The 72,089-nt window shown below is 46.1% G+C and overlaps 1 protein-coding gene across 1 annotated transcript; it reads right to left on the bottom strand.

The window, feature by feature from the left end:
• Positions 1–42,639: 42,639 nt before the first annotated feature.
• On the bottom strand, positions 42,640–52,611 carry CHRNA9 (cholinergic receptor nicotinic alpha 9 subunit). The gene is made up of 5 exons (XM_074992096.1): positions 52,542–52,611; positions 50,536–50,681; positions 48,587–48,741; positions 45,415–45,947; positions 42,640–43,214 (listed from the first exon to the last, which is right to left on the bottom strand). Exons 1-5 carry the CDS (start codon positions 52,609–52,611, stop codon positions 42,640–42,642), a joined length of 1,479 nt encoding a protein of 492 aa, XP_074848197.1.
• Positions 52,612–72,089: the final 19,478 nt, after the last annotated feature.

Below are 72,089 nucleotides of genomic sequence, written 5' to 3'. Positions count from 1 at the left end.
TAGAAATATGTCAGTGTCATACGTCTATGTCAATGCAAGCAACCACAAACCATTTGACAATTTGTTGGGACTGCAAAATGACTAAGCTTCTTCGAGGTCTTCATGTCTTGAACATCATTGATAAGAATGTGATAGCTTGGCTTGATCAACTTGCATATGCCAAATAAATAAATGAGCAAATAAAAAAATAAAAGTGCATATGGTAGACTGACCATCGGACTATTTGCAACTATTCAGGTTGCATGAAATTTGGTTGACATGTGCCCTTTCAGCTTTCAGTCATGAGTAATATTTTTAGCATATTGTTTATGTGAGGTTGGGCCTTGCACAGCAGTGAGGTTTAATGCATTATATTTGAAAGGCTAGGTACTACATCCAACTTTATTACTATTATAAATGCTGCACTGATTAGGCCTTAGTTAGAGTATTGTGTCCAGTTTTGGGCACCACATTTCAACAAAGATGTGGAGCAATTGGAGAAGGTGCAGAGAAGAACAACAATGTTTAAAGGGCTAGAGAACATGAGCTGTCAGGGAGGACTGAAAGAATTGGGCTTGTTTAGTTTGGAAAAGAGAAGACTTAGAGGGGACATGATAGCGGTGTACAAGTACCTAAAAGTGTGTTATGAGGAGGAGGGAGAAAAAATATTCCCCTTGCCCTCTGAGGATAGGAAAAGAAGCAGAGGACGTTTAGGTTGGACATCAGGAAAAACTTCCTAACTGTCAGGGTGGTTAAATGTTGGAATAAATTGCTTAGGGAGGTTGTGGAATCTCCATCACTGGAGATATTTAACAGCAGGTTAGATCAGGGGTGTGCAAAGTGGTGGGGTGGACCTCCTCAAGGGGGCATGCAATGTCATAAGAGGGGTGCAGCACAATCAGCTGCTGGGTCTCAGACTCATCCATCTCATTAAAAATGGTGAAATACGGTACTGTTTTTATGTATGTATGTATTCATATTTATATACCAGTTAATAAAGTTTTTACATTCTACGTACTTACTTTTTTATACATGCCAAAAGGGGTTTTTTTGTATGAACATAACTGAAATTTCTGTGGGTTTGGCTTATGTTAGTCAGATTGGGCGGGGGTGCTAATTTCAGGAACAAAAAGTGGGACCGGATATAAATAGTTTGCTCACCCCCAAGTTAGACAGCCATCTATCAGGAATGGGCTAGACTGAAACCTGGTCCTGCCATGAGGACATGGGACTGGACTCAATGACCTCTCAAAGTCCCTTCCAGTTCTGGTGTTCCATGATTCTATTATGAAGTTAAATCCATCCCAGGAGAAAGCAAACCTCCTTGTTACTCTGTTGTGTTCTTATAGTTGGTATATGCAGGTGAGAGAATATCAAATGTACAGCCACTGGTACACTCACCTTAAACTAGTTCTTCCACATTTTGCAAGCAATTCTGACCATGTGATCTGTGTGGCAAGACAAACAGACATATAATCCCTTTTTACACAAGGAGGTGAATGTTATGCCATTGTGGTAGTTATTAAATTACAGTTTGTCCAAAAGAAAAAGTTTAGGCTAGGAAAACTGACCCTTTGCTTACCAAATTTTACTTCTCCAGCTCAAAAACTCTTTGGCAGCAATTCTGATTTTACCGCAGCATTTATGACCAGAGCCATCCTGTCCCCAGGACCATTTGGGTTGGCCACCATGGGCCCCAGGCTTTGGGGGGGCCCTGCTGGGCCTGGGGGATTATCTGGGTGGGTCCTGACATGGTTTTGCAGCCAGGGCCAGGCCCCCCTGTACTCACTGCCATGGTGAGAGCCACAGGAAGCAGAGAGACCCAGCAGCTTGCTCCCATCTGCTGCCATTGCCTAGCCAGGTTGTCCCACTTCACCATGGTGGCGGAAAGCAGAGTAATGTGGACTTTGATGAGTGGAGCAGAGCAGAGCACAGCAGGCTGCTCTACTTCCCACCTGCTGCCACCCTGGGCCTGCCCCCTAGTCTCCAGGTCAGATAGCTCAGGGGAGGGGCTTCAGAGAAAGGGGTGCAATGAGGGTGGAAAGGAGGCACAGCAAGGGTGGGGACTGGGGAAGGAGTAGAGTGGTGGAGGAGCAGGGGTGGGGACAGCGGAGGAATTGACCCAGGCCCCTCACCCCTCTAGAGATGGCTCTGTTTAGGACATCACCAGTGATGTAAATCTCACTTAAGACATCAGCAGAGCACTCACTGAGACTGAACTGGTAAGGCTATTTTTGTCTATATTTAATTGCCTTTGATTTATTAGTGACCAAAAATGGGGAGAACAATTCTGGAATCTTAGAAGACCTCAGTCTTTCTATGCTGCTGTTAAATCCTGTGCCTGTGACTCAGAAATAGCTTGTCTGATTTATTTATAATGTTTAGTTGCTGGTAGTGTGTATACCAGTAGGGCAACTAGCTTGTGTACAGTACTTATAAAGCAGTATGTTGTGGAGTGATGCTGGGCTTGTGAGTTCAAGTGTCACCTGAAACACTAAAAGTGTGTTTACCGTCCTTGAGTGGATATAATTCTATGGTTTCAGATATGCCAAATTACTTCCTTCCAATCTAAATTAGTTGGAGAAATGTCTTTCTTTTGTATTCTGATGAAGTTAAAGGGAAGTGTCAAAGTCAAGCTTATCCTACACCAAATGAGGAGTACATGCAGTATGATGGAAGCCACATAGACATCCTACCACCCCCCACTTTCATACACCCTAAAACAATGATTTTTCTCAGACTCAACCGTAAAGAGAGAAGGAAGGTTTCAAGATCAGATATAAAATGAGGGACAACATACTCTCATATCTGGCACCCCTGGGACCAAGAGAATGCTGAATTTATTCAAATGTGCCAGCTGGTAGAGAGATGTCTTCCCCCCACAGTCCCTGGCATGGCTCTGGGCCTGCCTTCAGGGGGCTCTCGTCCCCCTCCTGCTGCAGCATGGTGGTCTCGCTCAGCTCCTTCCTCCCCCTCACAGCGGACAGGCACCTCTTTTTGCTTGAGACTCAGCTGGTGCAGCAGCTCCTCCCCCAGCCAGATGCATCACCGTGGTGCTCCTGCTCCCTTCATGCCTGCCCCGAATGGTGGAGGTTCCCTTCCCCTGAGGTCAGTGCGCTGCTCTCCAGCCACCCACCACTTCAGTGTGCACGTACACCCTGAAGTGCTCATGGGGGCCTCCAGGGCCATGCACGAGCCACAGCAGCCCGCCCCACCCAGATAACACGGTGTCTCCCCTTGGCGGGGATGCCTTGTTCTGGGCTGCCAGGTATACACTGCTCCCTGGGTGTCAGCTGGATTGTGCTGCCTGTGTGAGCAATGGGCTGGAGAGGAGTGGGACAAGGAGGCAGCTGCAAATAGCACAGCCCCCTGGAAGAGGAAGTCTAGGCACCGGGATGGCATCTGGTGCTGGTTGTTTGGGAATTCTGGTAGACTGAGTACTGGTTAAAAGTGAGTTTACTGTAATCTTGAGACCACAAGAGCTGCTCCTAGCTAGAGATTAAGTCTGTCCGAAATACACTGAGAAATAACCTAATATTGCATGAAAAGGCACAGTTGTAACTAACAAGTTATTCTTGGGAGGTTTTCTTGGTGGCCTTCCTTGATTTGAATCTTTCCAAAATAATCTCTTTTGTAACACTTGTTACCCATCTAGCCATTAATTTTTCCAGCCCACAATGCTTGATATGCAGAAAAAAGCCCTAAACAGTTATGGTAAATCTCAGCCTATGAGGTATATCATAGTGAGAATTTCTTGATCTCTTTTCACAGTAACTTTTGGGGTTTTTTTTCCCCAAAAATATTTTATACTAGTTCAGAAAAAGTACGGGTTTAACCTGTTGAACTCTAGTTCAGAAAGCTGCATTGATGGGTTTTTTACTGAAAAATTATTAATATTGTGTTCCATGAGATATAGGCAAAATTCTGTCCCATAAGAGTTCAGTGCTTTGTTGTGAGGAAGAACAGCTTGCTTGGGCCAAGCAAAGGACTATAAAGGATATAAAGAAGAAAATGTAAGTGAAAGTTTCTGTTTTAATGAAACCAGAAAGAAATAATAAGGTGGAGGCACAGTGGAGAAAACAGCAAGATGATCATTTTGTAAACAAAAGAAACAAAAGGCTGCTCTGTACAAGCAATTATTTGACTCCAGAAATCTCCATGTAACACATTTATAGAACTACTGCCCAAGTTTCTTCAGAAGAGGAACTTAGTATAATTGTGATAGTTTGGATTTGTTTAAAATAAGGCACATAATGACTGAGATCTTAAAAGACAAAAATGGAGTTTACGTTAAGATGAGAATTTGAGAATTGGAGTAATATATAAACTAGGAAGGAGAAACTGTTTAGGTCCAGAGTGTGAGAATATATGTTTGCACACAAATATGTAGTGGCCCATACAAAATGGGCTTCAGGACATGAAACAGGTAGTACCTGTGCAGGTACCAATTTGTACATACATGTTCCCATGGAGCGTAAGAGAGTTTAGGATTTGGAGAAACCCAGGAAAACTAATCCTTCTAAATTGAGGTCATATCTTAGTTATGTGCCCACAGGACTGAATAGGCACATTTTAAACCACTAACATAAGATACATGTTGAACCTCTCTAGTCCAGCACTCTCAGGACCTGACCAAGCCAAACAAGAGAATTCACCAACCCACTGGAGGTCAATCTTGTCTAGCAGCATTACCAATGTTTCCACAGCATAGTAAACTCTTAGAAGATATTTAGGGGTAAATTAGAGCTAAATGACAGGACTGGTGGTTGTAAAATTGTATGGGACCACAGGAAACTTGGCCACACTACTGATAAGTAGATATCTGGCTAACTAAAATCATGCCAGACTACAGATGTTGCTGGATGAGAGTGCCGGATTACAGAGGTTCAACCTGTACTTTTTGGCTTGCACACATACAACTCTGGGCTCTAAGTATTTAAAATATAGCCTATGTTCAATATACTCACTCAGTCATTAGTAATGCAGCAGGAAGATTTACCTTGTGTCCCATATGATCATGTAACTGATGTGGTTAGGTCCAGTAATGGATTCTCCAGTGTAAATACGTGGGCAGAGTGGACCACAGGGTTTGTTGCAAGGAAAAGTTCCAGGATTAGTATTACTGTGGTGTGGCGTGTGGTTGCTAGTGAGAATATTTCAGAGGTTAGGCTGTTGTCTGTAGGAAAGAACAGCGCTGTCACCCAGGGCCTGTGAGAGTGCAGCATCGTGTTCCAGTACAGGTTGTAGATTGTCAGTAATGTGCTGGAGGGGTTTGAGTTGCGGGTTATAGGTGATGACAAGCAGTGTTCTGTTATTAACCTTCTTGGGCCTATCTAGAAGCTGGCTTCTAGGTACTTGTCTGGCCCTCTCAATCTGTTTCTTTCCACCCAGCAGGTAATTAAGTTTTAAGAATGCCTGGTAGAGATCTTGAAGTTTTTGGCCTCTGTCATTAGGATTGGAGCAGATGCAGTTGTGTCTAAGCGCCCGACTATGAACAGTGGATCATGTGGTGTGTCCTGGATGGAAGCTAGAGGCATGTAGGTAAGAGTAACAGTCAGTGGGGTTCCAGTAGACAGTGGTATTGATTTGCCCATCGGTAATTCGTACTATGGTGTCTGGCAAATGAATCTCTTGTGTGGAATGGTCAAAGGCTGAGACTGATGGTGGGGTGTGGGTTGTTGAAATCCCTGTGGAATTCTTTAAGGGTCTTTACCATGGGTCCAAATGATAAAGATATCATCAATATAGCATGAGTAAAAGAGGAGTAATAGGGGACAGGAACTGAGGATTCATAAATCCCAGAGGCAGATGGCTTTCTGTCAGAATACTGCAGACTGTGCTTCTCCTTGGTGGTTGGCATAAAATATCATGGCTGTGTTGTCCGTGTAGACTCTGACTACACTGCCTGCCAGGTGAGGAAGGCTTTGCATGCCTTCTGTGCCATCCTGAGATTCTTGATGTTTATGTGGAAGGGCGCCTCCTCTGTGGACCAGGTACCCTAGGCCCAGAGAGTGCTTAGATGAGCACCGCATCCGAGGTCCTAAGCATCTGAAACCAGCTCAGTGGAGTGGGGGAGAGGTCTGGAATGGCATTCCTGCCACGGTGTTCTCCTGGCTGGTCCACCAAACAAGGGAGTCAATCTGGAACCAGGACAGTCACCACCTTAACAAGTGAGTGTCTGGAGACTACCCAGACTAATGCCAGCCATGGCTGGAGGGAATGCAGCTAGATCCTGGCATACCTGACCATGTAGGTACACTGCCATGTGCCCAAGCAGTCAACAGTAGGCTCTGAGTGGGGTTAGCCTAAGTGGACACTAGGACTATGATGTCCACGACAGAATGAAACCTGTCCAGCAGTAGAGATGCACTTGCTGAAGTTAAGTACTGCACCAATAAACTCAAGCCCCTGAACTGGCACTAGCTGTTTACTTACAGGCCAAGGGGATGACATGACTGGAGCAGATCTACGTCTCTGTGGAACTTGAAACTAGGGTTGCCCTTGATGAGCCAGTCATTCAGATATGCATAGATGTGCAGCCCTTGATGCTGGAGAAAGGCCACTACTGCTGACATGCATTTCATGAATACCTGAGAGGCAGTGTTGAAACTGAATGGGAGAACAGTGAACGGTGAGTGATTGGCACCTACCGTGAACTGAAGAAAGAGTCTGTGCCCCTCAAGTATCATAATATAGGAGTACGAGTCCTTGAGACTGAAGGTAGTGTACTAATCTCCCAGATCCAGATGGCATAATGGAGGCCAAGGAGACTAGAGTTTCACCAGGTAGTTTTGCAGGTCCAGGCTGAACTGGAGCCCACCTTTAGCCTTGGAGATTAAAAATGCAGCAGGAATAAACCCCCAATTCCTGTAGCAGTGTGGAAACTCCTCCACTGCTGCAATCTCCAATAATCCTTTGACTTCCAGCATGAGCAAAGTCTCATGAGCAGGGCTCCTGAAGAGGGACGGGTGAGGGAATGTAGAGGTGAGCTGATGGTATAGCCCTACTGCACTGTACTCAGGACCCAATTATCTGTAGTTATAGAGTGCCAAGCAGTCTTGCTTAGTATTCCCTCTAATTTTTTCAATCCATGGTGGAATAAATGTTGTTATATACATCCACACATATGTGAATGTGTAATACCCACAGAAACACATGCTGCTGGCTATGGGGATGCTGCTAATCATCTGAGCACCACCTGAATCTCTCCTGGGTGGCTTCACAAAGGCTCATCTTACAGGAAACACTGATCCTGGTGTCCCCTTGCATGGAAGAGACCCCACAATGGTTTCATCAGAGGAGGAGGAGGATGCCTGCACTGGGGGAGGGGAAGAGAGGGGCTAATCAGGTACTAAGGAAGTCAAAAGTTGAGCCTCCATTCCCTGCTCTATTTACAGAGCAGCAACCTGCAAAACATCCAGGGCCAGAGGACATTTGGCAGCGGAGGCCAATGGTACCACCAATGCTCCAGCTACTGAGCTTGGCACCTGGGATGACATGAGAAACCCTCATGGGTACCATTGGACTGGTCAAACCTGAGAACATTCTTCTGGCTGAAATCCCATTTGCAGCACTGAAGGTGTTGGAAGAGATGTCTGAACTGGAGATACTGAGGCCTGGTCTGAGGCTAAGCTCACAGAGCACACAGTGCTGGGAGTCCAGGAGAAAGGACTGGTACCACACTGATAGCAGGCACTGCCCTATGATGCCTGTGCCCAAGAAACAGAAGAGCACCACGAATGGTCTCCTGGGAGATTTGCAAGGTGAGCTCTGGCAGCCAGGGGGGATAGAGAGGAGAATCTGTGCCAGGAATGGCTGTGGGAATGGCTATGGGAACAGTGCTGAGTTGAAGCAAAGCGGTGCTGTGAGGCAGAAGAGTACCGCAGGCCCCTGTGCTCCCCTGGAATGCACTTTCGAGAAGCCAGGGCTGAAGAGCAGTGTTGCCATGGGGAACAGTATTGGTAGGATTGCAGCCTGTCCCCTGAATGGCAATCAGACAATGAGGAGTACTGGTGCAGGCGTGCTGTCCATGCCAGGGCGGGCACTCTGGAGATCTGGATCTGGATCCCAGTGATCCTTGCCTGAGGTCTGTGGCCCAGGAAGTCTCCAAGGACAGCATCAGGCTGCAGGCCCCATAGCCATTCGCACATGGGGGCATGGGACTAGACATCTCCTTAGAGCGGGAATACTGTCTGCAGAAACCAAAGCAGTGGCACAGTGGACTTCCCTTTATGATGGGGCCCAGTGATCACTGGTGTTGGCAGCGCTGACTGTGACATGATGTCCTGGGCCATCTGCAGAACCTCTGGTGTCTATGGCACCAAGAGTTTACTTCTGTTTAAGCAATAAATTATTTGTTCACCCATGAAATTAAGGTAGGGGAAAAATTGACATTTCACTAGAGTGCAAGGGAAGTAAGTGAATCTATTGGTCCTTTGGGACCAAGTTTTCAGAAAAGCTCAGCACACATCTTTGAGGACAGATTGGAGCACATGGGGCCTGAACATTTTTGAAAATCTGTCCCCAAGCCATACAGTACAAGGTACTTTTAGAAATCAGACGTTTATTTAGGGTTTGAATGGGAGCAGAGCTCTTTTTCAAGACTGGCCTTAATTGCAGTGGGTGGAATAATTGCAAATCTGGCCTGGAGTACTGTTGAAAATCTTAGCCTCTGTTGCTGCTGCTGAAGGGAGCTGTTTGAGCCAATATGGAACTATGTTTGACGAGATGATTCGAGACTAGCCAGCAGAGAAAGAGAAGCCAGACTATCCATATGTGAACCAGTGTGGCTTATAGCTGAACTCATTTTACAGTGAGCTGTTCTTACTGCTAACCAAACTGCTTCTATGTCAGAGGCTATAATAGCTTATTCAGGTCCAGATATTATGAAGCACTGATTAGCAATGGCATCAGCAATCAAACAGGTGTGGCAGACATAAATGTAGTAAGCAAAGCAATGTCAATAGAACCAATAAATTCTTTGCAGCTTACGTACTCTCTTTCACATGAAATGAAGTCTTGCTTTGGTTGTACACCTATCCTGTGCATGGTCAACTAAAGAGGATACTCTATAACTTGCGCGTGAAAATGCAAAACATTTTTATTAAAGCAGGGTACAATCCTCAACCAAGAAATCAGATAAATGGAGTTGCTATCTCTCATGTTACTGTCCAAATGCAGATGATTTCTGCTCTTCTAGCTCAGGCCATGATCTGCTTTGCTGTGGTGACACAGATTCCCTTTAAGTCCTGTCACTCTCCACAGAATTACTGCTGGAGGCTTGAATTCTGCCCTAATCAATTTACCTGTAGACTTCTGGCAGAACACACAATTAAATAAGTTATTGTAAAATATAGGTTGATTCTTATTTCATGTGCTTGAGGTCTTAAACCAATTATAAACACTTGGGCCCAAATCCTCAAGAGATAATACTTATGCACCTAATTTCCAGAGATGTTGTATGAGTGTGAATGGGAGGGGAGATGGTCTAAATGAGGTTGTTCCTTTCACCCATTCTTTCCGTTAAGATGTGGGCCATATTATGAAGAAGCTTGAGAATGCCTGGTTTCAGATATCAGGAGCAGTTCTAGTATATCATTATTGTGAGGAGGAAGGGAGAGAGAGAGAGAGAAGGCCTGCCCCACATGTTTCCATTTTAAACTAAATGGCACAGACTGACATTGCATTTGTTCCATTAGAAGTTAATGCTCAAGGGACATCATAGTCCCTACTGTCAGGAAAGTGAGAAAATTGTTACTCTGTTTTATTAATGGAGATGATTTAAAGGGATATGATTTATTTGAAGGAAAAAAAAAGCAGTCGTGTAGCACTTTAAAGGCTAACAAAATGATTTATAAATTTTATTAGGTGATTTATTAACTAATAAATAATCTTGTTTTTAAAGTGCTACAAGACAGCTTTTTCATTTTATGAAGATACAGACAAACACGGCTACCTCTCTCTGACTATTTGTAGAAGTTTATAAATCCATAACATGATTAAAACAAAAAGGACTTGAACATGTCTTCACCTAATGGGAAACAGAAGGCAAAAGGTTAGTCAGAATCCAGATCACATATACAGCCGCTGAAGTGAAGAGCATCTTTTGTCCTAGGAAATAGGAGAGGACTTTTCCAACAAGAGGAAAAAGAATTAGCCTTCACTTGTATACATGTTGCAGCTCATCTTAGTGTGATGAATGTACTATATAACCACCACTCTTCCCAGGCCCCAGCTCCTCACTCTCTCTCTCCTTTCTTCCTTCTCTGCTCACCCACTTCCAGCCAAATCCCTGAACCCAAATGTAGCAAATGACATTTGTTTAAAAAAAATACCCAAAACGAAACAAAACACACCTCTTCTAAAGCTTCTTTCTAAAGAAAATAAATCATGTGTTCCATTTCACGCCATATTGTGAAGACTAAAGTTACAGAAGGGCTGTGTCTACACTAGCCCCAAACTTCGAAATGGCCATGTAAATGGCCATTATGAAGTTTACTAATGAAGCGCCGAAATGCATATTCAGCGCCTCATAAGCATGCGAGCGGCCACGGCGCTTCGAAATTGACGTGGCTCACTGCCACGTGGCTCGTCCTGACGGGGCTCCTGTTCTAAAGGACCCCGCCTACTTCAAAGTCCCCTTATTACTATGGGGAATTCAGGTGTGGCCCAGCTGATTAGCAGAGCACCCACAATAGCCAGCACATGTTTCTATTGTTGATGCACATTTGCATGTGCTTTGGGGCACATAACAAAGTTTATTCCACTGACGGATGTCAAAAATTAGAGGGAACACTGGCTCTGACTGATTAATTTAACATGTCTTTTTTCAGTGTGTTAAACATGTAGAAATCTGGAATGATTATGTTATGAAGGTTTAAGAATATATTTAAAATACAAAATCAGCTTAGAAATACTGATTAAAAAATGTGAAGCAGAGAAGAGCTGAATTATGCATTCCATATTATTTAATGTTGTATGCAGTAGGACAGTTAACTTGCTCTTACTACAAAATTTTTGCAAATAAATCTCTGGCAAACGTCAGGGTGTATTGAAAAAAAAAACCAAAAAACCTGACTTTTTTATTCCTAAATTTACTGCTTTTAATTAGTTACCTTGGGTATGTCTACACTAGCCCCAAACTTCGAAATGGCCATGTAAATGGCCATTTCGAAGTTCACTAATGCAAATGCATATTCAGCGCCTCATTAGCATGCAGGCGGCCGCAGCGCTTCGAAATTGACGCGGCTCACTGCCACACGGCTTGTCCCAACAGGGCTCCTTTCTGAAAGGACCCCGTCTACTTCGAAGTATTCCTATGGGGAATAAGGGGACTTCGAAGTAGGCAGGATCCTTTCAAAAAGGAGCCCTGTTGGGACGAGCCACGCGGCAGCGAGGCACGTCAATTTCGAAGCGCTGTGGCTGCCCGCATGCTAATGAGGCGCTGAATATGCATTTCAGTGCTTCATTAGTAAACTTCGAAATGGCCATTTACATGGCCATTTCGAAGTTTGGGGCTAGTGTAGACATACCCAAGGTAACTAATTAAAATCAGTAAATTTAGGAATAAAAAAGTCAGGTTTTTTGGTTTTTTTTTAATACACCCTGACGTTTGCCAGAGATTTATTTGCAAAAATTTTGTAGTAAGAGCAAGTTAACTGTCCTACTGCATACAACATTAAATAATATGGAATGCATAATTCAGCTCTTCTCTGCTTCACATTTTTAATCAGTATTTCTAAGCTGATTTTGTATTTTAAATATATTCTTAAACCTTCATAACATAATCATTCCAGATTTCTACATATTTAACACACTGAAAAGAGACATGTTAAATTAATCAGTCAGAGCCAGTGTTCCCTCTAATTTTTGACATCCGTCAGTGGAATAAACTTTGTTATGTGCACTAAGGCACATGCAAATGTGCATCAACAATAGAAACATGTGCTGGCTATTGTGGGTGCTCTGCTAATCAGCTGGGCCACACCTGAATCTCTACTTCGTAGTCACCCAACCACTCAGTTTAGAGGGAACACTAGTCAGAGCTGTTTAGTGCGTGCATAACAACGTTCATTGCTTTTAGCAAAAAGGGACACCATTTTGTGAGATCTCCATAATAATAGAAACTCATTTGTCTAGCTACCTGGGAGAAAAGGGGTGCTGTCCCTCTAAAGAAGGAAAGATTACAGCAGGGATGGGCAGAAATTACAGGAAAAATTTGGAAGTAAGTTTTTTGTACTATAGTAATTAAAATGAAAAAATGTGCATTTTAGATAAGGGTGGTCTTTTGCAGAATTTATTTTAAAACTGTATTTGTGAAGTTCCAGGCATTTAAGGATAAAGGTGACTACTCAGATTGTGCATCTAAAAATCTATGCAAGGATTTTTAGAGATGTGATTTTTATAATCTTCAGCAACAAACTAATTAAATATTTCCAGTAAATTTAAACTAAGGTCCTGTAAACCAGCAGGGGGCTGTATGTGGCCTGACTTTTTTTTTTCCAGCCTGCAACTAGATGTTAATACAACATTTAAGTGTGGCCCACCCAGTCACACCCCCTTCTCTGGAATGCACGAGTGGGGCAAACACGAATCCCAGTTCCTTGGACTATCCATGTCACCTCTCTATACCAGAAGGGACACTCAAGAGGTCACTGAGTCCAGTCCCCTTCCCTTCACAGCAGGACCTATCACGGTCGCTGATTTTTTTTCCTTCCCCAGATCCCTGGGTGGCCCCCTCAAGGATTTAACTCACAGATCAGGGTTTAGCAGGCCGATGCTCAAACCACTGAGCTATCCTTCACTTATTAAAACCCCCACACAGCCACAGGGGTTTTAATATGCATGTGCCAGACATGGACAGCTCGAAGAGCTGGGATTGGTGTTCGTTCCACCCCCGGCCTCTCATGTGTGCCAGAAAAGGGTGTGTGACCACTCTAAGGAGAAGGACAGTGAAACCCACGTTGGCCAAGGTGGAGGGGGCGCCTGCCTGGGGCAGGGACAGGTAGGGAGCCATGCGGGGTGGAGCAAGGGGCAGAGGAGCATGAGACAGATTTGTATGGTGAGAGAGTATGGGGAGGGGGGGTGCAGTGAAGTCCCCAAGGGCAGAGGTGGAGAGCGGCACCTGTCAGGGGAAATGGTAGGTAGGGATCTGTGGAGGGTGGAGCTGGGGATAGCCAAGGAGTGCAAGGCAGAGTAATATGGAGAGCGGGCACAGGGAGGTGCAGTGCAAGCCTCAAGGGGCCTGAGGGAGCAGTGCATTGGGAGCTGCACTGCAATGGGTGGCAGTGCAATGAGGGCTGCACTATAATGGGGAGCAGTGCAGGCCTCAAGAGTGAAGGTGGTGGTCCAAAGGGGGATCCATTGTGGCGGGGGGAGAGTACAAGCCCCAAAGAGTCTGAAAAGGGGAGAACACAGTGCAATAGGGGATTGTAGTGAAAACCCCAGAATGTCTGAGAAGGAAGCAAAGAGAAATTGGGGGGTGGGAATGCAGTGTAAACTAGAAGGGAGGGAACCTACGGGGGCGGGGGAGGGGAGTGCAATGTTCCTCCTTCGGTGGAAACGTGGTCACAGTGATTGACAAAACAAAGCCTGTACAATGGAAATGTTCTGACTTAAGTACACCCTTAGCGACATAACATCAGGTGCATTCCACCAGTAAGCTGGGGGTGATCAGTTTCTCTCAGCCTTGATCTTCATTCTGAGTCTGTACAGTTCCCTTCCTCTCAGATACCACTTCTTTAACTCTTGCTGTTGTTTCATCCAGCCACAAATCTCAAAGCCCACCCATTCATTCATTCACGTTGGTAACTCCTGACTTTCTTCAGTGGTAGGTTATCCTCTTTTTAGAGAGGATGAAACTGACAGCATAGAGAGTACAGAGCTAGCCCTCGAATACAGCTGTCCTGACACCTGGCTTTGCATGTTCACTGCAAACCATCTGTCCCTTCTTTCTTTCAGGTGTTTTGGCTTTTCTGATTTGGCTTTTCTCCAGGGTCTGCTTTTATCATCAGTGTTTTCTTTCTCTTTCTTCCCTCCCTCACTGCTAGGTGTGTCGTTTCTCAAACTTTATGAACTATTAATAGAATTATAAAACAATAAAATTCATGTTAAGTATTAAATTATCCATTAAAATTATTATATTAAAACAAGACCTGAAAAAATAATATACCTAAAACATAATCTGTAATAATTATGACTTTCCAGTAGAAGTACATGTCCTCTGGTGGCCCTGAAAGCTATCAGTTTTCGTTTGTGTGGCCTTCAGTAGACTTTGAGTTTGACATGCCTTGACCAACAGGTTCCGAGTAAATACAGTAATGCACAACTATTTTTTTCAGTGAATTCAGAAACCATTATTATATACCTCTCAGCTGACAAATATTTGTTAAATGGTTTCATTACCGTTACTTACTGGCTCTTTTAACAGTTTTAATGTTATACTAATAGGTCCAGCAAGCTAGAAGGCTTTTCATTTGTAAATTACTAGATCCACTCCAGAGGAAGACTCACCAGGCTGCAACAGGCTGTGTGAGTCTTCAGAAGGAGTCAGAATAGGTGTAGGAAGTGGAGGGATATTGAACACTAAGACCCAGAAGAGGCAATGCCTTCACTTGCTTCCTATACCCACTACCATGTCAAAGCTGAGGCACCCTGAGCAAACTTGTATTTTGGCAGTCATGTGGTGCTGGGGCCCCATATTTTCCCTGGAGCCCATAGGCTCCCCAGCCCCTGCACCCCAGCTGGTGCTAAGCCCTGCTACCCTCCTGCACCCTGTCTGTACTGTGCCCCCCCTTAATCACTGCATAATTCCTCCTTCTCCCCCATCCCCTACTGTCTGCACCTCCAAACCTGCACTGTGCCCCCTTACTCCCTAACCCCTTCACCTCCTTACTGAACTTTCACTGGGAAACTGACTTGAATGCACCAAACAGCTGGCATTGGTGCTGCTCAGGGCCAGGCACAGGGAGAGGGCTCCTGGGAGAATGAGGTCAGGAATGCTTTAGTCTTACCGATCTCTTCTTTGGCTTGCCCTTAGTTCCCAGGCTTTTCCATTTCCCTCCAAACCTGAAAGAGGCTAGCAAGTTTTAGCTCCAACTGGCTGCCCAAGACACCACCCTCACCTTACATTCAGGCTGCCTACGGACAGAGGAACTGCAGGGCTGGGAAGGGAAGAGAAGTGATGGAGTGCAGAGTTGGGACTAGGAGGCTAGGACACCATGTGGGGCATGGCAGGGGATCTCTTGGGTTGCAAACTTTATAATTCCAGTAAACTGAATACCTACCTACTGCCCCACACACTGCTGAGGACCCACCCCCACTCACTCCATCCCCGCATTGCTGTCTGTTGCTCTCCCGCACCTTTGCTCATGTGCTCATTTTCACTGCAAGGCTCAAAACAGGCATATTTAGTTTGGACAGATGTATTCTGCTAAGTTCAGGTTTTGTTTGTAACAGGATACTGGAGCTGGCAACGAAATAGTCAGAAATGGTTATTTAAAAAAGAAATTTCACAAAGGTTCTCATGATTCTTTCGCTGTCCTCTTCCCATTTTCTGTAGCCAACTCCAAGTGATTATAATTTTATGTGTGGAATTAGTACAACACATTATCACATCTGCAATGGGTCCATTAAAGCAACTGACAAATCACTGCATGGTGACAAGTATCAGAGAGGTAGCCGTGTTAATCTGTATCTTTAAAATCAACAAGAAGTCCTGGGGCACCTTATAGACTAACAGGGTGAGTCTGCACGAGCAAGTACATTCGAAATTAGGATCGCAAGACTGAGTTCTTTCGAAAGAAGCCACAGAGCGTCTACACTGACATGGTGCTCTTTCGAAATTGGTCCTGTCCACTCCCCCATTCTTTCGAAGTTGGTCCTGTCTTTCCTCTTCACTACACAGACATTGCCAACCCAGGATCTGAGATAGTGAGAGTCTTTGTTAGAGGCCAAATTCTTGGTAAGGTTTACCAAAAGAAAAAATTAAGAACAAAAACTAATAGAAGCCAAAATAATTAATCTAGACAAAAATAATAATACCAATACCTTGGTATTTTAAGATTGCAAAATTTAAATGGAAAATATATTCGTATGCACTCCTTTCAAGATAGTCGAAAGGTGAATTTTATCATTGTAGGAGATCACACAGAGCTTAGTGTGGCTGAATAAGAGTCAAGACGAAGATATCCTCTAACAGAAAAAGTTTCATGAAAAGCCACATGCTGTTAAACTCCAAGTCCATGTAATTTAATTCACCTAGAATTTTGCACAGGGCCAGAAGTCACTGATCAGTATTTAGCAGAAAGAAAAACTTCACATGACTGTACAGAATTCTGGTAAGATTTTCTTCCAATTTTATAGTGAACCTTGGAACTTTTAGCCAGATACCAGAACAAGACTCTTTTCTTTTAATAACATACAATTAGCTTAATTGCTCCATGTAGATAAAATTGTTCTTAAGAAGAATATTACTTAGGATGAGCTAGCATAATCCATAAAACTAATGAAAGGTAGTTAAGACTTCTGAAGCTGGTGACAGCAGATTTACAAAGTGTTTTTTGTTGAACTCTCTCCCTGTCTTTCAGAGGTGTGCAATCATACTTTGGCTGAGTATTCTCTTCCTATCATCTGTATATTAGTTAACATTTCATTAGTTTCTAACAGAAGAAATCCATATCTCTGCAAAATACATAAGCATAAAGTTATAAGGGCTTATTTCCCAAGTGATAAGCAAGAACTTCAGATGAAAGGTCATTTTTAAAAATAAATTATCAACTGAAATTAAGCTGCTACGCCATGGAAGTGACACGCTGTCCGACGCAAGCAGCCCCATGGAATGTTGTGTATATTAGCTCCTTTCTCAATCTATGTCTACGTTACATTCCCCTTTCAGAGAAGGAATGCAAATGAGGGAAACTGAAAATGCAAATGAAGCGCCGATTTACAAATAAAGTGTGAGATTTGTAAATCAGTGCTTCATTTGCATTTTTGATCTCCCTCATTTGCATTCCTCCTCCAAAAGGGGAGTGTAGTATAGACGCAGCCTCAGACTCCCTTGTCCTTGTCGGATACCCTCTCATCTTAGTTGTCTGCCCTGTATTCAATTTAAGTCCCCACTTTCCTACTGTGGCTTACACAAGTGCTTCTCATCTTTACACCCTGTAAATACAGCACCTGCTTAAATATTTATAGAACTGGGGCCTAAGATTGTAAAACCACTGGGACAAGTATCAGAGGGGTAGCCGTGTTAGTCTGGATCTGTAACAGCAACGAAGGGTCCTGTGGCACCTTATCGGCTAACAGAAAAGTTTTGAGCATGAGCTTTCGTGAGCACAGACTCACTTCATCAGATGCTGGACCATCCAGCATCTGATGAAGTGAGTCTGTGCTCACAAAAGCTCATGCTCAAAACTTTTCTGTTAGTCTATAAGGTGCCACAGGACCCTTTGTTGCTGTCACTGGGACAAGGACTATCTCAACATTCTCTACAAAGCATCAGCTTACACCTCTTTAATGTTATATGCAGACATTAAGTACAAATAGTAACCAATTTCAGCACAGAATTTGACTTCTCACACAGTTGTTACACTCTTGTAAGGGGTCCCTATCTTTTTAGATACAATTTAGCTATTTTAATCCCTTGGGTGTATGTTACATGTGCCCTCCAAAAGGAGTGTTTCCCAGACAAATGTATTTTCAGAACTAGTGCTTGCACTATTTTACAGCTTAATAGAATCAGTAAGCTAAGTTACTCAGTGCAGTAGCTATCGTTCTTCAAGATGTGTGTCCCCATGTGTGCTCCACTGTAGGTGCTGGCTCATCCTGGCACCACAGATCGGAGACTCTTCAAAGCTGTATCTGGCCGATCTGCTCACGCACTGCAGCTGCGTCTCTCTGTTCATGCTCCTTCGATCATGTGCACGGATCAGCTCAAGCTAGTTCCTCAAAACCATTCTGGAATCTGTGAAAAAGGACAAAGCAGGGAGGAGGGTGGGTTGCAGAGTACTCACAGGGACACCCATCTCGAAGAACGGCTCTGAGTTCCAGTAGGTTTATGTGTAGTAGGCATTCTTGTGGGGACCATTGCCCTTGAATGGCGAGAGTGTCCATGTGAGCTTCCCACCCTAGTAGGGAGGCATTCGTGGTAATGAGTCAGGATGGTTGTTTGGGATGAAACAGAACTCCAGAAAGAAGAATTTTGCTGCTTTGCCACCAGAGAAGAGATGTAAGAGCATGAGGTGGAGGTACCACTGAGTGGTGAACGATGGGGTGAGTGCTGTTGTACATAGTGGCCAGCCAATGCTGTAATGAACGAAAATGGAGTCTGGCGTGCTGCACTACAAAAGTTGTTGCCGCCGTGTGGCCCATGAGTCTGAGGCATACCACCACTCAAGACCATGGGACTGCCTCTGAGGATCTCTACAAGGTCCTGAATCACCTGGAACCTCTGGAGGGACAAATACGCTCTCCCCATGGTCGCAGTGAGTCAAGCCCCAGTGAATTCTAGATCCTGTGTGGGTTGGAGGGCTTAGTTTTTCTCATTGATGAGAAGGCCCTGAGAATGAAAAACTGTGTAAATGTGCACCATGTGTGCTGTCTCCAACGGAGAAGGGCCTTTTGCTAGGCAGTCATCGAGGTAGTATCAGGACTCCTTGATGATGCAAGTAAGCTGCCACTGCCGCCAGGGTTTTAGAGGACACCTGAATGGAAGGACCCTGTACTGAAAGTGCTCCATCCCCACTGTGAATCGTAGGAACCATCTGTGAGCAGGAGGAATAGTGATATGGAAGTAGGTGTCTTGGAAGTTGAGAGTAGTAAACCAATCATTGAGGTCTAGGATTGAGATTATTGAGGCCAAGTTCACCATCTTGAATTGCTGTTTGCACACAAACCAGTTCAGTAGATGCAAGTCCAGTATTGGTCTCCAACCACCGCTCTTCTTCTGTGTGAGAAAGTAGTGGGAATAAAACCATTTGCCCCCAAAGTCATGGGGAACTTGTTCCACTGCTCCAAGAGAAAGATGGTTCACCTTCTCGCACAGCAAACTCTCATGAGAGGGTCCCTGAACAGGGACAGAGTGGGTAGCATGGGAGGTGGGAAGGAGATGAATGGAATGGCATAGACTGATCATACGATTTCCAGGACCCACCTGTCAGTGGCGATGGAGGCCCATTGATGTGAAAAGGGTCTCAACCAGTGGCAGAACATGCTGGGAGTCTGTGCAGTGACGATGGCAACTTTGTTGCTCTCAACTGATGAGTCAAACTTGCTGTCTGGTGGACAGAGAAGATTGGTTATGTCCACCTTGATTTCTATGCCTTTGCAGTCTCTGTTGAGAGCAGGGTTGGTTGTAAGGCCTGGCCAGCTGATGAGGTCGTGATTTATAAAAGCCAGTTTCATAACACCTTTGTTAGGGGTGGTAGCATTGCCTCCTGTAGGGAGGGGTATACATCCCTATAGTGCGCAGTGTCATACAGGAGTCCTTACTAGAGCGAAGGATGGCACCCGTATTCTCTGCAAACAATTTCTTTCTTTTTTTTTAATCAAAGGGCAGGTCTTCAACCTTCACCTGCAGTTCTTTAAGTATGGCATCAGCTTGTAAATATGAGGCACGCTGCATTACAACTGCAGCAGCTGTGGCTCTTGCTGCTGTATCAGCTACATCCAGGGCAAGCTAAACAGGTGTCCTGGCAGTGGTATAGCCCTCCTTAACCACCAACTTGAGGACTGGTCTCTTAGATTCCTGTAGGTATTCCAATAGTGGCGTCAACTTAGAATAGTTGTTGAAGTTGTGGTTTGAGAGGAGAACCACGTAGTTCGCTATACAAAGTAGGAGAGTGGATGAAGAATATAGCTTCCTGCCAAGGATGTCAAGTCGCTTGACTTCCTTGTCCATTGCCGCTCCCCTAAACTGTGGTGTTCATGATCTATGTAACGCAGTGTCAACTGTTAGGGAGTTTAGTTGTAGGTGTGCAAATAAAAACTTCATCCCCTTTGGGGAAACAAAATATTTCTTATCCAGCTTCTTATTAGTAGGAGGTATGGAAGCAGGGGTCTGCCATATGTCACTGGTTGCCTCTAGGATGTCCTCTTCCATAGGTACGGCTACTCTGGAAGACTTCGCTGGTTGTGGGTTTCTAAGCTGTCAGCGCCATTTCTCCTGAACCTCAGCAAATGGTACATCCTGGCTAACAGCCATCCTGTTAAATAATTCATTACATTGCTTTATGTCATCTAGATGCATAATGTCCCCTGGAATGACAGCGTCATCTGGTGACAAGGATGACTGGCCAAGAGAAGACGTGGCAGGTTCCCACTTCTCTGTGTCCTATACGAGTGCTGTTTCTGCTTCCAACTGCTGGGGTGAGGGAGACTGCGGCAGTGGAGATGGGCTGAAGCAGGAGGTAGTTGAGGACAAGCATGGCCTGGCATAGAGTGACCCTGTGATCAAGACCTGTCAAATGATTCCTGGCTGGGGGACTATCATCTAGGAGAATAATGGTGGTGGTGGTGGTTGTGATAGTGGCAGCTGCTAGAGTGGCAGGAACGCATTGGTTTGCAGGAGCATATGCATCAATCCCAGGAAGGATCTCTGCAATAAGAGCAAAATGATCTGCAGGACATCCTGGAAGACTGAGACAGCAAAGGTGACAGATGATGGTACGCCCTGTCATCACATGCAGCAGTTAAAAAAGGGGGAGGGCAGACTGTGTAGTTCATAGTATCATGGACTACGCCTCTCTAGCCTTCCAGATTGCAGAGAAGACAGTCTTGGTGCTGGACCCATCAAAGATGGGAAAAAAGCTGGTGAGAAGGTCAGTGACAGCAAGTGCGGAGGACTCTAGAGCCATGACTTACTCGGTGGTACAGAATAGCGAGGGGCCTCCGGTGCTGAGGACATAGGCGGTGCCAGGAATTGGTACAGAGAAGGGGGTGCCGGTGCCATAGCAGTAGCCAGTGCTGAGGAGGTTATCAGCACCAACAGGCTAGGAACTGGGCACTTTGCAGGGGTCTGCACTCTGGGTCCTGAAGGCTTCACAGACTTCAGTGTTGGTACTATAGAGTTTGATGCCTTGCCACTCACAACTTGCTTAGGCTTCACAGAGGCAGTGCCAGCAGTGCCAGGCTTCACCATGACCACAGGACTGCTCTGTAGTATGTCAGGCAACCACCTGGTCAGCGAGGTTTTAGATTTCTTGGAAGGTAAGGTAGTTGAGGAAGAGGCCCTGCATTTATGTTCCTGGACTCCTCGGGTCTCTTCAGTAGAAGTCTGTCAAACAATATCATTTTCAGGCACATTTTGCAATCATGTTGAGCTGTGGCAGTTAGTGTCATGCAATGAGGACATTTTTGAGGGATATGGCCCTCTCCCAGGCACCTTTTGCACTCACAAGCTGCATCTACACGTGCATGCTACTTCGAAGTAGCGGTGCCAACTTCGAAATAGCGCCCCTCACAGCTACACGTGTTGGGCGCTATTTCGAAGTTAACATCGACGTTAGGCTGCGAGACGTTGAAGTCGCTAACCCCATGAGGGGATGGGAATAGCGCCCTACTTCGACGTTCAATGTCGAAGTAGGGAACGTGTAGTCGTTGCGCGTCCCGCAACATCGAAATTGTGGGGTCCTCCATGGCGGCCATCAGCTGAGGGGTTGAGAGATGCTCTCTCCAGCCCCTGAGCTCAATGGTGGCCGCGTGGAGCGGCCCCTAAAAGCTCCCCGCCCCCTGCCTCCCTGTGCAGGAAGCTGAGAGAGCGTGCAGGCAGCAGCAGTAACACGCAGCTAACCTGCACGCTCCTCTGCAGCCACAAGAACGCCCCAGCGCTGTGATGGCAGCCCCCCAGCCCCCACCCAGCGCTCCCAGGAGACCCCCCCCAAGGGGAGCCAGGGCTCCCAGCCCAGCAGCCAGGCAGGGAAGCAGCAGCGGGGCCCCTCCTGGACGGAGGCCGAGCTTCGGGACCTGCTGGGGCTCTGGAGCGAGGAGGAGGTGCTCCAGGTAATGGGGAGCAAGAGGCGGAACGCGGATGCTTTCGCTCGGCTGGTCGAGGGCCTTGCCGCCCGGGGTCACCCTGCCCACACTCCGGATCATGTCCGGAGTAAAATGAAGGAGCTGCGGCAGGGTTACGCCCGGGCCCGGGAAGCGGCTGGCCGATCTGGGGCCGCCCCTGTCACTTGCCCCTTTTACAGGGAGCTCAGGGCCATCCTGGGCCCCCGGCACACCTCCTCCCCTCCGGTCACTCTTGATACCTCGGCCGAGGAGCCCCAGCAGGCCCCGGAGGTGGAGTCCACCCCGGAGGCAAGCCCCATACCCCGGGGTCCCCCCCAGGAGCCCACCCCGGGGTCCCCCCCAGGAGCCCACCCCCGGGGCACCGGAGGAGGAGGAGGAGGAGAGGGACTCCTCCTCCAGTGACGCCGACCTCCACATCATCCTCCCATCCAGGAGCTCCAGCCGGGCGTCCGCCCCCCGGGTGTCCCCCGACCGTGGGAGTGGACCGTCAGGTATGTACCCCCCCTGGTGCACACCCCTGGGGTTGAGGGGTGGGGGTAACAGATATGGCCAGGGCCCTCCACATGCCCAGATGACCATGGCCCCAAGGACAGCAGTGGCATGTCCCTCACAGGAGTGCATCAGCCCCTGCCCCCCCCAGCACGACAGTGCCATGCCCCATCCCCGGGGCTGGGGGGAGCGGAACCTCAAAGGTCCCCCGGGGGGGAGGGGGTCGGACACCCAGCAGCAGCAGCAGCAGCAGCAGCAGCGTGTGATGGAGTGGTGGGGAGTGCAAATGCGAGACTCAGGCTACATATGAGAAACAAGCTGAATAGCTCCCAGTGACTAAGAATGATCCTGGGGCTACAACTGGCAGGTTACACCTCTGCCCTGAACAAAGAGGAGGGAGGAGCCGAGCTGGGTTTGAATCTGGGGCGGCAGTTAGAGGATAGGGGAAGGGAAAGCTAGAAGGCAGCCAGCCTGAGAAGGGGGAAAGCTACACCGCAGAGGGGCACCCCTTGGGGTCTTCTCTCCAGGACGGGTTGGAAGGACCGTCTCTGACTGCTGTACTGTCGCTTCTGTGAGAAACTGGGCATCTGTTGCCTAATAAACCTCCTGTCGTACCTGCTGAGTGACAGTCACTCTTGCCAGCAGACGGGGTGCAGTGCAGGGGGACCCCAGAACCCCATCACAGCAGCATCTCCTGGGGACGGGGATGGGGAGCCTGCAGCAGAGGGGTGGCGGGACAAGGGCCATGGCTCGGGGCCCTCACTAACGGCTGTCTCCACTCTTCTCCCCGCCTCCTGTGTTCCGCAGCTGCACCATCGGAAGGACTGGAGAGCGCCGGTGAGGCATCAGTGGTCCCGGAAAGCCCTCTGGGGCCATCACTCCAGGCCAGCCCCTCGGCGGAGCACCGATCGGCCCCACGGCGGGGAAGACAGCAGACGCAGCACCACCCGCCGCCGGCGACGGACCCCCAGCTGCTGACCCTCCACCGTCGGCAGCTGGAGGTCACCGAGCAGCGGCTGCGGGTGGAGGAACGCCGCCTCCACCTGCAGGAGTGGGCGCTGGCCTGGCGCCAGGAGGCATGGGGGGCCTACATGCGGACCCTGAACCACATTGCGGACTCCCTGGCCCCCCAGGCCGCGCCAGCCACCTCAGCGCCCGCCCTGCCTGCTCCACCCGCTCCTCCAGCCGCTGCACCGGCCGCCGTCGCACCGCCACCGAGGGCCATTCCGCCGAGGGGGACCTGGAGCCAGCTGACACTCGCCGGCCGTATCTCCCGGTCTGCCCGGCCCCCAGCCAGCCCCAGCCAGGGCTGCGGCCAAGGTGGGGATCCTGGCCACCCACCCCCAGCGCTGGACTGTAGGGGCGTGGGGCCCAGGATGTGCCGCCCCCCTTTGTATATATTCCCCCCAGTTTATTGTTCTTTTCTTGTAAATAGTTTGCATTTGTGACCCATTACTGTGCTGATCCTTACCCCCCCATGTAAATAGTTCTCCCCTTCCTTGTCTTCCCCTTTCATGTTATCCCAATTTTTATAATGTATATATATTTATCAGTTTGATTTCCCCTGTACATAGTTTGTCTTGTTCAGAATATTTATAATAATAATAATAATAATAATAATAAGAGTTGTAGTAAAGAGGTTTGATTTGACAAGCAACTGTCTGTTTTCATTTTTACAAGAAAAGTGGGGGGGGGCGTGCTCTTGGGTGCTCTGTGGTGTGGGCGTAGGGGCAGGAAGTGTTGTGGAGGATGGGGGGGTGCAATGGGGGGGGCCTGCCAGCGTTCACCCCGCGGCCTCATCGAACTGGGCCCGCAGGGCCTCCCAGACCTGGGTCCCTTCGGGGTCCATCTGGCGACTGGGGGCAGCGGGTGGCTGCACATCGGCCCTGCCGGCCTCCACAGCCCAGCCGTGAAAGAAGGCCTCCCCCTTGCTCTCCACCAGGTTGTGTAGGGCGCTGCACGCACCCACAATCTGGGGGATGTTGGTGGGGCCCGCATCAAGGCGGGTGAGGAGATACCTCCAGCGCCCTTTGAGGCGCCCAAATGTGCGCTCCACCACCTGGCACGCATGGTTCAGGCGCTGGTTGAAGTGCTCCTGGCTGGCAGACAGATGGCCCGTGTAGGGGTGCATGAGCCAGGGCCAGAGGGGGTATGCCGCATCTGCGATGACGCAGAGGGGCATGGTGGTGTCCCCCACAGGGATCTCCCGCTGGGGGATGTAGGTCCCCGCCTCCAGCCGGCAGCACAGGCCCGAGTTCCGGAATACCCAGGCGTCGTGGGTGCTGCCAGGCCAGCCCACATAAATGTCCAGGAAACAGCCCCGGCTGTCCACCAAGGCCTGGAGGACCACTGAGTGGTAGCCCTTCCGGTTGATGTAGCATCCTCCACTGTGTTCCGGGGAGCGGATGGGGATGTGAGTCCCATCCAGAGCCCCGAAGCAATTGGGGAAGCCCAGGGTGGCAAAGCCCGCGATGGCGGCATCTGGGTCCCCAAGCCTCAAGAGCCTGTGGAGGAGCATGGCGTTGATGGTGCGGATGACCTGCAGGGGAAGCACATGGGAGAGCACCAATGAGGGGTGTGCAGGGTATGTGTGGCCCTCCCCTCCCCTCCCCTCCCCTGCCAGGGCTGCCTCCCCCCCATCCCCCCGTGGGTCCTCTTACCTCCATGAGGACAGCCCCAACGGTGGCCTTGCCGATGCCAAACTGCTGGCCCACGGATCGGTAGCTGTCTGGAGTGGCCAGCTTCCAGACAGTGATGCCGACCCGTTTCTCGACGCTGAGGGCACGCCGCATGGCGGTGTCCTGGTGCCTGAGTGCAGGGGTGAGCCACTGGCATAGCTCCAGAAATTTGTGGCAGCTCATGAGAAAGTTCTGGAGCCAGCAGTCGTCGTCCCACTCTCCAAGCACCAGCCACTCCCACCAGTCGGTGCTGGTGGGGTAGCTCCACAGCCAGCGGCGTGTGCGGCCGGGGGGGGTGGGGCGGGGTGCTGCAGGTTTGGGGGTTGAGGTTGGGAATGGAATCATGTGGCCGAAGCACTAAGTACTGGAGAGCCACTTGGGATAGAAGCCAAAAATGGGAAGAAACTACTGAAGCTCTTAGGCCCAATGCTCCCCCAGATCTAAAGTCCTGAGTCCTGGTGCTACTGAGAGTGAGAAGCCCCGAGTCTGTCTCCCCACACCCAGAGCGCTGATCTCCCCACCCACCGACTCTGTGGCTGTAGCCTCAGCCCTCCATGGCTAAAGTTCTGATGCCATGGAGTGCTTCGTGCCCTTCAGGCAGCTCCTCCTCTGTGGCAAGGAGGTGCTCAGCTGCCTCCTGCATGGCATCGAGCAGGGCAAGCACTGCTCCTGCAGGGGCGGCTGGGTGGACCTCTGGCTGCTGCTGCTGCTGCTGCTGCTGCTGCTGCTGCTGCTGCTGGGGGTCCATGACTGCGTCGCTCAAGGTGTGCGTGCCTATGGCTCTGCAGACCGCGTGCTGTGCAGGCTGAGTGTGTCTGGGAGGGGCCCTTTAAGGGAGCAGCTAGCTGTTGCCCTGGAAGCGCTAGTCCGCCCTGTGACCCTGTCTGCAGCTGTTCCTGGCACCCTTATTTCGATGTGTGCTACTTTGGCGTGTAGGCGTTCCCTCGCAGCGCCTATTTCGATGTGGTGCTGCGCAACGTCGACGTTGAACGTCGACGTTGCCAGCCCTGGAGGACGTGTAGACGTTATTCATTGAAATAGCCTATTTCGATGTCGCTACATCAAAATAAGCTACTTCGATGTAGCGCTCACGTGTAGACGTAGCTACAGTGGCCATCCGAGGCAAGCATTACTTCATGGCATTGTTCACATTTCTTAACTTTAAAGGTTTAAGTCTAACAAACAGTAACTTTTTTTTTAAAGGAATGACAAACAAACAACTAGAATATAAAGAACAACTATATACGAATTTTAAAAGAATTTTCAGCCTTGTGATGTTAAGTTGAGGCGAGGCAGTTAGCTCTGTCTGCAGCCTACAGCAGTTGAGAGGAACTGGCTTGAGCCAGTCCACAGACATGATCAAAAGAGCGCAAACAGAGGGACACGCCAGCAGCGCATGCACAGACCGGCCAGATACAGCTATGAAGAACCTCCTATCTGCAACACCAGGACGAGCCCAGCACCTACTGTGGAGCACCCACGGAGACATCACTCAAAGAATGAAGTCTTATATAAATATGAGCCAGGATAATCACCTGGACTGGTGGTGGGGGTGTGTGCTTCAGATACATTTCCCGGTTTTGTAGTGGTGTAACAATATCTGTTGTGTAATGGACCCAAAGGATTTATGCTTTGTTGCTGCACAAATATCAAATTCTATTCCCTGGGCTGAGCTAACATTAGAGACCTGCAAAGACACAGAGAAGAAGAGAAGACTTAGAGGGAGAGGATATATTAGTAAATGAAAGGCTTTTACAAGGGGGGGAAAATTGTTCTCCTTCACCTCTGATGATAGAACAAGAAGCAATGGGCTTGAATTGCAGTGAGGGAGATTTAGGTTGACTGGTAGGAGTAAGCACTGCAGTAAATTGCCTAGGAAAATTGTGGGATCCCCATCATTGGTGATTTTTAAGAGCAAGTTAGACAAACACCTATCTTTCCGTCTAATAGGGTCTATATCCGTGAATATGGATACCTTCAGTGGATACAAATTTTGGCTCTAGAACCATGTAAATTTGCCAAGATCCACTTTACAACCATGGGTATCTGCATTCCTGAATAATTTGGCAGATGCAGCTATACCAAATTTTGTATCCACAGCAAGCTTTAACTATCATGATTGGAAACAGAACATACCAATATAACATTATTTAAACTGCATCTGCCTAGATCAAAATTCTTTAGTCATCAATGCCGCATGATGAAAGTCCTCTCGGGGCGGGGGAAATATTTGTTTTGGTGTTGCAGGACCCAAGAGATCCCTTCATCTGTCCCAGGCCCTCACCGCCCCTTCCTGCTCCTGCTCCCATCGTGCCTTTTCCCAACTTTACTCCACACCCACTCTTTCCCACAGCCCCTGACCCCTCCTCTCCTAAGTGCTATCAGGAGCTTGAGGTGGACAAAAGCAGGGCTGGTTGCACTGCTGTCAGCCCCCATGAAGCCCCTCCCCCCAGAGCACATGGTCTGGGCCAACTACTCCAAACCATCCGAAACCAACAGAGGGGATGACACAGAGCAGGTGAGGGCTCTGTCTCTAGGTGCAGACTCTGGGGTTGGGCCAGAAATGAGGCATTTAGGGTGCAAGAGAGAGCTCTGGGCCAGTGCAAGGAGCTGGAGTGCAGGAGGAGGGGGTTGAGGGTTGCAACTGGGGGTGCAGGCTCTGGGCTGGGAAGAGGGGTTTGGGGTATACAAGGGTGTTCTGGATTGGGATCAAGGGGTTTGAAGGGTAGGAGGGGGCTCTGGACTGGGGCAGTGAGTTGGAATGCAGGAGATGAGGGTTCTGGCTGGGTGGGGCATGAGTTCTGGTGGGAGGATGGGGATGAGAGGTTTGAGAAGGCTGTGGGCTGGGACTGAAACTGAGGGGTTCAGAGGGCAGTAGGGGGTTAAGGGATAGGGAAATGGGATGCAGTGTAGGTGGCGAGGCCCTAGGAGGGCAATCTCTGGGTTGCACTTAACTCTGTAAGCAGCTCGTGGAAATTGCAGCATACCCCACCTTTGTCTGGCTCCTACATGGAGGCATGGTCAGGCAATAGGAGCTGCAGCTCAATAGGAGCTCCAGCTCAATAGGAGCTGCAGGGGCAGTGATTGGGGCAGAAGCAACACACAGAGCCATCTGTCTGCCCGTATACATAGGAGCTGGCCAAAAGGGGAACATGTTGCAAGTCACAGATCTTACTCTCCAGCAGTAGCTTGAAGGCTGAATTAAAACAAATGGTGTGCCAGATGCGATCCATAGGCTGTAGTTTGCCCCCTCTGATCTGGTGCTTCACTGACGTGTTTGTCTGACTTGCTCTTTAAAATCTCCAGTGATGGGGATTCCACAGTCTCTGTAGGCAGTTTACTCCAGTGCTTATTCGTAATGTCCAACCTAAAACTCTCTTGCTGCAATTCAGGTCTATTGATTCTTGTTCTATCATCAGAAGTGAAGAGCAATTACTCTTTCGTCCTTGTAACAACCTTTTCATGTAGTTATATCCTCTCTCTCTCAAGTCTTCTCTTCTCCAGACTAAACAAACCCAATTTTTTCAATCTTCTCTCATAGTTCTGTTTTCTAGATCATTCATTTTTGTTGCTCTGCTCTTGAAATGTGGCACCAGACCTGAACACAAATACATCTATTTTACTCCATGCTGATTATGCCTCAATTGAAGAATTACTTCTTGGGTCTCTTGCTTGCTACACTATTGCTATTACATCCAAGAAATATGGGGGGGGGTTTTGTACTGTTTACTGTTGAATATTTAGCTTGTGCTCCACTATGACCCCCCAGGTCTCTTTCTGCAGTATTCCTTCCTGCGCAATCATTTTCCATTTTGTATACATGCAACTGATAGCTTGTTGCTAACGGAGTACTTTGTATGTGTTATTGAATTTCATCCTGTTTACCTCAGACCATTTCTCCAGTTGTCCACCAAAGCATTTGCAATCACTCCCATCTTGGTGGTGTCTGCAAACTTTGTAAAACAGACTCTCTAGCCCAGTTCAGCCCCTGTCTACAGTAATTGAGCTCCTGAGAATGGCATAGTAGGGCGCATTGCCTAACATTGTGGTGATGGTGGGGTAGTTCTCTTTAAAGACAAAGAGGGTGGCACCTCTTTGGCTAACAGCTTTCTTCCTACGGAAAGAGGAGGAAGAAGTGATTTAACACAGAAGAGAGCTCTGAGAAGCCCACTGAGCTAAACGAGCAAGGAGCCAGGAAGGACAAATCCAAATAGATCAGAGGGTATCCCAGTGAAAGGGGCAGATAAGTAGTCTATTTGTCTCAACCTTCCTTTCTCTGTGCAGTTCTATAACCCCCAAGATACATTAGGTTAGAGTTTCAACTGTTACAAATATCACTGTTGACTTCAATGGGCCCACAGCAGTGTACAACTCCTGGCCACCTGGCCTTGCAAGCCAAATTCATTATAACTCTGCTGTCCTCACTACTTATCTGCTTTTGGCCTTCAGCAGCAGTCTAAACGCTGTTCTGACTAGCCTGGCCTGTTGTGCGTCAAGTATCCAGAATCTCCCAGTCTCCATAGCTTCAGAAATGAAATGTCTACGTTGTTCTGTGTCTCTTCGAGAAAAGAGAGATTAAGAAGTGGGAAATCTAATATATAGCAGGGTCTACCAGAAAGACAGAGGCTTTTAATTTTTGCTGCTGGGTTTGGAATTTGAATGCTTTGCCCACTAATACTACAGATAATTTTCCACCTTGAGTGGATTTTGCACTCATCAAAAAAAGAAAAAAGGAACTAGAAAAAGCGTAAAATATGTAGTCAGAGAGGGCTAGCCCAACTAGACTGTATGTGTAAAAACAAGAAGGAGTCCTATAGCACCTTAGAAACTAGTGGATTTATTAGGGCTTAATTTTTTATGGGTAAAACCCACTTCACCAGATGAACTGGAGTGGAAAAACCAAAAAGGTAAATATATATATAAGAAAATTACTGCTAAAGAAAGAAGTTACTGTTCATTGTAAATTACAGTGATCAGTCAGGGTGATTGTGGCCAGTCAATTTAGCTGATGTAGAAATGTGGATATCCATCCAGGGGAAGTTCCCTTTGCAGAGGGTTAACTAATTTAGATCCTTATTGAGGCTTAGTTGTTGTTTTGAATATGCCAATGAGCATCAATTCAGTTGTTTCCTTTTGTAAATGAGCTTTGAAGTTTTTTTGTAGAAGGATGGCTACTTAAAATCTTTAGTATGCCTTCATTTCTGAATCCTCAAGAAAATGGAATGGCTCACATATGACCCCTGAAGGTCTCGTTTAGAATGCAGACTGTCCTTGTACATACCTAGTGTACTTTAAAGCTTCATCTACACTACAAAACTAATCAAGTTGAAGCATGGCTGTAAGGTGGGATTATGTATAAACTGTGCTGTATCAAGGAAGCACAGAAAGTTAAAACAATTATATTCCTAATAACTGTGCTTAAATATGATTATTTTTATAGAGCAGATAGGATCTTTGTATTATAGTCCATATTGATTTTAAAAGCATAGTTAAAAACCTCCCTTGAGAAGGGTACCGGTAACTTCTTTCTCAGTTTTGTGACATGACTACGAAACTTTTAAGAAAAGTTCCCACCATTTAGCCATGAGGAAATTTTATGAGCACACAGATAATGTATCTATGGTACAAACAATAGTCTCTTATGCTTTTATTGTCACTAATCAAACCATAAATGGTAAATAAGGTTTATTACCTTTATAACCTATAACTAATCTTTAGGTCATCATGGGTATTTTATTGTCATCCACCTACTCCATTCCTATGGCTGGCAGAATTGAAACAGCCTAAAGGTTAATGACTTCACAATACATCTAAATTGTACTGGGCCAAAATCAGAGCCGGTATAGACTTGGTGCAATTCACCTGGAAGTGCGGCAGCCAAATGCAAAGTTAGAATTAACAGTAGTGTAAGTTGAACAGAAAATTTAATTAGGTATAAGGGGTAGAAGTTATTTGCACCAATCTGCTATATGTTATGAAAATGAGCTTAAATTGTATGTCAGGAGGTTTGCAGAGTTATTACCAGTAAAGCAGCTAACAGGAAGCTGAAAAATAAATAAGGTATGAGATATAAAATTGCCCACTAATTTAATAGCCTTTTGTCCTTTTTGTCGGTATGCCAGTTACACTCATTTTGCATACCCATAAATTTCAAGTTAGTGCAAATTACTTGCCACCATAAAAGTCTTTTTTTTTTAAACAAGAGAGCAAAAGAGAGAGAGAGAGAGAGAATGTCCACCATAGGGTCCAATTCTTTCACTTCTTGCACCACTTGCAGGTATAGATTCAGCACTACCCACCTGAGGAGGTCCTGATGAGCCATGTAATGTAGTCATGGAAGTGTTGCAATAGCTTTCAGCTGGGGAGGATGAGGCACGTGTGATAGGGACCATTCGCTTCTCTGCCTCTGCACAGATCTCTTTAACTTTTGTTGTTGTTGTACATTTGTTGAAATTGTTCAGCCACTGGACATAGATCTTCACCATGTATTTATCTGAACTCCCAAAAGAATCCAAAAATTTGTTGCAGTGACTCAAATCAACGTGTAAGACCAGATTTGATGGAGTCAATAATAACAAAAAAAATTGATTCAATAGTGCCTTTCTGCATCAGAATGAGCTGCTAGACTGTGATTGGTGAAAAAACTCAGATGAAACATAAATACCTTGTGCTACTGATTTGGACTCAGAAAGGACTGCATCCCATTGATCCCAAATCTTTTGAATGTCTTTAAGAAGTTTCAAAAAGTATCAGATTAAAAAAATTGCACCTTCATCTGAGGCTACATCTACACGTCAAGATAAAAATCTAATTTATTAATATCGATTTTGTAAGTCTGGAATTCATAAATTCAATTTTGACTATCCTCATTTCCCCACGTGCTCCTCACAAAGTCAATTTATTGCTGCCACACTCTACTGGCAAACATCGACTGTTGCAGTAGCGCATTGTGGGAACCTATCATACAGTTCCCTCATCTCCATAGCATTCTGCGTATGCTCCCTGGTCTTTGACATCATCTTCCCACATTGCATTTTCCTCATTCCTGTCCTGTGTTAAGCAAATGTCCATTTTTCCTGTCAGAAGGAAGGAAAAGTAGGGCATCCACAGAGATTGCAAAAAGGTGAACAGAAATCTCTTTCTGCTGTAACTGAATTCTCAACTGGCCATCCACTGACTGTCCCATGATTGCATCTGATCCCCGAAAATAATACAGGGACCCTGAAAAGCTTGAAGAAAGAGATGATAGTAAAGATTTTGGAAAAAGAGAGTTGCCAAGGGGCGGGTATTTGGTTTTCCAGTGTATTATATGGTTTCTGTGCACAGTCTGTATTCCCAACTGGCCATCCACTGACTGTCCCACGTCCCATGATTGCATCTGATCTCTGAGAATAACATGGAGACAGACTGTATTCTGAACTGGCCCTCAACCCACTCTTCTCTGCATGAAGGGGTGCAAAGTTAGAAGAAAGAGGATAGAAAAGTCTAGGATAAAATATCTTTGTCTTCCCTCTTCACTATACAGACATTGCCAACCCAGGAGATGGCAATGAAATGTAATACACTGAACTAATAACGGAAATAGGAATCTCAACTGGCCCTCCAACCTGTGTTTTGGGGGGGGTCAAAGTATGAAAAAAAAAAAAGAAATGTTAGGAAAAATAACGTGATATTTCTGTTATAAAAGCAGCAGCTGTCTGCAATGGGCGGCAAGCCCCTGAAAATATTTTTGGTGGGCAGGAGGCTTGTAGTCTGCAGCTGCAGAGCTGATTGAAATGTTGAAGTAGTCCCCCCAAATACCTTTGACAACAGAGGACACTTCCCCCTGGTGGCAGCAAGCCCCACAGGTCCATTGCTAGGGGTGTGGGGGAGGTTCAGTGGAGCACCAGTTGAATTAGTCCCCCCGAATATCTTAGCCACTAGGGGAGACTTACCCCCAGCAGCAGGCAAGCCCCAAAAATCTTTCCCGCCCTTGAAGCCCTAACTGCACATAAGCCAGAACATAGTGCTGCCTGGCAGCATGGTCAGGACCTAATGGAAGGCACGTCCTTTTATTGGGTTGGAGTCTACCCACGTGATGTGAGTGAGTGAGGGAAAGACCCCAACTGCATGGCACCTGTGGAGAAGGGGGGGGGCGGTTCACACACAAATGTAAACCACCAAGAAGAAGTTTCTTGCCCTCTTATGCAAGCATGACCCTTATAACAGCCTTGTTGCCAGGTGGTGCAGAGGCTGGTGCCAGGCAGCGCAGAAAAAAAGAATACTAAGAGTAGAGACAGAACCACAAACTCCGTGCATGGGCTATTTCCAATGGGTAGATGCACTCACAGCGCTAAAAGCAAAGAAGAACGTTTCTCAGGCTCTCATACAAACATGAGCCCACAGTCACAGGCTTCCTGGTCCCAATTAGAAATTCAGTCTTCCTGTTACCTAATTCCTGCACACCCAGAGAGCTGTGGCCAGAGCAGAGCACTGAGGGACATTGTGGGTTACATACAGGACACCTCTGGAGGCTAATGAATCAGACTTTTAAGACTTGGCATTTCCACACTGGCCTATAAATCAAACTTCTGAACTTGAGCTTGACACTATACTCGTCAGGTAACAGCAATATTGTAATCTCGATAGCAGTGATCCCTAAATCAAACTAATGGTATTTACAATGAAGACAGTCACCTGGTAATATTGAGCTAACTGCCTTAAATTGAATTCATCTCATAGTTCAGACACAGTCAGTGTAGCTCTGCACTTAGCTACCCATGCTGTGGTCACCAGCCTACTTAGTAATTCTGCTCTATAGTCATCTTTAGTCTTCATCTCAACATGACCCTAAGGTCCAACTCTATCATTCAGCTCACTTGTGGCACACCCCCCCCAAACATGCCATCCTGTTGTACATGGAAAGCAATAAGAATCCACCATAACAGTGAATCAACTTGCCTTGTTCCCACCCTGTCTATGGTCCAGTGTACTCATACCGACTTGCTAGGAGCAACTGTTGTGTTAAGTTTCACACTATAAATTCCGGAATAAGAAGGGGCTGGTTTTGTCCAGAAGTTGCACTTCCTTTGCCCATATACTGCACTTGAATGTGCTGAAGTAGTTGCTGAGCGGCAAGCAAAGTGATTTGCCCATGCCAACGCTATGACTGCAGCAGGTAATAAAAATAGCAGTTACACATATAAAACTCACAAGCTGCTTTTGAAGATTTTGGTCACTCAAAATTTTAAGTACGTTAAGTTGATGGAATAACTCATCTGAAAAAAAAAGCAATAACCAGAAATATCTTGTCCCCAAGAAACAGATTTTTATAACATAACTAAGCAAAAGGTGGAAAAAAACCTCTTTTGCAAGACAGGAAAGAGTAGAGCAGAGGTTAATTCCTGCCCATGGAACAAAAAGTAATGCAGGTCTATAGGTAGTAGCACCATTAACTGTAGGGAAAAAATGACAACTGTAAATGGGTGGCTACCTCAGGTCTGATTTTTTTTCTACCAGTCAGCTGGGGAGTGTGGCATTGTGATGGGTGCCGTTGTGGAGCTTTGCATGGCTTTATGTGAAGTGTTGCAGTGATATGTGAACAAGATAACAAATGTGCACAGATTACTGAGGGATTTGAACAAGTGAGTTTCCTGTACTGTGTCAAGAAACAGCATCTATTCGATACCTTCTCATCACAACTAACAGCATTCTCACACACATACACACCCCTCAGATTATGGTGACTAACCACCACATAAAGTATTAACATTTTAAAAACAAAGTTCCTGTGGGAAAATCAAATTATGAACTCAAAGAAAAGGCTTACCAGATGGAAAATCCTCCATGGGACATAATCTTGTAATAGCAAAATCCAGGCAGAAGATGGGGAGCAGAGGAGTGGAGGGGAAGACAGGAAGGTCTGGTGGTTAAAGTCCTGGGCTCAGAGACAGGAGGTCTGAGTCCAGTTATCAGTGTTGCCACAGATTTCCTGCATATCCCAAGGCATATCCCATGGTTTCTCCGCAAATCAGTTTTTCATCTTTTTCCTTCCCTTCCCCTCATGAGTTTTTTCTCGTATGGTTAATCCGGGGTCAGCAACCCCCAGCACGAGTGCCAAGAATGGCACACAAGCTGATTTTTTTGGGTACGCAAGGTGGGAGCTCAGCCCTGCCCTTCCTCCTACATACAGCTGGGAGCTTGCTCAAAGCCATGCTGCCTATGGATTTAAAAAAAAAAAAAAGACCAGCTAAGACTACCAACCACCGCCTTACAGGTAAAGCTCTGCATTTTAATTTATTTATTAATGCAGCTGTTCTAAGTAGGACTATTAGTGGCTTTAAAAAGTATGACCCAGCACTTGGACCGTACACAGAGGTCAAAAAGTCAAATTTCGGCACTCTCCCACTGAAAGGTTGCTGGCCACTTGTTTAATCTATTTTTCCTTTTTAGATTGTACGCTCTTTGGGACAGTTATTGCTTCTTCATCTGTGTGTCTAACAGAATGTGGCTCTGATCCCACCTGAAACCTCTGGGAGCTATTTTCACACAAATTAATGAAATGAGGTAGAATCAGCAACCCAGTGGCTTATATAATCAAGAACAAGAAACTAACAAAGTAGGTCAAATGCAAATTAGCCATTGAGAGTAAATCAAGAACAAGTACTGTACAGTAATTTATTAAAGTAAGTTTTTGTGAGGTCTAACTGGGCAATGACCATTTCCAACCCAAAAAAAGTAAAACATGAAGAAAACAGGAGAAATGCCAGTATTCAAAAGTTGTTAAAATCTTTTTACTGATTGGAGGTTCAAAAAAAATACATACGTGTCAGTTATGCTTGGGGAAAAAAAGGTAAACTAATATCACCCTCCCTCTCCCTGCTCATTCAGCTGAAGAATATATTAGAAAGAAGAAAAATGTTCAGTTTTAACATTAATGGGGCAAAATAATGACAGACCAAATGAGGTTTGGTCTTGCTTTCGTTGGTTGGGCTGTAGAGTGAAGTTCAGATATTAAGAATTATCTACACTTGTGTTGAAAATGCTAACTCCTGTAGGTAATAACACTCCTTGAGGGCAGCTCCATACGTTATATCCCACCATTTGTAAAAACATTTCATAGGCTAATACAGTATTATACTATTCTTCTATTTTGTTTCTTTTTTTTTGGTCATCAATTTCAGCTTGATAGAACACCGGAGCTCCTCAAAACAACATTGTCAAATGCTTGAACAATTCCCATCAGGTGCTGAATTTGCCCACAAAATGATAATGAACAATAATACTTTTTGAATTGGTATTGTTAGTATTTCAATTGCAAAATGCCCTACACCAGATTGCTTGCTGCTTATCTTTTTTTAACATGCTTTTAATGGACAGACAGCTTACCAGGCGTGTCCAACCCGTGGCCCGCGGGCCACATGCGGCCCTGGGCAGCTAGTAATGCGGCCCCACAAGATCGTAAACTTTTAACATTATTACGTGATTTATATACATTAACTATATCATATATTTTATATGCAGCCCAAGACAATTCCTCTTCACTCAATGCGGCCCAGGCAAGCCAAAAGGTTGGATACCCATGGCTTAGACTATCAGGGTGTGAAGTAAGAGAGGAAAAAGGCAACCTAGAGCTGCACTGCTGCCTGTAAGTCATCAGGTATACCATATATTTTACATTCCCCTAAGCAAAAAACCTATACAAGGTAAAGACATTATCAGCTCAAGAAGTCTCCCTAAAATAAGGAGGGAGGTATAGAAAGGGAATGGGCCCCTGCTTCAGCTAGCTGTACTGACTACAAGCGGACGATTCTATTCTATATACAAAAGTAGCGCAGCAGTCATGTTTGCTGAAACTCTGAGTACCGTCACACTACAAATGCTTGCCAGAGATCCTGCTGGAACAACCCCTCACTTTCCTCAGCCTACCCTTGCAACAGCATCATGTAAAAGGACAGCGTACTCAGAGCACAGCATATAGATCACAAACAATATTTACAGCATTTACAGTCCTCCCAAACAAATTCTCAACAAGGCTTCTCATCTAAGTGCATCATCACACAGTCACTATCTTTTGATTTGATCTTCAAATATTGTGTGTGAAAGACGCACAAAGGGAAGAGGGGAAGGAAGGAAACAGGAGTCCCAGATACAATGAGATTTCTCCACTGGACACTAAAAACCATTATATACAATTTAGATTCCCTATGCTCTCACCTTGGGTGGTTTAGGAGAATTTTTCTTCATTAAATTCTTGATATTTTGTAATTACTATATTGACCTAGAATTTGACTATTATTAATGAAGATATTAATACAGATATGTATGATGTTAGCCTGTATGTGAAAATTACACAATAGGCGATTCTACTTCCTTGAAAAACCCCACTCACCACAGGATTCCTACTGCTGGGTTTTACCTTCTTTGAGGTCAATCCCACAGGAGTTCTTGGCAGTATCACTAGAGTAGTTCTGCTACACAAGAGAAGGCAGGTGTCCTGTGACACTGCTGTCAGGCATGACCCCTTGTTGTCCCACAGGTGCATTATGCACAGTTCTCACTCAGTTCTTTGTCAATTACCCAAGGCAGATTAGTTAAAAGCCTTTTGTGTTTATTAACTCACTCTTTGGTTAATCAGGTTCATATGCACTATGAGCCCCTTTGGGAGTCCCAGTAGGGTTTCTTCCCCCCAGTTCAGGAGATCCCAGCCCTACCACAACTAGATTGTACATCAGTCACTCTCTTTTAAAAGAGGAGACTCCAAGTTCTCCTCAGAGCTGCTAGTACTTGAAAAAAGTATTTTCTTTCTTCTTAAATAGGAACCCCTCCAGCTCCCTCTTTAGAGCTGGACTGTAATTTAACCAGCTCTAGGACCCCTTTCCCAATTAGTCCCCACAGGATTCAGCTGATTCTCTCGCTGCCATGGAGGAGGCAGCACAAACTGGTCTCCTTTCTTAAAGCTGCATCCAAAGAGGTTGGAGAAAAGCAGGGCCTTTTGGGAGCAACTCACCTTCTCTGACAGGTGCTGATGGATGATCCTCTCTGTGATGTCTGAAAGACAACTTGCTCTCTTGCTGTCTCTGATGTGGACAGCAGCCAGCCAATGTTACTTGCAGCCTTTGAAAGATTACTTGGCAGGAATCTGAGGTAAATGGAACTCTCTCAAAAGGCGGGAAAATCTGAATGGCTCCAGTTCCCCAACAGTCACTGAATGTTTGGGGGGCAGGAGAGAGGTGTCAAAGGTTGTCAATTCCATATTGTTAAACACAAGACACTGATTTTAACATTAAAACCACTTATGGTAATAAAAATTAAACGATTGTTTTAAAAATCTCTATCAGCTGCCTCCCCTTGTGTACCAGAGAGCCCAATTCTATGGGATTTCCTGGGCAGCAGCAGCCTGTGTGCAGCTGTGCCACAGACTGACTATTTTCCTTCTCCTACTTAAGTACCTTCTGCCCATGGAGATAGGATGACCACATTGCCCTATGGCAAATACAGGACAGTGGTCTCTGGGGATGGGCAGACTGCTGTCCCATGTCAGGACTCCTCAGCGATGGGGGCACACACAATGAGGCACCAGGGATGAGGGTTTTGCAGCCTCCTGATGACGGGAAGTAGAGGATGGGGACTCCAAAACCTCCGAGCACGGGAGCACCAGGGAATGAAGAGGCTGCCCCATGACATAGCTCACTGGCAGTGGGAGCTGCCTCTGTGGGTTACCAGGAAATGGGGCAGCCGCCCAGTGGAGGAGCTCCTTGGCAGCTAGGGCGCTGCCACCTTGAGGCCCTGGGTGCCAGGGAAAAGGAACCCTGCCAAATATGGGACAGTTTGCCTATTTTCTTTAAAAAGTCAGGACATCTGTGAGACAGCTTAAATAATGCACTGTTGTGGCAAATACAGGAAGGATGGCTGCCCTACAGGGAGATCACCATCCTTAAGGAACAAATCTAGTTCCTAAAAGTGCAGCTGCCTTTTGCCTTCCCCAAACATATGCGCTTGTTAGTCTTATTTCCCTCCTTCTCCCCCTTGATGAGTGTTAATTTAGATATGACTGAGTGCTGCACTAAGATGACAGAGTAGTGAAACACTCAAAAAGAGAAAAGACCTCTCAGATTTCAGTCTGTATGCACTGCTTAGAAGTCTAGAAAAGGGAGAAAGGTTAGATTTTTTTGGAGGGGGAGAGGGGGTTAAAAGACAGCAGTGGAGGTCAGAATATATGCTCTTTTGTTTTCTGCTATAGACATTGTGTGACACCTTGGGCAGGTCACTTACCACTTTAGATACATCTACACTAGCCCCTTCTTTTTGAAAGGGGCACAGAATGAGCAAAGTCGGAAGATGCTAATAAGGCATGGATATGAATATGCAGCACCTCATTAGCATAATGGTGGACATCGCAATTCAAAAGTGCTGCTTTCGGATCGCGTGCAGCCCGTGTAGATTGGGTCCTTTGAGAAGGACCTCCCCCCAGTCTTCAAAAGCCCCTTAATCCTTAAACCAAATAGGAATAAGGGGCTTTTGAAGACTGCGGGGGTCTTTTCGAAAGGACCCCATCTACACGGTCAGCATGTGATTTGAAAGCAGCACTTTCAAATTGCCACGGCCACCATTATGGTAATGAGGCACTGCATATTAATGGCAGCACCTCATTAGCATCTTCTGACCTCACATATTACCACGCCCCTTTTGAAAAGAAGAGGCTAGTGTAGATGTAGCCTTTGGCTGTGTCTACACTACCTCCCTACCTCAAAGGGAGGATGGTGAGTAGGGTGTTGTGAGTTTATTAATGAAGTGCTGCAGTGCATATGCAGCTCTTCATTAAGCAAATTCCCCCCCATGGCAACGCCAAAGTGTTAAATTTCAAAGCCAGCTGTGGCTAACCCACCAGTACTTTGAAGTGCCTGGGCAGCTTTGATGTCCCTTTACCCCTCAAAATTTTGAGGGGTAAAGGGACTTTGAAATAGCAGTGGGTTAGCTGCAGCTCGATGGGAGCCAGCTTTGAAGTTTAACACTTCAGAGTTGCCACGGGGGGAATTTGCTTAATGAAGAGCTGCTTATGCACTGCAGCACTTCATTAATGAACTCACAACACCCTACTTAACATCCTCCCTTTGAAGTAGTAGACAAGCCCTTTGTGTCATTTTCACCATTGATATATGCATATTCTCTTCAGGCTGGTAAAGATCACTTGTTACATGGCAGAGATGTTAGCTGCACGTGAACTGGAGTATATCTGTGAGAAGACAGTCAGTCTTTATTTAAAGATTTATTTAAAGATTATTTAAAGATTTCCAGTGATAAGAAATCAACCCGTGTTGGGTTATTTGTTTCCTTGGTTAATTACCTTCATTGTTTAAAATGTGCACCTTATTTTTAATCTGGCCCTCTACAAGCTATTGAATCTTGTTATATGTTTTTCTCCTGGAGTGAAGAGCCTCCTGTATTATCTAGTTTGTCCTGCAGGTATATAAGGCGTAAACAATCTCGGATATGAAATTGGGCATAACTCTCAAGCCTCTCACCATTACTGTTGGGAAGGTAATTCTCTCATGCTTTGAGATCTTCAAATGGAAGTTAGTAGGGAAGTGCAAAATAGTCTCTTACACTCCTTTAAGGGGTAAAACACTTAGGCCATGGCTACACTAGCAAGTTTTTTCGAAAGAAGGCATGTGTAGATGCTCTGCTGGGCCCTTCTTTGGGAAGAGGAGTCCTCATGGCACTGGATTTTTCGATCCCTAGCCCATTCTTTCGAAAGAGCAGGGGTTGTGTGGATGCTCTCTATTGAAAGAGCAGACTGATCATTCAATCCGCTTTTTTGTGTGTGGATGCACTCTTTCAAAAGGAGCAGTTTTTTCAGAAGGTATCTTCTGGAAGAACTTTCAAAGAATATGTGCTATGAAGCTAAGTACTGATGCCCAGAGCGACTAGATGGTGCATTTGTCTGGTCCACAAAAAGGCATGATTTTAATGCTCAATAGCATATGAACCAGAAATGCCTAATTTCCAGAGAAATCATGGAGTGGTGCAAAGAACTTTCAATATTTCATCAGATAATTAGTTTAGTCTAATAGCTACTCAAATTACCTTTACACTAGAAACTAGGCTTTTATGTCTTGCATTATGTATGGGAATCCAGATAGGCTTACAGCTTTAATTACTCCACCCAAGAGACAAAACCAGTCATGAAGAATTCAATATATCATTTACACAATACAAATCCCTTTCTTCCAATGAGTTTTTGGGTAACAATGGCAATGCTCTGTTGTCCTGGGCATCTTAAATTACATATTCACCAGTGTGTTCCATATTAGTTGCAGCAATTATGAAAATGAGTTTTATCACATGAACTTTTGACTGGGATCCATTTCAGTGTCATCTTGTATCTCTCACTGCATCTAGAATATCATGGTTTGAGAGCTCAAGGTACTTAGTAAAGGTCTTTTGCTTGCTCAGGCTTTGCCTTGGGTATCCACTTCTAACTTCACTATAAAAATAATTCTTCATTAGGCATATATGATCTGCAGGGTTAAAAGGAGTAAGTAGTAGTAAACAAATTGTTTTTCCAAAGCAAACACATACAAATCAACCACAGAAGCAATGGTGCTGAGCAAAAAGACAGTTTTACATAGTCAATTGGCCAACATTCACATCACTTTAATGAATCTGTTTAAAATTTATGATTTGTATTAAAGAGGGAGTCACCTTATGATCACACCTGTTGTGCTAGGTATTACAGACAAGCGCCAAAGAAAATAGATCCTATCCTTGCAATGTTAAAATACAGATATCAAAACAGGATTCAACAAATGGGCAAGATAGAGAGGGTAGGAGTGCGTGGCAGGATGAAATAACAGAATGTACAGTGTTGAACAAAGGGGAGAAATCACAATTCCAGCTTTTAGCAGTATTAAGATAGTACCTAAAGGTTCCAAAGAAGATCAGCCCCTTGCCCCACGCTCCTGTGTACGGTATATCTTTACACTGAACAAATACAGGTAAAGAGGTTGAATTAAGAATAAAAAGGAAACAGTGTCAAAGGCAGCAGAAAGTTCACGGAGGGTGAAATGGAAGGCAGGGGCCAAGACTTAGCCAAGAAAAATTCCTAGATATAACGGTGAGCATTGTTTTGATAGAATGAAAGTAATACCAGAACAGATACAGGCAGAAACTAGTTAGAACAAAATCAAGATAGCTATGTTTTTAATGAGTGCATAGAATTTAGAAGAGAAAAAGGAGATCTGAGCGCCATTAGAAGCAAGTGGGAGTTGGGACAGAAACTTGGGAAGAAGCCAGAAGAAAAAGGATAAAGCAAAATGACAGAGGCTGTCTCTATACTCAACCATAAAGTCAACGGCTGATGCACAATTTTAGGTATGCCAGTTGCACACCTAATATGGACTTTTCAGCCATGGACGTCTGTGTCTGTCTTTATAGCAGATGGTCAACGGGAGCACTCCTCCTGTTGACCTTTCTTAATCCTCACAGCTCGCAAGGAGTTATGGGGTTAATGGTAAATTGCTTTGCCAATGATCAGTACGCTCATGAAAAAGACCATAATAAAAAAAATCCACATGAAGAATCTGTCCATTACTTTTGCTACCTTTTTCCACTCAGCTGCTTTAGCACAGTTTTCTTTGTGGTCTCTAATACAATTAGCAATATATTCAATATTATTTATCAGTGCTTTATAACAGGAACAGCAGTTAACAGCGTTTTTATCATTTTCACATTGAATTCCATTACTGGTTTTTAAATGCCCATTCAGCTTCTTCTTTAGGTCGCTGTCATTGTTTCTGTTCCTGGAAAGTTGAGTGCTCGCCCCCTCATATCTTTCCTGATTTTTCTGATACTTAAAGTCCTTTCTTAGTTTATGTTTCTGTGCTTTTACTCTTTGTGGACTTATGCAATTTTCACCCACATCATAAACAAAAAAGATCTTTGACATGTAATCCAAAATAACTACCCTGGCCCATTGTGGAACAGACTGGGCTTCTGATCCGCAGTGGTGGATATTCATTATAATGATGGTCAATGCAGTGGATGCTGTGATCATTGTCATAGTAGCTATGTAATATTTTCCTGTAATGTAAGAAAACACGGCAATTTATATTAAAATTATCTGAGTTATACTTAACCACTGCAGAAAGGAAAAACATCTCACATTAGACAATGTCACTCTGAGCAGCGTTCCATTGACTGTGACCCAAATCATACTCCAATTATCAAGGTAAATATTCACACTTTCAAAATGTCCCAATTTCAAAAAGCAACCACATTCAAAATCTATTTTAAAAGTGTTCACAGGGAATTACATATTTTTAGGCTCCCTACAAAATTTTGCAGCAACATTATACACCACTTCCTGGTGCCTAAATTAATTTGGGAAAAAATTCCACATGACCTATTCTGGAAGCGATTACATTAAATTGTCATAACTGTTGATTTTTACCAAAGAAGCAGTGAAGATCACATTTTGCACCTCTGAGTTTCCATATGTACGATGGGCTGGGAATGTCTGTAGCCTGGCAAAATTAGTGGGGAAGAAGAGGGGAGTCTGGCAGCTTAGCTATTCAGGAGAAGAGGCATAAGCACACTTCACCCCACAGAATTTTAGCTATGATTCCCCAAGGGCAGGGGTCTGAGACCTGCAGCTCCTGAGCTGCATGTGGCTCTTTAAGGACTTCAAGTTTAAAAACAGGCCTCGATTATTTGTGATAAAGTGAATGTCTAAAACCCCAAAAAACGAACAACTCATCTCTAAATAGCAAACGACATGTGATCTCAAAACTTTGGGTGACTCCTCCTAGCATTCTCCAGAGAGAGGCAGAAGAACTGGGTGTGAAAGTCAGGAAGACAGTGGTACAAACACACACAAAGTGTGAGGAAATAGGGTATGTAAAAAATTTGTGAACATCCTGCAGTACACACGTATCACATTACAAATCATTGTTAGAGGACTATTCTTAAAATAGGGGTTACAAAAAGTATAGTTTGATGTTATATATTAAGGACCATCTCGCATTCACGTGCACTGTGGCTCTTGCACTAAGTTTACTGAATTGGAAAAAACGGCTCTTCTTGCTATTTTGGTTGCCGATCCCGACCAAGAGAAAAGGACAGAAATCCTGGTCCTGCACAGCAGAACAAGTTAGATTGCAGGTGTGCTCAGCTTCTGCAGAGCCTAACATTCTCAAATTAAGACACCTAGGAAACTGTTGGTAGATGGGTGCTTCACCCTGGGATAACAGGCTGCATGGCACAGGAGAAGCAAGTAACCTGCAGTACAAAGAAAGTCCTCTGAAGCACACTTGTTTGGGATTTTATTAAATGGGCTTTCCTATTCCCAGGCAGATCCATCACGTGGGACACAGAAGATACAGTGCTTCCCCCTGCCTTCTCCTCCTGTATAATTGAGCTGCTTTTCAGGTCCCCATCTGACCTCTTCTCCAGTGAATTGTCCTCAAACCTTGCAAAAAAAGTTTGCCCTTTGAGAGGAAGGTGCTTATGGAATGCAAGTCAGAATCAGAGTCTGGAAGAGAGCTAATAAAGACTTCTTTCTATGGCACTGGGGACCAGAGGAAGTGCCACCCCAAACCAACATGACTCCAATCTCCCAGTCCCAGCAAAAGGGCTGTTCAATGAGAACAGTCATAAGAAGCACTAATGCTTGTCTGGCTTCTCATCTTTATGGCACTACTATGGTTTGCAGCATCATGTCTTGTGATACCAAGAGCTGCAGAAGGTCAGGAAGACTGAGCACTCTTTCCTCCTCCATCACAGCTCACATCATCTTTCCTACAACTGTCCCTCTGGCACAGACCATTTCTACATCCAACAGGTCACATGATCCTCACTGCCACAAACTCCTTTTGCTTCCAACAGTCAACCCAAAATGCTCTTATCCAATTTATCACAACCAAATGAATCACTACACCAATACTTGGAGCACCCTATGGTTCCGCAGCCAATTAATGACCCATTGATTGAAAATATGCAAAGAGGACAACCTGAAATGTCTGACCACATCCTATATATCACTGCAGCCCCAGACTTAGATCATCCTTATTTTCTTATCAGTGAAAAAGGCTGCAGCACAAAATAATCTTGTGATAGAACTTAATTCTATTATACAAGTTCCATAAACATCTGAAGTATTATGCAAGGTTTCAAAAATCTGCATCATAAAATTCATCCTTCCACATTCCATTACTGATATGTAGTCTCCTCGATATTAGAAAGCCATTACTTATAAGCTATTATAAAAATCTGAAATACCCACCTATCAAGGGAACGTTTTCAGAAGGAGGCATGCTCTCCGCAACCATTAGCTGAAATACAGTTAGAGCAAGCAGAATTGTAACACCAAGAGACACTTTTTCCCCAGAGTCTGCAGGAAGGTAGAATCCAAGTGGGGCCAAGAAAGAGATCAAAATACAAGGGAGCAGTAGGTTAAATATATAGAAAGACGACTTCCTTTTCAAGATCAGTGTGAATGTAATATCTGGATATGGCTCAGAGCAGCAACCATATGTGATTATATTTTTAACAGCTGGCATTCCATGAATTTCCCATTCCACATCTTCTATAAAGTCAGATAAATCTCCACTGTCCAAAGCATTGATTATATCTACCTGATTACCATTGTAGGTCCAGGAACCAAAAGTAAGGTTACATTGCTGGTGATCAAAGGGAAAATAAGAAACATCCACCACACAAGAACTCTTTGTTATAGCTGGTGTATCCCAAGTAATTTTTCCATCATGTCTCAATACTACGTTTGTGTTCACTGGTTCTGAAAAGTCATCATCCGCTCTAAAAAGACAAAATACACTAATTAGAACACAAAATAGATCAGAAAAATCAGATTATTAACACAGACCTGGATTCACAACGTTACTTAATATGTAATGAACTGGTGGCTGTTGTGCATAGCCATTACAATGGCTGTGTGTCTAAGACCCAATGCTGCTAACATATAACTGAATTTCTCTTTAGCTCGAGCAGTAAGGGTAGGGTGACTGTCCGTCCTGTTTCTGTCAGGATAGCTCCATATCTTGGCCACCAGGAAGGTGTCCCAATTTATTTTCAAAACAGGGCTAATTGCCCCATATTTGCAAGGCAAGAGGATACTGCCTGGCTCCTCATACCTCAGTGGAGCCACCTCCAATCCCAATAGCTCCCTGTCCCGTATTTGGGATAGGGAAATATGGTCACCTTAAGTAAAGTCTTTTTTTTTTTTTGGCAGCAGGTGATTTGAATGCTAATCCTGATGCAATTGTAAATTTCAGTGTTCGGCACTAATGGCAAACTTGAAATCCTGGATGACCATGGATTTGTTAAAATATTTGGGCCGCCACAAAAGAATGTTAAGAAGAGATGGTCTTGTTAAAGGAGACGGTCACATAAGAGTTCATAGGTCTCCCTGCCACCCCAGCATGATACCCCACCTGAGTAGCCCCTGAACCTTTTACATCATGGGAAACACAAAATTGTGTCTTTTGGTCTCATGGGGTATAAACACTTGGGGCCATATTTTACGCACGGGGGTGTGAGTAAAATGTTTCCTGCATTTTGAAAGCCCAAATACAGTACTATCATGCTACTAAAATGGATTGTTCTAGTTAGACTGTCCATCCTAACAACAAATAAACCAGCTTAAATAACAGTTAGCAAGTCAATGTTTGAAAAATCAGATTAATTCACAACACAGGTAAGGATGTATTTTCCCCAAAGTTTTTTTCCTCCTTTGTAGGGGGCAAATTGAGCCAAGTCACTTCACTAATGTCCCTTTAATGCGAACTCTTGATCAAAGATGTAGAAAGGTAGTTTTTTCTTACAAAACACTTCAGCTTTTTTTTTAAAGAAGCAACAAAGGGTTCTTTGTCTGCCTAATGAGTCAATCATCCACAAGCTCCCCAGTACTTACTTTATAATGAAAGAGGAGCTAGAGCTCAAATAATTTATTTACTTTCTTAACAGAAGGGGCAAGCCCAGAGGGGCTGAGCCTATGAACTGCCAAGCCTGGAGGCAAATTAAGGCACAGGACCACAGAGTGGGCAAAATTATGTTGTTACCTATTTTCTAATTTGGTTGTGACAAAAGAGTAAACAGAGCTGCATACATACATGCAAAAAATCAGTTATGGATAGAGGAAGTCTTTGAAATGACCTCCAAACTGCTGCTCCAAAATTTCATGTAAGTTACACTTTTTCAGTATAGCCTCTTAAAAGACTGAAAAAATACATGTGAGTGAAACCATGCATACTTTGTGCACAGACCAAATTATAGTGGTAGGTCTCTAGGTCCCTATTCATAGCATCATATGAACACAACTGCCATACCAGATCACAGCAATGGTCTGTCTAGTCCACTACAGTAAACCCTTAAAATACACAGCTTCAAGTTGCATGTAACTTGCTTTAATGGGAGTTAAGCACAACTTGAAGCTGCTCTGCGGCTGTCAGTCTGCCTAACTGCCTGCAGCTCTGGACAGCTAAGCAAGCTAAAAGCCCCTTCTTCCTGACTTCCCTGGGCTGCGCACCTGTCAGCCTGACAGTGGTGCTGCTGAATGAAGGGAGGGAGAAGGCTTTTGGCCTGCCTAGCTGCCCACACAGCTGGGGGAAGGCAGCAAGAAGCAGCCAGGAAACTGACCAGCCCTTGTGGGCTGATCAGTTTCCCAGGTCCCGCAAGCAATGAGGAGCTGGGAATCAAGCAGCAGCCTGGCTCCCAGGTCCCCTCACTTGCAGCCTTGATCACTTTCCTGGCTCCAAGGAGTGGAGGGGAGCTGAGAGGCAGGGCTGCCCCTTGTTCCTGGCTCCCCTCCACTGGCTGCAGCCAGGAAACTGACCAAGACTGCTGCCGCGGTCAGTTTCCCAGCTCTACAAGGAGAGGGGAGCTGGAAGCCAGGCTGCTGCCTGGTTCCCAATTCCTGTTCACTTGTGGGACCAGGGAAACTGACCAGCCCATGGCTGGTCAATTTCCCAGGTCCACCAAGCAGTGGAGAGTTGGGAATCAAGCAGCAGCCTGGTTCTGGGCTGCCTTGTCCTGGTGGGAACCAGGAAACTGGCCAGCCATGAGCTGGTCAGTCTCCCAGGTCCTGCAAGCAGTGGGTAGCTGGCAACCAGGCTGCCGCCTGGCTCCTAGCTCCCCACCACTCTGGGAGCTAGGAAACTGACCAATCCTTCATTCCCATCTCTGCCCTGCCCCCAATTTGCATGAAAAATTGACTTATGTGGGGGTTGCAAGAATGCAACCCTTGCATAACTCGAGGGTTCACTGTATCTTATGGCCAGATGCAGACGCTCTAAAGAAAAGCCCAATACACTGGAAATGGATGGTTTGGGTTAACTCACCCCCAGGAAAATGTCTTCGCATATTACCATTTTAAAAGGAAAAATATTAAAGCTAATTACGTGGTGTTTCTAAGAAACTGCCCCTTTTATTGCACTTACTTGTTATACAGGACTATGTCTGGTCTCCACACCAAGTTGCTAGGAATCCTGATAGAATCCAGCCCATCATATTTATTCTTGTCCCACTTGAGATATGCATCATACCAACTTTGTCGAATCCATAAATATGCAGTCAAAATTTGGTTTCTTTCATCCTGTCAGGAGTAGCTAAACATATAAGCTTTTCTAATCAATGACTCAAACAATAACAACAACAAAAAAGAAACCCCAACCACCCAAACCACACTTTTTTTCAGGGGGGAGTTCATTTATAAACACAATGTGTTTCTTTTAAGAGTCACTGTACTGTGAAAAGTCTATAAGGCTAGTTCAGAGGTATCACAGAACAATTCCAATTATTTCTCTAAAAGCTGTGCACGGTCAGACCTTAGATTGGTACATACACGTATTAATGTTTACAATTATTTTAAAATCACCAGTAACTGAAAAATTATGTGAGGACTTTTCTCCACTCTTTGCAGACACCTTCTCCATTGCCTTCAAAATGCATATGACAATTTTCAAACCAAGTCAGTTTTCCAAACAAAAATTATATAGGGGTAAAAATGGGACTGTTTAATGGAAGCTGGATACGACAAACTGTGAAGACCTACCATTTCTGCAAAACAATGTGTAAGCTATTGAGAAAAAACAGATACTCAGTTATTTTTGCATTAATGTATTGGTAAAAAAGTCAATTACTCAATGTTGATATAATCAGTATCTAACTATTATAAAAGAAGTCTAACATCTTAACCATTTTTAGGTAGGTCACTACATAAAACAGGTCCTAATGGTGTTAATGGAGAAGTACATAAAGTAAACGCTTTGATATTCGGCATCCATGGGACCAGGAGGTTGCCAGATAATCAAATATTCTGGATAATTGAGAGGCCTCGCGCAGGGTGGGAGAGCAGAGGAGCCTTTCGGTTGCACTCACGCACAGCATGGCAGCACAGAGAGGGAGTTTGTCTCTGTCAGCCATGGGGGCAGCTGGAGCAGAAGGGTGGGTTCCAGGCGAGAGGCAGCCAGGAGAGCAAACGTGAGTGGCACCCCTGAGGGCCCACACACCTCTGAGCTGTGAGGCCTGTCGTCAGGGCTGCTCAGACATGCTGGGCCGTGGTAGAGGGCACAGAGATGGCTGGAGCAGCCGGTCCCTCCTGCAGCTGCTGCTCATCTATGCTTCCAGGAACCACATCAGCTCCAGCCGCACAGAGGAGACTGCCCCACCGTGCTGGTCCCCCAGCCAACAGTGGGCAAATGAGTCCCTGTGTACACTGCCCTGCTGTCACCCTCCCAGCAACTGCATTTCATCCACCTCATGCATGTGCCTGGGGCACTGCTCCCTGACCCTCATGTCCCGGCCCTTCTCCCCAGCTGCCCCAAATGCTAGCACCAGGGAGCACGACACTGTGATCTACAACACCCCTGCTTGGTGCCCCACTGTGACCCATCCCCCAACAGCACATGGCCAGTGCTCTGTTCCCTGAGCCCATCCAACACAACACATGCCCAGGCTGTGCTCCGTGTCCCTCTTTGCTGCGTCCGAGTGCAGCCAGCAGGCTCTTCTGCTCTCTCCACTCTCCCGCCTGGAGTCCACTGAGCGGAGAGGAGAAGCAGCATCAGGGCAGGGGTTTGTTTACAGAGCATGAGCAACGCCCCACCCTGGTCGGTGGGAAAGGGCAGCCTGCTCAGTGCTGCCCTGCGTCCCTCTGTGCTGAGTGACAGTACAGCCAGCAGGCTCCTCTGCTCTCTCCGCTCTCCCATCCAGTGTCTGCGAACCAGACCTACTCAGCTCTGACTTTTGCCGGGTATTTGAGAGTGTTGGTTACTCAAATACTGGTTAAACATGAGATTCCTAATACAGTAAACATTATTAAAATTTATCACTTTATGCAGGAAAATGCAAATTGTTTTCATGTCTCCAAGTGAAATAAGAAGTTACTCACCATATCTTTAATTTGTGACAGTGTGATCTGAAGGGTGACATTCAGTGCTTTATCTGTGTCTTCTACTGGCCTCAGAGCATTTGAATAGTCTCCAAACAGTTCACTGAATAGCATTTGAGCATATTTTCCTTGTGCCAATTCCACACCTACACCAAATATATCACATATTGGCTACATCTACACTAGCCAAAAACTTCCAAATGGCCATGTAAATGGCCATTTCAAAGTTTACTAATGAAGCACTCAAATACATATTCAGCACCTCATTTGCATGCAGGAGGCCGCGGTACTTCGAAATTGACGCGGCTCGCCGCTGTGCGGCTCATCCAGACGGGGCTCCTTTTCAAAAGGACCCTGCCTACTTCGAAGTCCCCTTATTCCCATCTGCTCATAGGAATAAGGGGACTTCGAAGTAGGCCCATCTGGACGAGCCGCGCGGCGGTGAGCCACATCAATTTCGAGGTGCCGCGGCTGCCCGCATGCTAATGAGGTGCTGAATATGTATTTCAGCACTTCATTAGTAAACTTCAAAATGGCCATTTACATGGCCATTTCGAAGTTTTTGGCTACTGTAGACACGGCCATTGAGCCATATCAGAAGGCTATGTAGAAAGCTTCAACCATATTTGTTATACTACACACTGCCATCCAGTTGGTCTTAAATGTACTGTAAGAAATCATAGTTAACATAGTAAAACAAATGTAGCAAATCTGATGAGACCTATACACAGGAGATCATTAAGTAATGACCAAATTGATATTATAACATCAACGGTTCATGCCCATTTTATATAAAACTTTGCACTAATATAGCCCCTTTCATCCCTGGATTCCAAAGTCTTTATGGAGGAAGACAAATATCATTATCTCTGTATTACTGATGGTGGAAAATAAGGCCCAGATTTTAATATTTAGGTATAGGCATTACAATGCTGAGCACAGGTAATAGGTTTAAGAGCCTACACCTCATTTTCAAAGAGGATTTAGGCTGATAGATACCTAAATCACATCATTTGGTCAATGGGTTTAGACTCCCAAGTGCTTTTTAAAAATGAGATTTAGCTCCCAGCCAGTTAGGCATTGCAATCCTGAGTGCAGCAATACCTAAATACTTTTAAAAATCTGCACTGAAGTGATCTGTTTAATTACTGAGCTAAGACTGGGGACCAGGTCTGATGTACTGCCCTCTTCCCTAGCCAGTGGCTTCTGCTGTCTTCCGACATATAAATATTGCTGACTATGAGAGACTGCAGAATACTACAGTAGAAGCCTGATCATCTGGTTAAAACTGGACTGATTGATGGTTGGATAACCGGAAATGTCAGATAATGAGGAGCCTGGCAGCAGCCCTGGGGCTAGCTGGCAGAGCAGGGCTGGCTGCAGCAGGACAGGTTGCGGCGTGGTGGAGCGTGTTGGATAAAATTGAATGTTGGATAACTGTGGGTCAGATAATCAAGGCTGTACTGTACTTAGGCAATTTACTCTTATTGTATTCATGTCTGAATAAATAAATTGATGAATTTTGTTCATTATTTGGCCAATGGACAGTGCTGGTTGAATAATTAGCAGATTCATTAAATAACTAATTTCTCCAATTAATTTTTCCAATATTTCACAAAGAATACAGCACAGCAAGGATGTTAACTTGTCTGACCCATGCAAAGTCACATCCACACAAGTACACACCACGTATTTCAGAATACTTGACTTCAGCTGTTTAGCGGTTAGTACTGCAAATCAGGAATAGCTATATTTCAAACACCAGCTTCACTGGAAAAAAAAAGAAATCAAAAACTAATGAAAAATTTTAAACAGTATGTAGATTTAACAGGATGTTATCAGAAAATAGTTAGTTCTGCAGTGCTTGTTCAGCAAATTAGATAAAATAACTTGAAACTTAAGGGGATCAATTGCTGACCAAACTGCATTTTGTGCTCTCAGAACTGCGAAGTCACTGGATACACAAGAAAAATCGGTCGGTTCGTAAGTGTATAAAGTACTCTCACCTCGAAGTATTGTTGCTGCGAAAACCCACCAAAGGGAGAAGCAGCAGAGGGGCAGGCTATTTCTCTTCATTTTGAACCTTGAAGTAACTCTGCTCCTCCAGGAACAAAAAAATTGTTTTCCCCTCCCAAAGTTGGGACGAAGTAGTTGTGCAGCAGCACAAAAGGAATGGAGACATGGATGTGCTGCTTGTAAGAGCTTTTTTCTCGGTAGCCATAAGACTTGTGTTCTCTGCTGGATCCTAGTGCGCGCGTCCCACTCAGCCCTGGTAACCTGAGAGCTCTCTGCTCTGCTACTCAGTGAGAAGTCAGACAGAGGGATATCAAGAGGAAGCACTTCACGAAAAGCTCATTCTTTCCACTACGTTGCTTGTTTCTTTTCTTAATATTAATGCATCCATAGTCAGCATATGAAGAATACTTCATTTGCATTTCCTCACTGCGAGCCAGATGCTGTCATCCTTATGTCAAATAGGCTCAGATGGGTAGCCATGGTTGTCTGTGGCTTCATAAACAAAAAGCAGTGCTGTAGCACCTTAAACGCTAATACATTTATTTATTAGGTAATGACCTTTCAGGGGAAAACCTACTTCCTCAGCAATTGGGTCTGTGCAATAAGATTAAAACACTACTCTCATGAATTCACGCTCACCAATTCTTTCTGGTGAAAACAATCTGATATTTCAGAACAAAAATGCTTTCCTTTTATTAGCAATATTGGCACCTTGCAGGTAGTGTATCTGCTTAGCTGGCTATGTACGCCAGTGAGATTTAATAGCTAAACAAGTAATTTCAGCAAAAGTCCCTGTGATGACATCTCTCCCCATCACATCACCTGAATTCCCAAAAGAGAAAAAAAATTAGTAGTAGTTTAGAAAAGAGAGGATACAGTGGCACTTAGGTCATACGGAACATGTTGCTTTCTCTTTAGAAAAGAATAGCACCCAATATCAAAGATGATAGCTAGAAAAGTTACTGGATGGGGTCAGGTCAATGTGATCTAAGGGGATAACATCAGTCTGTAGTCTATTTGTCATTAGGCTGAGAGTGGACACTATTGGTGTGTCCTTGTCTGTGGAGAGCTTGATTGTGATGAGGAGACTGGAGAGATTGCGGGGTTGTTTAAAGGCCAGTAGAGAGGGTTCAAGAAAGATTTCTTTCAGGATGGGGTCCCCAGTGAGCATGGGCTACAGTAGTTTGTTCATCATACAAGTTCCAGTGTGAGACAGCTGGGGGCCACGGTGTCAGGTATGCCCTGGACTTTTCCTCCGAGTATATTCTGTGGTATACGAGTCACAGATGCAGATTAAAGATTTCTTGGAGTGTTTTGGGATGGCTACTGGATCTATGAATGTAAGTGTAGTGCTCTGTGGATTTCTTGTATGTAGTTGCCTGTAGGATAGTGTTTCCCAAACTTTTTGGCCTCACGGCCCTCTTTTGATTTTTGAGAAACTCTCATACCCACTTCTTCTTTACCATCATCCAAACCCCCTCTTAACAAAAAAATTAAATTTGTAATTTAAAATAACCACAAAAACTTGATATAAAAATGTTATTTAAAATTAAAAATAAACGCAAATAGTTTTTCTGAGCCCCTTGTGGGTGCCCGGTGGAACCCCAGCTGGCCTGAGCCCTGTGCCAGCCACCCACCTGAGACCTGTGCTGCCAGAGCTGCCTGCCCAAGTCCCGCACCACTGGGGCCAGCCAATCGCCCCAGCTGCAGTCCAGCCACCTGAGCCTCCCACCCAAGCCCCACACTGCCTGGGTGAGTCGGCCACCCCCCCAGCCCAAGCCGCCTGAGCCCTGCGATGATGGGGCCAGCTGCCCAAGACCCAAAGGTCCTGCAAGCTGACCAGCCACCCGAGCCCTTCCTCTCCCACAAAGTCAGGCACCACCAGCCCCCCATTTTCACCCCACCCTCATCCCACTTACCTGAGCCCCCCATCTATCCCCATCCTCCTCCTCCTCCCCCTGCAACCCACACTCACTCACCATTGTATGAGGGTCTTCACCAGCTGCCTGCTTTTTATAGCGGCTGAACTGGGTCACCCACGTAAAATGGCAAGGGCTGAAAGCCAGGAGCAAAGGCCAGCTCTTTCTTTGGGTGGGGGGAAATGATGCAGGGCTGCATTCCCTCACACACACACACATGGAATTTCAGCATGCTTCCCTCCGGGGGCACACACCCCAGTTTGGGAAACCACGCTGTAGGGTATCACTTCTAAAGCTGATGTGGTGTCCAGGGAGCAGAGCTGATGTGAGTGTTCCAGAGAAAGTTTGAAGATATTTTCAGTCTCTGAACAGGTGATTTAAACACCCACATAAATGTCAATTTCAACAACTGTTACCAAGGTACCTGAGTTATATCACTGGTTTCATGTGTCCAGAAATGTTCCTTCTAAGTGGGCCATGAAAAGGTTAGCAATATTGGAGAGCCATCCCAGTACCTATGGCTGTTCCCATGGTTTTTAAATGAGTTTGTTGAATGTAAAGTTGCTATAAGTGAAGATAAAAAGAATGAGATGTTCTTGGAGTGGGTATCTGAGGGCTGTCCTTTGTCTTGCAAATATGTGAGGCAGGAAACTAAAATTATTTCAAAATACAGTAAACCCTTGAGTTACACAGGGGTTGCATTCTTACAACCCCTGTGTATCTCAAATTTTCCACACAAGCTGGGGTGCAGATTCATTCCCAGCTCCCCTGGGCTTGCAGGAGGTGGGAAACTGACCAGGCCAACAGGGCTGGTCAGTTTCCTGGCTCTCAGAGTGGCAGGGAGCTGGGAGCTAGGGGGCAGCCTGTTTCCCATCTCCCCATTACTTGTAGGACTCAGGAAACTGACCATGTGCTGGTCAGTTTCCCAGTCTCAAAAGGTGGGGACACCAGAACCAAGCAGCAGCCTAGCTCCCCTCCCCTCGCAGAATCGGGAAACTGACCAGGCTACCAGCTTTGGTCAGTTTCCTGGCTCCAGCCAGGGGATGAGAGTGGAGAGCCAAGGGCAGCCTGGCTCCCAGCTCCCCTCCAGTCCTTGGATACAGGAAACTGACCAGGGCTCTAGAAGTGGAGGGGAGCTGGGAGGCAGGCTGCCACCTGGTTCTCAGCTCCCTGCTACTCCCAGGACTGGAAAACTGCTACTGTCAGGGGTGGCAGCCAAGAGTTAGGCTGCTGCCCCTGATAGGAGTGGTTTCCTGCTCCTATTTGGGGCAGCAGTCACGTTATCCCAAGACACGTGCAACTTGGTTGAGCGTATCTCGAGGGTTTACAGTAGTGCCTGTATAGTCTAGACAATAACAAAGATTATTTTGAGGTAACTGCCTTGATCTCAAAAAACTTTGTAGTGTAGTCATAACCTAAAGGATTTCAGCAGTGAAAAGCAGCTGGATGGTTTTAAAACCAAAACCACTAACCAACCAAAAAAAAAAATCCCTCACACAAACATCACGTACATCATTATATAATGACCTTGGATTACTGATCAAGCTGTAAAACAGGATTTTGAAAGAGGGGTTGTTTAGTTATAGCTTGATCTATGAAAGTTCTATTACAGACAAAATTTTTGAATAAAAATTAAATATGCAATAAAACAGTTTTCCATTCTCACGACAAGAAATAGTGCTATAAGGCTGCCTTCCTATTAATTATACTTACAATGAATCTAAATGGCAATGGGCCTTTAGAAAAGCTTTTAAAAAAAACCACCACCACTTTTCAGGTAAACATATTTATTTCACTTCACTGGTCATCACCTACAGCCCCCAACTCAAACCACTGCAACGAATTATTAAAGACCTACAACCTATCCTGAATCAGAATGCCACGCTCCAGAAGGCCCCGGGTGACTGCTCTGATCCTACTGACAGAGACCAAAAGCGACAAGAACTTTACCAAATATTCATAAACCTGAATTACCCAACAGGAGAAGTAAAAAACCAAATTGACAGGGCCAGACGCACACCCAGAGACCAGCTACTCCAAGATCGGCCCAAAAAAGCCAAGAACAGAACACCACTGGTCATCACCTACAGCCCCCAACTCAGACCACTGCAACGAATTATTAATGACCTACAACCTATTCTTAATCAGGATGCTACACTCCAGAAGGCCCTGGGTGACATGCCTGTTCTCTCCTACAGATAACCTCCCAGCCTCATGAGGATCCTTACTAACAGCCACAGTCTATACCCCAGGAACACCAGTCCTGGAAACTTTCCCTGCAACAAAGCCCGCTGCCAGCTTTGTCCGCATATCTTCTCTGGAAATACCATCACTGGACCTAACCAGGTTACTCACAGAATCACGGGCATTTTCTCATGCTACTCTACTAACATCATATATGCCATCATGTGCCAACAATGCCCAGATGCTTTGTATATTGGACAGACTTCTAACTCCCTTAGACAAAGGGTCAACGGGCACAAAACAGACATCAAAACACTCCAGATCCACAAACCAGTTAGTCAACATTTTAATGGAATGGGGCATTCTGTCAATGACCTCAAGGTATGTGTGTTACTGAAGAGAAATTATCGCTCCGTTTTAGAAAGAGAAGTGGACGAACTGACATTTATATTCAAATTCGGCACATTAACACATGGTTTAAATTGTGATGGGAACTTTCTGAGTCACTATAGGGGCTCGTCTGCATACTTGGCTCAATCTAATTTTTGATCTTCCCCACCACCCCTCCACTCTCTGATTTGCTCACCTTGCTTATCGTTTTCTGATTTGTCCTCCTTGCTTACTGTTTTTGGTTCTCTGTGTCTTAAATATTGAGTCTGTTCTGGTCTGGCTATGTTCTGAAGAAGTGGGTCTGTCCCACGAAAGCTCACCTAATGAACTATTTTGCTAGTCTTTAAAGTGTTACTTGACTGCTTTTTGTTTTTCTAAAGGTATGTGTGTTACTGAAAAAAAACTTTCCCACCGCTATTCAAAGAGAAACAGCCGAGCTGGCTTTTATATTCAAATTCAGCATATTAACACATGGTTTGACCCAGGACGTGAACTTTCTGAGTCACTATAGGGGCTCGTCTGCATACTTGGCTCATTCTAATTCTTGACCTTCCTCCCCTGCCCCTCCACTCTCTGATTTGCTCACCTTGATCTTTTTTTTCTGATTTGTCCTCCTTGCTTACTGTTTTTGGTTCTCTGTGCCTTAAATATTGAGTCTGTTCTGGTTTGGCTATGGTCTGAAGAAGTGGGTCTGTCCCACGAAAGCTTACCTAATAAATTATCTTGCTAGTCTTTAAAGTTTGAAGGCTTTGAGCCAGGCCTGACCAGCTAGCAGCTCTCTCTGTAAGAAGGGAGCTCCCAGCAAACAAGGGGTGAGCAGCGAACAGGGGGCAGCAGCTAACGGAAGGGAGTTTGCCTCTGGGCAAAGTGTCCTAGAGGAGCTTGGGTGAGTGTGGGATTTGGGGGGCTGTGTGGTGAGCTGGTGGGTGAATGTCTGTCTGTCTGTCTGTCTGCAGCTTGATCAGCTGCCTAGGTGCCTGAGCTTGTGCTGTGCAGAGAAGAGCAGTTTGCAAGGTGTGAATTGGGGGAGTTCCCTGCCAGGTGAGCCTTCAAGGGCTGATTAGACTGGAGGCAAGGCTTTGAGCCAGGCCTGACCAGCTAGCAGCTCTCTCTATAAGAAGGGAGCTCCCAGCGAACAGGGGGCAGCAGCTAACAGGGAAGGGAGTTTGCCTCTGGGAGTTCTCTGAGGGAGGAGCCCTGTGTTTGTTGTCCTTTTCGGGTATGGTGTTCCACCTGTGCCCTGCAAGGCAGCACTACCAGGAAAAGGAGTCTCTGAAGAGAAGAGCCTGAAGAGCGATGGGGGAAGGTGGACCTGGGGGCACTGAGAGCAGCTGGGGGGAGAGGGGCCAGTGCAGTGAGGAGGGCGGACATGGGAGCAGATGGGGGTAGTGGGTTGGGGAGGGTCCTATGGTGATGGTAGCTGGGGGGAGGGGCAGTGAAAGGTGGGGAGGAGGGTCCTGGGGATATGAGGTCATTGCTCCACAGGGAGCTATGGTGACTCGTGGTGACAGGGAGGTATGAAGTAGTGGGATCCCTAACCACAGTCTCCACACCCCACTGCATTGTGGGTTATCCTGGGAAGGAGAAAGGCTAAGGGAGTAAACCCTGACAGAAAATCTGGAGTGGAGTCCGAAGGCGGTTCGGTGTCAACTTCTGGCACTGTCCCGGCAACTCCTGCAGCTGAGCTGGTACCAGACGTGGAGGTTATCCTCTCCTTTGGACTATATCAGTAAAGCCGAGAGGGGGACACTGGTGTCTGGGCAGCTGAGAGTCTCCATAATAAGTGCCCAGGCTCGCGCCCGGAGAGGTACTCCGGCATCCCTGAACAGCGTTGCATCAACACAGGAGGCAACAGATACCAGTTATAAGCTGTTGCTCGATTGGCGTAGAGAACGAGCGCCAGGGGTTGCCTTTGATGGTGGGAGAGATCCTCGCATCTCACTGGACAGTCACCACCTGCCTCAAGCTGGACAGCCGCCAGCCAATAGGGTACTGTCCCACCACAGTTCACCTGCCTCGCTGGGTGCGTGAGGCTTAAGGTTCCTGAACCTGACAAGTGACTGAAATTTGGGCACCAGGCAAACCAATAAGAAAATCAACAAGAAATGAGAAACATCAACAATTTAAGCTTGCTTGCTGGAATGTGCGGACCATGCTGACCAGCTTGACTGAAGATCTTCAGGCCATCAGTGACGCCCGCAAGACCGTTGTCATCAACGAGGAACTGAAGAGGCTCAGAGTCGATATCGCTGCACTACAAGAGACGCGCATCGCAGATTCAGGATCTCTAAAGGAAAAGGACTACACCTTTTTCTGGCAGGGTAAAGCCCAAGAAGAACCCAGAGAGCATGGTGTTGGCTTTGCTGTCAGAAACACCCTTCTACAAATGATTGATTTAGTCACGGGCGGATCAGAAAGACTTCTTCGGATCATGCTTCAAACTTGCGCCGGTCCTGTCCACCTGATCAGCGCTTATGCTCCAACCCTGTACGCCACACCAGAAGTAAAAAACAAGTTCTATGACATGCTTAGTGCTGCTGCAGCGCAAATACCTGCTCGTGAACAACTGTACATCTTGGGTGACTTCAATGCAAGAGTTGGAGCTGATTGGGCCTCATGGCCTTCCTGCTTAGGACACTTCAGTGTGGGAAAAATGAATGACAATGGACAGCGTCTCCTTGAACTGTGCACGTACCACAATCTGTGCATCACAAACACATTCTTCCAAATGAAGCCACAGCACCGAGTGTCGTGGAGACACCCACGCTCAAAGCACTGGCATCAACTAGATGTGGTCATCACTAGGTGTAATAACCTCAAAAACGTCCTTCTGACACACAGCTATCATAGTGCTGACTGTGATACAGATCACTCGCTAGTTTGCTCCAAGCTGAAGCTGAGACCCAAGAACCTGTACTGCTCTAAACCTGGCCCTGCATTGACGCCAGAAAGACGGCAAAGTCGGGGAAAGCTGAAAGTTCAGAGAGACCCTCCAGGAAAATCTGCGCAGCGGCCCTGGGGGCGCCGATGTGACATCCAAATGGCAACATCCAAGGGATACAGTTTACAACACGGCCTTGTCGGTGTTTGGAAGAAGAGCTAGAAACACGAACGACTGGTTCGAAGCTAACTCTGATGAGATGATTCCAGTCATTGAAAAGAAGCGCGCTGCACTCCTGAGCTGCGTCTACACGTGCACGCTACTTCGAAGTAGCGGCACCAACTTCAAAATAGCGCCCGTCGCGTCTACACGCGTCGGGCGCTATTTCGAAGTTAACTTCGAAGTTAGGCGGCGAGACGTCAAAGTCGCTAACCTCATGAGGAGATAGGAATAGCGCCCTACTTCGACGTTCAACGTCGAAGTAGGGACCGTGTAGACGATCCGCGTCCCGCAACGTCGAAATTGCTGGGTCCTCCATGGCGGCCATCAGCTGGGGGGTTGAGAGATGCTCTCTCTCCAGCCCCTGCGGGGCTCTATGGTCACCGTGGGCAGCAGCCCTTAGCCCAGGGCTTCTGGCTGCTTCTGCGGCAGCTGGGGATCTATGCTGCAGGCACAGGGTCTGCAACCAGTTGTCAGCTCTGTGTATCTTGTGTTGTTTAGTGCAACTGTGTCTGGGAGGGGCCCTTTAAGGGAGCGGCTTGCTGTTGAGTCCGCCCTGTGACCCTGTCTGCAGCTGTGCCTGGCATCCCTATTTCGATGTGTGCTACTTTGACGTGTAGACATTCCCTCGCTGTGCCTATTTCGATGTTGGGCTGAGCAACGTCGAAGTTGAACATCGACGTTGCTGGCCCTGGAGGACGTGTAGACGTTATTCATCGAAATAAGCTATTTCGATGTTGGCTGCACGTGTAGACGTAGCCCTGGAGTACAAATGCTCACCAAGCCAGAGTACCCAGGAAGCACTTAGAGAGGCCAGAAGAACAGTACAGCAGACAGCCAGGTGCTGTGCCAACAACCACTGGCTCCAGCTATGCAACAGCATCCAGACCTGTGCCGACTTTGGTAATCTCAGAGGGATGTACAAGGCTATGAGGAAGGCATTAGGACCCACCCAGAACAAGATGGCACCTCTGAAATCCAAATCTGGTGAAGTCATTGCTGACAAAGCCAAACAGATGGAGCGCTGGGTTGAGCACTACTCCAAGCTGTACTCACGTGAGAATGTTGTGGTTGACGCAGCCCTCGATGCCGTCGAGCTCCTACCAGTAATGGATGAGCTGGATCAAGAACCGACTGTGGATGAACTGAAGAGAGCCATCGACAGCATTGCAGCAGGAAAGGCCCCTGGTCAGGATGGTATACCACCAAAGGTAATCAAATGTGCCACGGACACACTCCTGGAACCCTTACATGAGCTACTGTGCCTGTGCTGGAAAGAAGGTGAGGCTCCACAGGATATGCGCGACGCTAACATTGTAATGTTGTATAAGAACAAAGGAGACAGAAGTGACTGCAACAACTACCGTGGAATCTCCCTCCTAAGCGTCACTGGTAAACTGTTCGCTCGCGTCATCCTTGGCAGACTCCAGAAGATTGCTGAGAGGGTGTACCCCGAATCGTAGTGCGGATTCCGCGCAGAGAGGTCTACCGTTGACATGGTCTTCTCTCTAAGGCAGCTGCAGGAGAAGTGCAGGGAGCAGAGAAAGCCACTCTACATAGCCTTCATCGACCTGACCAAGGCCTTTGACTTGGTCAGCAGGGATGGTCTGTTCAAACTGCTCCACAAGATAGGCTGTCCTCCACGGTTACTCAAGATGATCCAGTCATTCCACAAAGACATGAGAGGAACCATCCAATATGATGGCGCATTATCAGATGCTTTCAGAATCAGGAGCGGCATCAAACAAGGATGCGTGCTTGCTCCGACATTGTTCGGGATCTTCTTCGCACTCCTCCTGAAGCATGCCTTTGGATCTTCAACAGAGGGCAACTTGCTGCACACAAGATCTGATGGGAAACTGTTTAACCTTGCAAGGCTGAAAGCTAAGTCTAAGGTGCGAGAAGTCCTCATCAGAGACATGCTGTTCGCAGATGATGCTGCTGTAGTGTCTCACACAGAGACCAGCTTCAGAAACTGCTGGATCATTTCTCCAAAGCGTGCAAGGACTTTGGGCTTACCATCAGCCTAAAGAAGACAAACGTACTCGGTCAGGATGTTGCTGAATCCCCATCAATCAGCATTGACAACTATACGTTAGAGGTCGTCCACAAGTTCGTTTACCTCGGGTCCACCATCACTGACACCCTGTCGTTGGACACTGAGCTAAATAGAAGGATCGGAAAAGCGGCTACAACTCTGTCCAGACTCAGCAAGAGAGTGTGGAATAACAATAAGCTGTACACTCACACCAAAATGCAAGTCTACAGAGCCTGCATCCTCAGCACCCTCCTTTATGGCAGCGAGACTTGGACTCTGTATGCCCGCCAGGAAAAGAGGCTGAACGTCTTCCACTTGCGCTGCCTCAGGCACATCCTTAGAATATCATGGAAGGACAGAGTGACCAACACAGCTGTCCTCGAGCAGGCTGGAATCCCAACCATGCACACCCTCCTCAGGCAGCGTCGGCTCCGCTGGCTTGGCCACGTCCACAGGATGAATGATGGAAGGATTCCAAAAGACATCCTGTATAGTGAGCTAACCTCTGGCAAAAGACCTTCCGGACGCCCCCAGTTGCACTACAAAGATGTCTGCAAGAGAGACCTCAGAGAGGTAGACATCGAGCTGGACAACTGGGAAGAACTAGCAGATGACCGCAGCAGATGGAGGCAGGGGTTACACAAGGGCCTTCAGAAGGGCAAGATGAAGATCAGACAGCTAGCAGAGGAGAAGCGAGCGCACGGAAAGCACAATAAGGACTTGCCAGACACCCACTACATCTGCAAGGGATGCAGCAAGGACTGTCACTCTCGTGTGGGTCTTCATAGTCACAATAGATGCTGTAAAATAAGTCCTCAATTGAAACTTTAAAGGGCGCGATCCATAGTCTATGCAGACTGAAGGATGCCTACTAGTCTTTAAAGTGCTATTTGACTGCTTTTTGTTTTGATAGCGTATAGACTAGCACGGCTCTCTCTCTGTTACTATTTCACTTCAGTGTACCAGCCACTAGATGTCCCTGTTAACCATCCCATTTATTTTTCCAGGCATTCAAGAGAACTTTGTTTATCAAGATCATAGATTATTTTTAATCTATGTTGATTAATCCCATGAAAAGATTATTTGCCTAATCTAAATCAAAGCAGGAACAAGAAGTTATTTCAAACAAAAAAAAAAAGAGAGAAAAGGAAGAAACAAATGACTGAACTTGCCTCTTTATCTAAATGTCACTGCAGTTGCAAAATGGTTTCATTGGAAATGTGCATCAGCATTGACAACTGGACAACTTGAGATGCCACTTAAAGTACAATCAGCTTTTGTTCCTATAGTCCAGTGGTTCTTAACCTGTAGTGCATGAACCCCCTGGGAGTGCGTGATGCCTTTTCTGGGGGTTTGAGACATGCCAGATTTTTTGGAAGGTAAATCACCAAAAAACACAAGTTAAACACAGGCTCGTTAAGTACAACTGCTTTGTTTCATCAAACCTATGCATTTATTAACATTATGCATTTAACAATTCCTGTCGTATACAAATAAAAATTTTCAAGTTTTTAAGCTAATTTTAGTGAAATTATCTCTCTACAAAAAAAGCGTGCCACTACACTGAAGGGTATTTTGGACGCATGTGCCAATGATGTGGCAGCACAGCGGCTTTGTTTGAATTCTGTTAGCCACTAACCGTTCGCATGTCGGTTACAGTTTATTTCCACAGCAAAACTCCACAACATCTCTGAGTATTACTTACATATTTTTGTATGCCTACTGTACTATTATTTGTGGTGAGTAACAAAACTATTTTCCATATATTTATATGAATTTAAAAGCGTACAGGCCCCTCCCACCCCATCTCCATTTTTGGTAAGGGGTGTGAGAACATGTTGAGAACCAAAGGGGTGCAGGCCGCAGTAAAGGTTAATAACCACTGCTATAGAAAATTGTCAAGATCTCGAGGCACAAGATCTAACTGCTGGATCTGTCCTCTCAAAGACATACATTTGAATGAAGTGATATGCAGGTGATTCCGCTTATCAGTATGTCCCTTTTGTGACCTTTGAGAATGGTGAATTACCATTGCACAAACCAATGTACTAAGCCTGTTAGGTCACTTACAAGACATTACTATAACCACAGTTCTGCATGCTATTCATCAGCAAGACATGCAAAAAAAAAGTCTCTGGATTGGCACATAATTACCATGTAAATGACATCTGGGTGATCATGCACAGTCAAAGGGATTTAAATATCACCAGAAACATTTTTATGTAAACATGTAATTACGGTGCTCCCAATTTTAGGTGTCTGGCCCTAGGCAAATTATTGCTTTGTATATCAAGAAGTATTTTAATATTGGTGTTTTCTGTTAAAAGTCAATCCTCCTCTTCTCTCTCCCTGCCCCCCCCAAAAAAATCCTGTGCTCTTAGTATTAAGGTATCAGCAAATATGTTCTGCCAGCCTCCTCCACACAGATTTTTGAATATTTTGTAAAAGGCCCCCCCCCTTTTTTTTTTTTTCTTTAATGAGGATTTTAAAGAGAATTTAAAACCCTATTTGGAAACCCTCCAGGTTTTGTACTCAATGTTGTCTGTACAATCGAATACCTTCCACGGGAGAACAGCTGAGAAGACAGATTGGTTTCTAAGCAGTTTATGAAAACTGTCTCACAGTCTGGTCTTGTTTAAGATCATGCCAGTTTTTCCACCCTAGAAGTGTTCACACATGCAGTGTTTTCGCTACAGAATATTCTCCTACAATGAATCAAGCCGCACACAAGTTCTTTAGAGTCACCATTTTTTTTAATCATATTACAATCTTTAATAGGATTGGGAAGCCAGCTATCAGTAACTGTAACATGGCACTACTAGGCCCACTCCTCACAAGTGGAACACAGTACTAAATTTAGATGCTGTGATAGGTGTATGCGTGCGCATGTCATTTTTTCTCACCTAGCTCCTTCCTCCTACTTGCTTCCCTATAAAACCCCCTCCCCCGAAACCAGAACACTCATTCACATTCTATGTTGCTTTCTTTTGCACACACATGAACTATAGGAAAAGTGTCAACCTATATTGATTAATTGGGAATATTGGCCACACTTTCTGAAACAAAGAAAACAAGAGGAACAACTAGAGTTTATTTGAAATATTGGCCCCATTGGGTGAATTATTTTTCTTTTTAGGGAGGCAGACGCACTCCTTTGCTGCCTGCCTTTCATTCAACACCTGAAGCAGGGGACTTTTCGCTCTGAAAGACTTGATACTATTTGTGTAGGACCCTAGTAAATACACACCCATGAAAAATACCATCATGGACTATAAAATCAGGTCTCACCCCCATTAAATCTGCTCTTTTGTGTGTTTTCCCCTTCTACTGTACAGATTTTACAGGGGAAACCAATATTTCTCAAGTTGGAGATCCTGATCCAAAAGGGAGTTGGCAGAGGGGTCACAAAGTTATTTTGGGCAGCAATACTGTGACCTCCCCTTTTCTTCTGCACTGCCTTCAGAAGCGGGTGGCCAAACAGCAGCAGCTCTGAAGGCAGCTCCCCACCAGTAACAGTGGAGAAGTCAGGGTTGGAACACTATCGCATGCCACCTATCCCACTTCTGCTAGCAGTGGCTTTGCGTTCAGAGCCGAACTCCCATCGAGCAGACATTGCTCTTTAGCTGCCCAGCTTGGAAGTCACTGCTAGCAGTGCAGAAATAAGAGTAGTAACCTCCACACATCTCAGTTTTGGGTCAGGACCCTTATAATTACATACACTGTAAAATTTCAGATTCAAATAGCTGGAATTGAGAAATTTACAATTTGTTTTTAAATTCTATGATTATGAATATGACCAAAATGCACTGCTAATTTGGTAGGGCCCCATTTTGGTGATCTAAAATGGTGGTTCCCAACCTTTTCACTAGTACAGACCCCCAGATTTTTGGACCCCAATTAACAACATTAGAAGATATTTAATTTAAAAATAATTGATTGTAACTGCAATTTAAAACCTATTTTCTACAATCATTTTTATTTTTCCTCCACAGACCCCTTGCAATACTTTTGTGGACCCCAAGGGCTACCACTGATCTAAAACGTTCACCTAGGGTGAATTCAAACTAACAATATTTTGTTTCTCATCTTTAGAAATCTTTTGTCCCTGGGAGTGCCAAAGTACAGTCTGTCCAATGCAATCAGAAAGCTTTCTGTATACAGCTCCTTGGTTTTGCCCTGCTTTATACTGCATCTTTGAATTGTTGATCATTAAAATGCTGCTCTTCCCAACCCACCCCCAAAAAAATCTCTAGGCCATACATACTATTACAGAGCGTAGATCTTGTTTTCACAAACACTCCAGTGTTTTAAAACAAACTGGACTACAGAAGTATTTTCCCCATTGCACATGTATAAGTGCCTTTTTCTGTCTGATTACAATACTAACATGGAGGACAAAGGACAGTAGGTTTTATTTGGAAGTAATCTAACCCACAAGCAGGGGGCGCAAGGGAGACAGCCCTCCTATAGCTTGGAATGGGAGACTATAGTAGTTATTCTAGATATAGTTCTCCAAACGTGAGTGCATCTTGGATATTAAAGTGAGAGTCCACTAGATAGTATATAAAGCAAAAGGCAATATTTTAGTTTTATTACTTCAGTAGATCTCAAGAGGGGAAAATAACATCCCTTTAAAAACAGTAACTCTGTCTTCACAGTTACGAAAAATATACCAACAAGAGTTCTGTAGAACATCTTCTGTATAGATAAACTCATTTTTACCCAGCTTCAGGGAACAAAGTTGCATAAGAATTGGAGCTCATCTCTTGGTTCCTGAGATTGCATGAGTTCCTTGCAAATTCAAAGTGAGCTACAACAGAGGCTGAAGCAGCATAGCTAGCAATGTAATGTTAACAATTAAAGGTCAGCCCTTTTTGAAAAGAACGATAAAGTAATTTGACAGTAAAAATTAATACACCCAATGACAAACTCTCATTTAGGTCTGACAATTGTCACTATTGGATGTACCAGGCAGTATTTAGTCCTCCTTTGATGGTCAGATTTTATATATCCAAATTTCTTAGAACTTAAAGGCTGCGTCTACACGTGCATGCTACTTCGAAGTAGCGGCAGTAACTTCGAAATAGTGCCCGTCGCGGCTACACGTGTTGGGCGCTATTTCGAAGTTGAAATCGACGTTAGGCGGCGAGACGTCGAAGTCGCTAACCCCATGAGGGGATGGGAATAGCGCCCTACTTCGACGTTCAACATCGAAGTAGGGACGTGTAGACGATCCGCGTCCCGCAACATCGAAATAGCGGGGTCGTCCATGGCGGCCATCAGCTGGGGGGTTGAGAGATACTCTCTCTCCAGCCCTTGCGGGGCTCTGTGGTCACCGTGTGCAGCAGCCCTTAGCCCAGGGCTTCTGGCTGCTGCTGCTGCAGCTGGGGGTCCGTGCTGCATATACAGGGTCTGCAACTAGTTGTTGGCTCTGTGTATCTTGCACTGTTTAATGAAAGTGTGTCTGGGAGGGGCCCTTTAAGGGAGCGACTTGCTGTTGAGTCCGCCCCGTGACCCTGTCTGCAGCTGTGCCTGGCTCCCTTATTTCGATGTGTGCTACTTTGGTGTGTAGACGTTCCCTTGCTGCGCCTATTTCGATGTTGGGCTGAGCAACGTCGAAGTTGAACATCGACGTTGCCAGCCCTGGAGGACGTGTAGACGTTATTCATCGAAATAGGCTATTTCGATGTCGCTACTTCGAAATTAGCTATTTCGATGTAGCGTGCACGTGTAGACGTAGCCAAATAGGCAATGATATACTTCGGATTCCACCCCAGCTTGAGTCTAAGGCTATGGCTGTTACCGGGCTTCGCCGGCAAAACAGTTGCTGTTGACAAAACTCATGGAGCATCCAGATTGGAACCACATGCAGCAGTAGTGTGCACCACTCAGACCCAGCAGACAGCCCCCCCAGGCTGGCAACAGGATACCACCTGGGCCTCACGGCAAGCCAGATGAGCCCCTGGTGGGGGAGGAGGGCCAATAGGGTTGGAAGTGGGCCAGCCGCAAGTGCACCAGCCTGACCCTAGACACACCTGGGAGTGCAGCACCCACTCCCCACAAGTGGCGCTGCAAGCTGCAGGTATGAGTCAGCCCCAGGGAGGGCCAGGCTGCTCCCAGGTCACACGGCCCCCATAAGAAGACCCCTCTGTGGTCAGACACCCCTGCTTGCCCACTAGCCCATTTCGTGGGGAGAGGGGGAAGGGACCAGCAATCACCAAAGGCCTGGTGGCACCATGGAGCCCTGCACAGAAGGGCCTGTTGTGAAGGCCAAACATGGCTTTGTTCCTGGGACATCCCTGTCCCTTGGCTTGGGGGGTGTTGGCTGATGTTCATGGTAGGGGCAGGGTCTTAAGTGCTGCATGGTATGAAGGACAGCATCTTTCCTCTTCTTCCTAACAGCTGGCCCCATACTGTCCGAGGGCCGAGACAACCCCACCTCAGCACCAGGCCAACCCCACAGCCAGAGGAGCCATTGAAGGGTGTACGAGAACCTCCAGTGGGACCATAACACTGCCCTGTGGGCCATGAAGGGGATGATGGAATACCAGCTCAGTACTGACATGGAGTCTAGGACCAGCATGTCCCTGGCACGACAGGATGGCCATGGCCACCCCACTGCCCCCCCCAGACCACACCCCAGCCCCATTACTCCCCCTAATTACCCTTACCCAGCAACAGCTCCTCCCCTGGTCCCAGCCCCAGCCCACATGGGGGCACCAAACCCATGGCAGGAGAGGATTCCAAGGCTAATGCCACACAGGATTGGGTGCCCCTCCCCCATTTTCTGATACCACTCCCCCCAGCCCCACCCCCTTGCTTAAACAGTTATGCATGTCACCTCTCTGTGAGTAGTTTGGAATGGTATTGTATTTGCACACATTTTGTTTGGTTTGGAGTAAAACCCACATATTTGTTCAGCACACCCGTGCCCATGGTTATTGTGCAGGGCTTGGGGAGGGGTGAAAGGGCAAAGGAAGTGATCATGGCAGGGATGGGTTAGGGCTCTGGGTGCCCTCAGGAGGGTTATGAGGGGATGTGGAAGTACCTCTCCCTCGGGGCCTTGAGGATCCTTAGCCCTCCCTAATGAGCCTGGCAGATGGCAGTTGTGCCTGGCCGCTCTTAAGCATGCCCTGCATAGCAGGTGACCATCCCCCATCCTGGGAAAGCCTCCCCATTCCCTTCCACAATATTGTGCAGGGCACAGCACACCACCACAATTTGGTGAATGGTGTGCTCCCCAACATCCAGGTGGGCAAACAGGCACCTCAAGCATACCTTAAGGCAGCTGAAAGCACACACAGCCTGCTTCTTAGCCTGCTTCTCAGCCTGCTTGAGGTGTGTGTTGAATAGTTCCCAGCTGGGGTCCAGGTGGCCAGTATAGGGTTTCATAAGCCAGGACATGAGGGATTAGGCCACATGCCCTACAATGCAGAGTGGCATCTGAATGTTCCTGACTGCCAGCTCACGGCAGGGGACTCAATGTGCTCATCTCTAGCACAAGCCAGAATTGCAGAACATGCAGGAATCATGTGCCTGACCTGCCCATCCAACAAACATCTGGGAACTATCCACGGTGGTTGACCAGGGTCTGCAGCACCAGCAAGAAGTAGTCCTTGCAGTTCACATTCTTGGCCACATTATGCTGTGGGGTATAGATTGGGACGTGGGTCCCATCAACAATCCCAGTGCAGTTCAGGAACCCCAGGGTGGTAAATCTGGCTATGAGTTCATCAAGGTCTCCCTTCCATATGGATGACCTTCTGTAGCAGGATTACGTTGATGGCCCTCAACATGCAGAGGAAAGCAACTGCACACACATATTGGATATGTATGGAGGGAGTACTGACCCCCTCCCCAAGCACTCCAGGAACTCCCCCAGTGAGGCTGCCTCCCCACCTTCCCCCCCGGAGCAGGGCTGTACAAGGGTGGGACAACAGCATCCCCTGGAGACAGGGCTTCCCTGGCACTCCCATTCTCACTTCCCAAGCATCCTCCTTTGGCAGTCCCACCAAAGGGACTGCAGCCAAAGAGTGATTCACCTCCATGAGGGCCCCCCATGGTGGACCTCCCTACACCAAACTGGTTTCCCAAGGAGCAGTAGCAAGCTCCCAGAGGACAGCTGTGACTGCTTCTCAATGGGGATGGTGGGCTGCAGCTGGTGTCCTGTTTCTCAAGGGTAGAGGCAAGCCAGGTAGTTACTGGAAGGTGATCTTCCGGATTCTAAAGTTCTGGAGCCATTGCTAGTCATCCTACTGCCCCATGACCCACTGGTCCCAGTCAGAAGTGGTACTGCACCTCCACAGCCTCCTGCACATGGGGAGAGGGGTAGCTGCAAATATCCTGCATTCACAGCAACGTCATCAGAGGTGATATGTTCCTCATGGAGGCCGACTCCAAGGAGAACAGCCGTCAGGAAGAAGCTGCAGCTGCTGAACTTGGTGTGGGTCCACTGCAAGCCCAGAGGCAGATCCAGCAGCATGGCACCGAGGGACCAGCTGTGTCAGCACAGGGCTTCATGTCTTGGTGGGTATCTGTGCTGTCCTTTGAAGAGGCACGGGGGGAGGGGGTGTCCCTTTAAAGGCATATCTCACTGGGGCTTCCAGAAGGAACTTGTGACCTGTGAGCCTGTCTGATGGAGTTGCAGGTGGCCATATTAATGATAGAGCAGATGGGCAGTGTGAGTGCTCTGTTGACCCAAGGATGGGCTCCCCCCTGGAAACTAAGTTTTCTTCCTCCAGCCATCTGGTATTTGGTGGGGAGGTAGGCAGAGGGGCTGGCAGTCAGCATCTGTTATTTCCAAAGTCCATTAGATAGAGCGTTTACTGCACTGCTTGCAATCCCCACTGACAAGTAGAGGTACCATTGAGTTTAATAGCGACAAAGCTATAGGACTACTGCTGCTAAGAAAAGGCAAAGGCACAGAGGTTTGAAAGGAGGCTGCACTTCAAGTTTATTGACCATAAAGACTACACTAGACAAGCAGTTCTTGGAAGTTAATCTTGCAAACAGAGCTTAGAAACCAATGCAGAGGGCAACACACTGCAAACTCTAGAAAAGTCAATTAATTAGACCATTCTTTCCAATTGCTCCATTACTTGGATGTTTATGCATTAGAATATTAGATCACACGCACTACATGAAACAGTCTCAGCAAGGCAAACAGACCATAGAATGTGAGATGTTTCTGTCCTGTGTGGATGACTGTTGTCTCCTCTTCAGGTGAATACCTTGCCACCTTCCTAAAAGATGCAGAATGACTTCTCAAGGTGCATAGTGTACAGTTGTCGCAACAGCTCCCAACCAGAAAGAATGTACACCATATTGCTCAGTCTGGACAAAGGCCAAGTAGCCTTAAGACAAAACAGAAGACCCATGAAAAACGTCTCCTCATCAGTGGTGTGCGATCCCAGTGTACAAAAAGAGGCCCATCCCCTCATGGCTTAGCTTCCACATAATTGCACAACGCCACAAAAGGACATACCCATGTCTCTCCATATAAGCCAAGATGCACCAGAAACCTTTCTTGGTCCAAATACAACGTATACAGATGAATACTCACTCGCCCTTCAGTCAGATGGCCATCACTCACGTGCAGGAGCTCTGGCTATATCCAGTTGCACGGCTCTGCTAACATCTATTCCACACAAAGGGGCACAAAAAAAGATACAGTAAACAAGGCACAGAAGAAGAGAGTTACACACAGACTCTACTGTTCCCCAGAAAGACTGCACATCTCCAATGCTAATGTAAGATCTGCAGTATCTGATTAACATCCCTCCTCTGCAGCCCTGCCACCATTTGACAGGTTACAAATCTTGGAGTATCAGGGTGACCTGTGATTTTGGAGATATAGGAGAGTGCTGCCAAGTACTTTTGGTGAAGACAAATCTTTTAATTTCACTGG

The sequence above is a fragment of the Carettochelys insculpta genome, chromosome 4, assembly GCF_033958435.1.
Source record: "Carettochelys insculpta isolate YL-2023 chromosome 4, ASM3395843v1, whole genome shotgun sequence".
In the NCBI taxonomy this organism is placed as follows: domain Eukaryota; kingdom Metazoa; phylum Chordata; order Testudines; family Carettochelyidae; genus Carettochelys; species Carettochelys insculpta.
Note: the sequence above shows the minus strand (reverse complement) of the source record. Positions and strands in the feature narration are given on the sequence as shown.

Excerpts from the sequence above, each read along its gene's own strand:
- CHRNA9 (XM_074992096.1), bottom strand. The coding sequence starts at position 52,611 with ATGAAGAGAAATAGCCTGCCCCTCTGCTGCTTCTCCCTTTGGTGGGTT. Across the intron at positions 50,682-52,541 it reads CGCAGCAACAATACTTCGAG|GTGTGGAATTGGCACAAGGA; the intron begins GTGAGAGTACTT and ends TATTTGGTGTAG. Across the intron at positions 48,742-50,535 it reads TGTCACAAATTAAAGATATG|GATGAAAGAAACCAAATTTT; the intron begins GTGAGTAACTTC and ends TACTCCTGACAG.